Source organism: Carcharhinus amblyrhynchos, unplaced genomic scaffold, assembly GCF_965287045.1.
Source record: "Carcharhinus amblyrhynchos unplaced genomic scaffold, sCarAmb.v2.hapA chromosome_131, whole genome shotgun sequence".
NCBI classification, from domain to species: Eukaryota; Metazoa; Chordata; class Chondrichthyes; order Carcharhiniformes; family Carcharhinidae; genus Carcharhinus; species Carcharhinus amblyrhynchos.
The window spans coordinates 131512-203430 of NW_027649871.1; the positions used below are offsets into that span (position 1 = coordinate 131512).

A 71919-nucleotide genomic window follows, 5' to 3' on the forward strand; every position below is an offset into this window, starting at 1 on the left:
CCCCAGGAATTATAGACCGGTGAGTCTTACTTCTGTTGTGGGCAAGGTTTTAGAAAAAATTATTAGGGATAGGATTTATAGTTATTTGGAGAGTAATGAATTGATTGGAGATAGCATGGTTTTGTGGAGGGTAGGGCGGGAATGTGGAACTAAGCCACGACAGATCAGCCATGATCTTATTGAATGGCGGGGCAGGCTCGAAGGGCTGGATGTGGATCTCGGGGTCCGGGTCCACAGGACTCTTAAATCGGCCTCGCAGGTGGAGGAGGTGGTCAAGAAGGCGTATGGTGTACTGGCCTTCATTAATCGAGGGATTGAGTTTAGGAGTCGGGAGGTAATGCTGCAACTTTACAAGACCCTTGTCAGGCCTCATTTGGAGTACTGTGCACAGTTCTGGTCGCCTCACTATAGGAAAGACGTAGAAGATATTGAAAGGGTACAGAGGAGATTTACAAGGATGTTGCCTGGACTGGGAGGCATGCCTTATGAAGATAGATTGAGGGAGCTGGGACTCTTTTCCCTGGAGAGGCGAAGGTTGAGAGGCGACCTGATAGAAGTTTATAAAATGTTGAGCGGAATAGATAGGGTGGACTCTCAGAGGCTATTTCCCTGGGTTGAAATGGTCGCTACGAGAGGACACAGATTTAAGGTGCGGGGAGGGAAGTACAGAGGTGATGTTAGGGGTAAGTTTTTCACTCAGAGGGTGGTGAGTGAATGGAATCGGCTGTCGTCAGTGGTGGTGGAGGCGAACTCGCTGGGGTCTTTTAAAAGTCTTCTGGATGAGTATATGGGGTTTAATGGGATTGGGGGTTATGGATAGGTCTATAGATTGGTAGGTGTAGATGTGATCGGCGCAACTCGTGGGCCGAAGGGCCTGTTTGTGCTGTAGTGTTCTATGTTCTATGGCCTACTCCTGCTCCTATTTCTTATGTTCTTACGTTCTTATGATTGAATTTAGGAGCCGCAGCGTCATGTTGCAACTGTACAAAACTCTGGTGCATCCGCACTTGGAGTATTGTGTACAGTTCTGGTCCCCACATTATAGGAAGGATGTGGAGGCTTTGGAGAGGGTGCAGAGGAGGTTTACCAGGATGTTGCCTGGTATGGAGGGGAGGTCCTATGAGGAGAGACTGAGGGATTTGAGGTTGTTTTCGTTAGAAAGAAGGCGGTTAAGAGGGGACCTTATTGAAACATATAAGATGATTAGAGGTTTAGACAGGGCGGACAGTGATAGCCTTTTTCCTCAGATGGAGAAAGCTAGCACGAGGGGGCATAGCTTTAAATTAAGGGGGGGTAGTTATAGGACGGATGTCAGAGGTAGGTTCTTTACCCAGAGGGTGGTGAGGGATTGGAATGCCCTGCCTGCTGCAGTTGTAGATGCGCCTAGTTTGGGGGCGTTTAAGAGATCCGTGGAGAGGTTTATGGACGAGAAGGGATTGGTTTAGGTTAGAGGGTCATTGCTTTTTAATTGGTCGGTGCAACATCGTGGGCCGAAGGGCCTGTTCTGCGCTGTAATGTTCTATGTTCTAAAAGCATACCTTTCATAGAGAAGGAAAGGAGACAGTGCAAGAATGTCGTGTTACAGTCACAGCGAGGATGTAGAGAAAGATCAACTTAATGTGAGGTAGGTCCATTCAAAAGTCTGACAGCAGCAGGGAAGAAGCTGTTCTTGAGTCGGTCGGGACGTGACCTCAGACTTTTGTATCTTGCTAAATGGTAAAGGTGAAGCTTCTCATTTTGCACTCATCAGGGCAGCTTGCAGGATAATCCAGCAGATACAGAGAGGCAGGAGAAACAGAGAGAGTGACAGAGAAACAGGGAAAGTGAGAGACAGAAAGAGTTAGGAACAGCTAAGAGAGAGCAGAAATGAGATCGTTAGGTATTTATAAAATTCCTTTACGTCCTCTGGATGTAAACAAGCTTTTCACAGTCAGTGAGTTTCTGTGTTTAACCCATCCCTTGCCCTTTCCCTCTCTCTGGGTTTAGATTCTGTTGAAGAGTTTCCAGGCTCTCAAACCTGTCCGTCTCTCTTTGTAAATTCACCAACACCCACTGCAGCTCCTCTCTGTCTGATGGTCTTACACTGCCATCCTGTGGCAGCAGCTAATTATTACAGAGAGTCAGTGCTTGTGGTCTGGCTGCTGCCAGAGCCAGTGATTAAACACAAGAGGGTTCTCACTGACTTGGCTGAAGTAGTGGGAGCTCAGTCCCCTCCAAAGGGGGAACTACCCGTACAAACAACAGCTGCAGTGTGGACAATCTCCAATAGGCACTGCAGCAACAACTCACCAAGGTTAGTTGGACAAGACCTTCCAAAACCACCCAAGACTACAAGAATCATCGAGGTTTCCAGCGCAGAAACAGGCCATTCGGCCCAACTTATCCATGCTGCTCTTTGTTTAAACCCCTAAGCTAATCCCAATTGCCCACATTTGACCCACATTCTTCTATACCCATTTTACCTGTTTAAATGTCGGAACACTTTTTAAAAAGACAAAATTGTACCTGCCTCTACTACTGCCTCTGGCAGCTCATTCCAAACACTCACCCCCATCGTTGTGAAAAAATCACCCCTCTGGACACTTTTGTATCTCTCCCCTCTCACCTTAAACCTATGTCCTCGAGTTTTAGAGTCCCCTACCTTTGGGAAAAGATATTGACTATCTTGCTGATCTGTGCCCCTCATTATTAACAAGCTGCCAGAGATTGTAGTAGAGGCGGGTACAATTTTGTCTTTTAAAAAGCGTTTAGACAGTTACATGGGTAAGATGGGTATCGCGGGACATGGGCCAAATGTGGACAATTGGGAATAGCTTCGGTGTTTTAAAAAAAGGGCAGTGTGAACAAATTGGACTGAAGGGCCTGTTTTTTTACTGTAAACCTCTATGACTTAATGACTCTACGACTCTCTCTGACATAAAAGACAAAGATGGCTAAGGATGTGAATACTGAGAATGTAAATTCAGTGACTGAATTCAACCTTTATGGATTACACAAAGCCCTGAGAGCAAGACAATGGAATGGTGTTCCCTTTTTTTCAACCAGGGACACATCAAAGGAAGAAGAAATATGAACTGAACTGTCACCTCCTGTGGAGATAATGGAAGATGATCACAATATCAGCAGGAATCATATCCTGCTAGTTATGTCCCAGACCTGTTTGTAGGTTCTCTCCTTCCAGGAGTACACAGGACTATCATTCACCTACTCATTTAAATTCTTTTAAGCATTCCAGTTTAATGTGACAACAAGGACAGGAGTCAACTCCTAATTCTCTTAACAATTAACCTTTATTTAAAACTTCAGCTACCAACTCAAACTTAAAACAGTTATACAGTCATAGAGGTTTAAGCATGGAAACAGGCCAACTTGTCCATGCCGCCCTTTTTTTTAATCCACTAAGCTCGTCCCAATTGCCTGTGTTTGGCCCATATCCATCTATACCCATTGTACCCATGGAACTGTCTAAACGCTTTTTAAAAGACAGAATTGTACCCGCTTCTACCTCTGGCAGCTCATTGGAAACCATGATTAAACAGGGATATCTACTGCTTGCTGAAGTCCAGGTCTCAGGTGTTCAAGTCAGGCGACACTGACCTATACAAGAAAGCCAGATACGATCTAAGGAGATCCATCAAAAGATGCCAAAAGGCAGTCCCGGACCAAGCTGGAGTCCCAGGCTAGCCACACTGAACCATGAAGGAAATTGTCATTGACTTCAGGAAGCATAAAGAAGAATATGCCCCTGTCTACATCACTGGGGACGAAGTAGAAAGGATTGAGACTTTCAGGTTTTCAGGTGTCCAGATCACAAACGACCTGTTCTGGTCCCCCCATGCTGACACTATAGTTAAGAAAGCCCCACCAACGCCTCTACTTTCTCAGAAGACTGAGGAAATTTGGCATGTCCGCTACAGACTCTCCCCAACTTTTACAGATGCCCCATAGAAAGCATTCTTTCTGGTTGGATCACAGCTTGGTCTGGGCTCCTGCTCTGCCCAAGACCGCAAGGAACTACAAAAGGGTCATGAATGTTGCTCAATCCATGATGCAAACCAGTCTCCCACCCATTGACTTTGCCTACACTTCCTGCTGCCTCAAAAAGCAGCCAGCATAATTAAGGACCCCCCCACGCACCCCGGACATTCTCTCTTGCACCTTCTTTCGTTGGGAAAAAGATACAAAGTTCTGAGGTCACGCACCAGCCCACTCGAACAGTCTCTTCCCTGCTGCCATCAGACTTTTGAATGGACTTACCTCGCATTAAGTTGATCTTTCTCTACACACTACAACTGTAACACTACATTCTGCACCCTCTCCTCTATGAAAGATATGCTTGTCTATATAGCACGCAAGAAACAATACTTTTCACTGTATGTTAATACATGTGACAATAATAAATCAAATCAAATCTTTTCTGCACTCTTTCCAGTTTAATAATATCCTTTCTATAATAGGGTGACCAGAACTTTACACAGTATTCCAAGTGTGGCCTTACCAATGTCTTGTACAACTTCAACAAGACGTCCCAACTCCTGTATTCAATGTTCTGACCGATGAAACCAAGCATGTTGAATGCCTTCTTCACCGCTCTGTCCACCTGTGACTCCACTTTCAAGGAGCTATGAACCTGTCCCCCGAGTTCTCTTTGTTCTGTAACTCTCCCCTGCCATTAACTGAGTAAGTCCTGCCCTGGTTCGATCGGCCAAAATACATCACCTCACATTCATGTAAATTAAACTCCATCTGCCATTCGTCAGCCCACTGGGTCAACTGATCAGGACCCCGTTGCAATTGGAGATAACTTTCTTCACTGTCCACTGTGCCATCAATCTTGGTGTCATCTGCAAACTTACTAATCATGCCTCCTATACTCTCATCCAAATCATTAATATAAATGACCAAGTCCCGGTAGCATCCTAACACAGGCAGTGAACTGAGTCTGGAATTGAACCAGGGTCCCTCGCACTGTCAGGCAGCAGTGCTAACCTCTGTGCCACCGTGCACATGTATTGAATACAGATACTGCACTGGTGTAAGTGTGCTGTTGTAACTTGTAATAGAACAGACAATGCTGGAAAAAACTCAGCAAGTCTGACAGCATCTGTGTAGAATTGTAATTTGTTACGTGTGTAATAACATGTGAACATGCATGGTGGAAGCGAGGAGGAGGAGGAAAACAGCGGAGAGAGGTCAGGCCAGACGAGGATGAGCTTTGATCTGTGTCTGAGTTACTCTGGAAAGGAAAGGCTGTGTGTGACTCCTGAACTAATGCCTGTTTATTGAGTACTGCTATGATTACTTCATAAATCCCTTCAGTCGTTGCACACAAACTACTGTCTGCCACTCAAACGCCAAATGAAGGTTCATTTACTCAATCTTAAAACAGAGCCACATTGTAACCATTATCCATAAGACATAGGAGCAGAATTAGGCCACTCGGCCCATCGAGTCTGCTCCACCATTCAATCATGGCTGATATTTTACTCATCCCCATTCTCCTGCCTTTTCCCCATAATCCCTGATCCCCTTATTAATCAAGAACCCATCTATCTCTGTCTTAAAGACACTCAATGACCCGGCCCCCCACAGCCTTCTGCAGCAAAGAGTTCCACACATTCCCCACTCTCTGGCTGAAGAAATCCCTCATCTCTGTTTTAAAGGATCATCCCTTTACCCTGAGGTTGCGCCCTCTGGTTCTAGTTTTTCCTACTAGTGGAAACATCCTCTCCACGTCCACTCTATCCAGGGCCTTGCTGTAAGATTCAATAAGATCCCCCCTCCCCTCATCCTTCAAAACTCCACCGAGTACAGACCCAGAGTCCTCAACCGTTCCTCATACAAAAAGCTCTTCATTCTAGGGATCATTCTTGTGAGTCTCCTCTGGACCCTTTCCAAGGCCAGCACATCCTTCCTTAGATATGGGGCCCAAAACGGCTCACAATACTCCAAGTGGGGTCTGACCAGAGCCTTCTACAGCCTCAGAAGTCCATCCCTGCTCAGGTATTCTAGCCTTCTCGACATGAACGCTAACATTACATTTGCCTTTCTCACTGCCGACTGAACCTGCACGTTAACCTTAAGAGAATCTTGAACAAGGATTCCAAGTCCCTTTGTGTTTCTGATTTCCAAAGCATTTCCCCATTTAGAAAATAGTCTATGTCTCCATTCCTCCTCCCAAAGTGTATACACTTGTCAGGAAAATGAAGAATTCTAATATTTTTCTTCTGGAAATAACACTGTCGTATTTCTCACAGATTGGAAAATAGGCTCGTGAGCGTGTGATTGGTTTAATTGGATTAAGAGAGACTGTCAGGGTCTGAAGATGAGTAAGAAACTGTGTTGATATGTTAATGAACAGAGTGTACCGGGGAATTTCATTACAATTTATATCAGGCAATAGAATAAATAGTTTGGAACTGGGTTGCTTCAGTTCAAAGAGGAACATATCCCAGTTGTAAAATTGTCAGCACATGAGGGAAAGATAGGGTAAGTTTCCTTTTTAAAACGTAGGAGCTTAATTTTGGTAAAATTAATTAATTTAATTCATTAAAATTCAGGCTATAACTTTGATTTGATTTATTACTATCACATGTCTAAACATACAGTGAAAAGTACTGTTTCTTGCGTGCTATGCAGACGAAGCATACCATTCATAGAGAAGGAAAGGAGAGAGTGCAGAATGTAGTGTTACAGTCATAGCTAGGATGTAGAGGAAGCTCAACTTAATGCGAGGTAGGTCTATTTAAAAGACCGAACAAGCTGTATTGATATGTGAGCTCAGACTTTTTATCTTTTTCCCAACGGAAGAAGGTGGAAGAGAGAGTGTCTGGGGTGCGTGGGGTCCTTAATTATACCGGCTGCTTTTCCCCCCCCGAGGCAGCGGGAAGTGTAGACAGAGTCAATGGTCGGGAGGCTGGTTTGTGTGGTGGATTGGGCTACATTCACCACCCTTTTGTAGTTCCTTGCGGTCTTGGGCAGAGCAGGAGCCCAGACCAAGCTGTGATACAACCAGAAAGAATGCTTTCTATGGGGCATCTGTAAAAGTTGGTGAGAGTCGTAGCGGACGTGCCAAATTTCCTTAGTCTTCTGAGAAAGTAGAGCCGTAGGTGGGGCTTTCTTAACTATAGTGTCGGCGTTGGGGGGGACCAGGGCAGGTTGTTGGTGATCTGGACACTTAAAAACATGAAGCTCTCGATCCTTTCTACTTTGTCCTGCTATAATACTGCTATTATTATTTAATAAAACCTCTTCAGTCGTTACACCCGAACTACTGCCTGCCACTCAAGAAGGCAAATAAAGGTTCATTTACACAACCTTAAAACAGATGCACATTGGAACTGCTGTCTGGAAAATGAGGAGTTATAATATTTTTCTTTTGGTAATAACACTGTCGTATTTCTCACAGATTGGAAAACAGGTTAGTGAGGGTGTGATTGGTGTAATTGCATAAAGAGAGACTGTAAGGATCTAAACATCAGTAAGAAATGGTGTTGATATGTTAATGAACATCAGGCAATAGAATAAATAGTTTGGAACAGATACAACAACCTGTCCTGGTTCCCACCATGCCGACACGATAGTTAAGAAAGCGCCACCAAAGCCTCTACTTTCTCAGAAGACGAAGGAAATTTGTCATGTCCGCTACGACTCTCACCAACTTTTACAGATGCCCCATAGAAAGCATTCTTTCTGGTTGTATCACAGCTCGGTCTGGGCTCCTGCTCTGTCCAAGACCGCAAGGAACTACAAAAGGGTGGTGAATGTAGCCCCCAATCCATCACACAAACCAGCCTCCCATCCATTGACTCTGTCTACACTTCCCGCTGCCTTGGGGAAAAGCAACCAGCATAATTAAGGACCCCCACACACCCTGGGCATTCTCTCTTCCACCTTCTTCCACTGGGAAAAAGATAAAAACTCTGAGGTCACGTACCGACCGATTCAAGAACAGCTTCTTCCCTGCTGCTGTCAGACTTTTGAATGGACCTACCTCGCATTAAGTTGATATTTCTCTGCACCCTAGCTATGACTGTAACACTACATTCTGCACCCTCTCTTTTCCTTCTCTATGAAAGGTATGCTTTGTCCGTATAGCGCACAAGAAACAATACTTTTCACTGTATCCCAATACATGTGACAATAATAAATCAAATCAAATCAAGGTTGTAAAATTTTAAGAAAGTGAGACAAAGGTAGGGTAAGTTTACTGTTTAAAATGTATGAACTACAGACTTATGGAAATGAGTCAGTTCTGGACAAAGGGAAACTTTTGAGAGACTGCATGAAAAAATTCAGAACAGGGAGACCAAAGGGAAGGATCACATTGAAGACAATACTGAAGGCTGTGTAAGGGTGTTAGTTACTTAGATCTCCAAGAAGACAGTGTGGGATAATATCCCCAAGCAGATGGTGTGGTGGACGGTAATAGCTCAAAGACATTGTGCAGACAGGATCAGACCTGGAAAAACAGTTTGCTGTAACAGTCAGAGAAAACACCAAGAACCACAGGGCATTGTGTGGTGAACTGACTGGAATTCCACAGATTGAAATATCCAAAAGGACTGTTACCATCAGAAAATGGAAGGTTATCTTTGTGTCGCGATACACCCAAGATCTTTCTGGAACTATTAAAAAGCAGTGCTAACTGTGTGAATCTACTGTTGTGTTTAAGGGTAATTTTGTTTCTGTTTTAATCAATGTTTAGTTGAATATAAAATCTTCACAATTAATGGGAAATCAGATCCTGATTTCAGGAAGCTGCCCCATAATATACAAATTGAATAATTGTTTTGGCAGCGATTTCAATCTTCTCTTTGGGCAGCTCTGGATTTACTAGCAGCCCTGTCTTAACACTGTCACGTACTAACCGTGCTCCTTCACCCTGTGTACAGTCACACAGTTCAACCATTTCTGTACAGTTCCCTCACTCTGTGTACAGTCCCAGGCTATAACTGTGTTTGTGTACAGTTCCCTCACTCTGTGTACAGTCCCACACTGTAACTGTGTTTCTGTACAATTCCCTCACTCTGTGTACAGTCCCACACTGTCACTGTGTTTGTGTACAGTTCCCTCACTCTGTGTACAGTCCCACACTGTAACTGTATTTGTGTACAGTTCCCTCACTCTGTGTACAGTCCCACACTAACTGTATTTGTGTACAGTTCCCTCACTCTGTGGACAGTCCCTACACTGTAACTGTGTTTAAGTACAGTTCCCTCACTCTGTGTACAGTCCCACACTGTAACTGTGTTTGTGTACAGTTCCCTCACTCTGTGCACAGTCCCACACTGTAACCATGTTTCTGTACAGTTCCCTCACTCTGTGTACAGTCCCATGCTATAACTCTGTTTCTGTACAGTTCCCTCACTCTGTGTACAGTCCCACGCTGTAACTGTGTTTGTGTGCAGTTCTCTCACTCTGTGTACAGTCCCACACTGTCACTGTGTTTCTGTACAGTTCCCTCACTCTGTGTACAGTCCCACGCTGTAACTGTGTTTGTGTACAGTTCCCTCACTCTGTGTACAGTCCCACACTGTAACTGTATTTGTGTACAGTTCCCTCACTCTGTGTACAGTCCCACACTAACTGTATTTGTGTACAGTTCCCTCACTCTGTGTACAGTCCCTAACTGTAACTGTGTTTAAGTACAGTTCCCTCACTCTGTGTACAGTCCCACACTGTAACCATGTTTCTGTACAGTTCCCTCACTCTGTGTACAGTCCCACGCTATAACTGTGTTTCTGTCCAGTTCCCTCACTCTGTGTACAGTCCCACGCTGTAACTGTGTTTGTGTACAGTTCCCTTACTCTGTGTACAGTCCCAGGCTATAACTGTGTTTGTGTACAGTTCCCTCATTGTAACTGTATTTCTGCACAGTTCCCTCACTCTCTGTGTACAGCCCCACACTGTCACTGTGTTTGTGTACACTTCCCTCACTCTGTGTACAGTCCCACACTGTAACTGTGTTTCTGTACAGTTCCCTCACTCTGTGCACAGTCCCACACTGTAACTGCGTTTATGTACAGTTCCCTCACTCTGTGTACAGTCCCACAGTGTAACTGTGTTTGTGTACAGTTCCCTCACTCTGTGTACAGTCCCACACTCTAATTGTGTTTGTGTACAGTTCCCTCACTCTGTGTACAGTCCCACACTGTAACTGTGTTTGTGTACAGTTCCCTCATCTGTGTACAGTCCCACACTGTAACTCTGTTTGTGGACAGTTCCCTCACTCTGTGTACAGTCCCACACTGTAACTGTGTTTGTGTACAGTTCCCTCACTCTGTGTACAGTCCCACACTGTAACTGTGTTTGTGTACAGTTCCCTCACTCTGTGTACAGTCCCACACTGTAACTGTGTTTGTGTACAGTTCCCTCACTCTGTGTACAGTCCCACACTGTAACTGTATTTGTGAACAGTTCCCTCACTGTGTACAGTCCCATACTGTAACTGTGTTTGTGTACAGTTCCCTCACTCTGTGTACAGTCCCACACTGTCACTGTGTTTGTGTACAGTTCCCTCACTCTGTGTACAGTCCCACACTGTAACTGTGTTTGTGTACAGTTCCCTCACTCTGTGTACAGTCCCACACTGAAACTGTGTTTGTGTACAGTTCCCTCATCTGTGTACAGTCCTACACTGTAACTGTGTTTGTGTACAATTCCCTCACTCTGTGTACAGTCCCACACTGTAACTGTGTTTGTGTACAGTTCCCTCACTCTGTGTACAGTCCCACACTATAACTGTGTTTGTGTACAGTTCCCTCACTCTGTGTACAGTCCCACACTGTAACTGTGTTTGTGTACAGTTCCCTCACTCTGTGTACAGTCCCACACTGTCACTGTGTTTGTGTACAGTTCCCTCACTCTGTGTACAGTCCCACACTGTAACTGTGTTTGTGTACAGTTCCCTCACTCTGTGTACAGTCCCACACTCTCATTGTGTTTCTATAGATTTCCCACACTCTGCTTCTGATAAGTTGTCCAAACAACTTCAGTTGGAGATTATAAAATTCCCCACTCAGTCATCCAATTTCTTATCCATACCTTCCTCAGAACATGTTTAATGGAAGAATCTGAATATCTGTTGCATCTTGGAGGTTGTTCAGAGGTGAAGATAAAGTCTTGATGTTGTCCATCTTTTGACCATGAGTTTCAGTTCTGCCAGTCTGTCATCTTTGGGTAAATTTAAACCTGTTTATTGGAAGAAAGTACAATATCAGAATGGTATTTCCATATTGAAAGTGGTGTGTTTATTCTTTTTAGTAACAAAGTTTCTCTGGGAGTTCCCCCTGCTCAGATTAAATCTGATTCTGCTCTCTGAGGGGAAGTGGAAGGAGAAGGAACTTGTTTTGATGATATTGCTGAGTTTCGGACATCTGTCAAGTGTTAAAGACAAATAGTCACTGTGCTTCTAGTAAACGAGGACGGCTCCTTTAGAGATTTAAGCAGCGATAATTCAAACTTAATTCAAATATCGCAATCTCCCAAACTTCCATTTTATTTAAGGCAAACAGTTTAAGTTTTCTGCAATCCCTCTACACTGTCCCCATCAAACACTCACAGGAAACGTACAGCGCAGGGTTAGATACAGAGTAAAGCTCCCTCCACACTGTCCCTTTCAAACACTCCCAGGACAGGTACAGCATGGGGTTAGATACAGAGTAAAGCTCCCTCTACACTGTTCCCCATCAAACACTCCCAGGACAGGTACAGCACGGGGTTAGATACAGAGTAAAGCTCCCTCCACACTGTCCCCCATCAAACACTCCCAGGACAGGTACAGCACGGGGTTAGATACAGAGTAAAGCTCCCTCTACACTGTCCCTCCCATCAAACACTCCCAGGACAGGTACAGCACAGGATTAGATACAGAGTAAAGCTCCCTCTACACTGTACCCCCCATCAAACACTCCCAGGACAGGGACAGCACGGGGTTAGATACAGAGTAAAGCTTGCACTTAAAAACTTGAAGCTCCCGACACTTTCTACTTCATCCCCTGTTGATGTAGACAGGACCATGTTCTCCTTTAAGCTTCCTGAAGTCGATGACAATCTCTTTCGTTTTGTTGACATTGAGGGAAAGATTATCCTCATTATCTGCTGTACCTGCACACTACTTTTCTGCGATTCATGCACAAGGACACCCAGATCCCTCTGAAACGAGATACTACGCAGCCTCTCTCCAATTAGATAACAACCTGCCTGTGTATTTTTCCTACCAAAACAGATAACCTCACATTTTTTTGATTTGATTTGATTTGATTGATTATTGTCACATGTATTAACAGTGAAAAATATTGAATCAAGCGCGCTCTGCAGACAAAGCATACCGTTCATAGAGAAGGAAAGGAGAGGGTGCAGAATGTAGTCTTACTGTCATAGCTAGGGTGTAGAGAAAGATCAACTTAATGCGAGGTAGGTCCATTCAAAAGTCTGACAGCAGCAGGGAAAGCGCTGTTTTTCACTGAAAAGAATTACTGGGGTATATCGAAAGAAACTATCTCCTTGCTGCGGGCTGTTGAGAATAAGTGGACAGAACCCAAAACTCTGAGCCAGGTGGTTGAGAGGTGATTTCAGAAAGTATTTCTTCACATAAAGCATGGTGAACATCTGGAAATCTCAAACCTGAAACAATATTGAGACTGGAACGTCAACTGAAAAATTCAATATTGTGACTGACAGAATTTGGTTAAAGTACAAGAATTGAAGGATCCAGAAACAAGGCAGTTAAATGGAGTCAAGGTACAGATATAATTGAATAGGGCATCAGTGAGGCCACGCTGGAGTACTGTGTGTAGTTTTGGTGTCCTTATTGAGGAAGGATGTCCTTGCTATAGAGGGAGTGCAGCGAAGGTTTACCAGGCTGATTCCTGGGATGGCAGGTCTGTCATATGAGGAGAGACTGAGTCAGAATTAGATTGACTGGAGTTTAGAAGAGTGAGAGGGGATCTCACAGAAACTTATAAACTTTTAACAGGATTAGACAGGGTAGATTCAGAAAGGATGTTCCCGATGGTGGGGGGTGCCCAGAACTAGGGTTCATAGTTTGAGGATAACGGGTAAAACTTTTAGAACTGAGATGAGGAGAAATATCTTCACCCAGAGGGTGGCGAATGTGTAGAATTCACGACCAAAACAGTGTGTAATTTCAAGAAGGAATGAGATATCACTTCTAGGACTAAAGGGATCAAGGGATATGGGAGGAAGTGGGGGAAGCAGGATATTGAATTTGACGATCAGTAATGATCATAATGAATGGCAAAGCAGGCTCGAAGGGCTGATGAGCCTCCTCCTGCTTCTAGTTTCTATATTTCAATCAGCCATGGTCGATCTGAATGACAGAACAGCATCGAGAGGCCGAATGGTCTACTCCCATTCTGATTCTCCAATATCTTTCAGCAGAATCTCTCAATGTGCAGCTGTTGAATTATGAGAAACAGGTTTGAGATTTTCACTCTTGGTTTTCAGACATGTGAAACTTGGCAACAACCTCAGGTCTATTTCCTTCTCCTTACCCTTCCTGTAGGAGTTAGCGGCACCACTTAAACTGAACAGGGGGCCTCCCAGAGGGAGCAGTGTTACTAAAAAGAATAAGCACAGTGTTTTACATATGGAAATACGGTTCTGATTTCGTGACCCACACCAATAAACAATTCTTAAATTTACCGAAAAGAGACCAGGCCAACAGGACCGAATGTGTGAAGGTAAAAGAGGCTCAATACCCAATCTCCCTGCTCGAGTGGAGAACAATCTGTCCCTTGGACAGGAACAACATTAAACTGTCTCTAAACTGGAGATTCTTCAGCTGAAATCTTGAGGAACTTGGTCAGTATTTAAAGAAAGACATTGGTTTGGATCATCAGGAAAATTGAGATGACCTCAGATTGAAGGTGCTGATTAACTGGTTAACAACACAGGGAATTCACCCTGTGACCTAGAAACATTGAACTGGAAATGCCAGTTCAACTCATGAATCTGGCTCCTTCCACAGCCCATGTACAATCTACACTGTCCTGGGATTGTCACCCATTTAATCTCCATCCACAGCCTGTGTATAATCTACACTGTCCTGGGATTATCACCCATTTAATCTCCATCCACAGCCCATGTACAATCTACACTGTCCTGGGATTATCACCCATTTAATCTCCTTCCACAGCCCATGTACAATCTACACTGTCCTGGGATTATCACCCATTTAATCTCCATCCACAGCCCATGTACAATCTACACTGTCCTGGGATTATCACCCATTTAATCTCTTACCAGATACTCTGTAAACTCTTCTCTATCAATAGAACTCTAAGTACACTTAATCTCCTGAGACAATCTCTGGAGAAAAGCCCTCTGTCTGCCAAACACACTTGGAGAAACTCTCCTGTATATTCATTAATCCTCACATCGCCATTAGGAATCCGTCTGGATCCTCTTTCCTCTTTAAGGAAATTTGGCATATCCGCTACGACTCTCACCAACTTTTACAGATGCACCATAGAAAGCATTCTTTCTGGTTATATCACAGCTTGGTCTGGGCTCCTGCTCTAGCCAAGACCGCAAGGAACTACAAAAGGGTGGTGAATGTAGCCCAATCCATCACACAAACCAGCCTCCCATCCATTGACTCTGTCTACACTTCCCGCTGCCTTGGGGAAAAGCAGCCAACATAATTAAGGACCCCGCACACCCCGGACATTCTCCCTTCCGCCTTCTTCCATAGGGTAAAAGATACAAAAGTCTGAGGTCACGTACCGACTGACCCAAGAAGAGCTTCTTCCCTGCTGCTGTCAGACTTTTGCATTAAGTTGATCTTTCTCTACACCCTAGCTATGACTGTAACACTATATTCTGCACTCTCTCTTTTCCTTCTCTGTGAACAGTATGGTTTGTCTGTATAGCACACAAGAAACAATACTTTTCACTGTATCCCAATACATGTGGCAATAATAAATCAAATCACTCCTTGAACCCCATCAGTGACGGATTAGCCGAGCTCAGGGTGGACTCAGTGAATCCTGGACCAGGCTTCACAACACGGCCTGGCTGAGTGAGGTTGGAGGGGGAAACATAAGAACATAAGAAATAGGAGCAGGAGTAGGCCATCTGGCCCTTCGAGCCTGCCCCGCCATTCAATAAGATCATGGCTGATCTGTCGTGGCTCAGTTCCACTTTCCCGCCCTCTCCCCATAACCCTTAATCCCCTCTCTTATCAAAAACCCATCAACCCGCTTCTTAAAAATATTTAGCGAGGCAGCCTCCACCACTTCAACGGGCAGAGAATTCCAGAGATTCACCACCCTTTGAGTGAAGAAGTTCCTCCTCAACTCCGTTCTGAACCGCCCCCCCTTTATCTTGAGGCTGTGCCCCCTAGTCCTACTGTCTTTTTTGAGCGGGAAGAGTCTTTCCACCTCTATCCTATCCATCCCATTCATCATCTTATACGTCTCAATGAGATCTCCCCTCATTCTTCTAAACTCTAACGAGTACAAGCCTAGTTTATTCAGCCTCTCCTCATAGCTCAACCCCCTCAACTCCGGTATCAGCCTAGTAAACCTCCTCTGCACTCCCTCCAGGGCCAAAATATCCTTGCGCAGGTGCGGCGCCCAAAACTGCACACAGTACTCCAGCTGCGGCCTCACCAATGCCCTATACAGCTGCAGCAAGACCTCCCTACAGTGAAGGAGGCAACAGGAGGGCAAACACAGGAGGGGGATATTCAAGGCTGGATAACATTGCCAGCTCAGAAACAATTTGCTGTGTGTGGAGGCAGCCCAGACAGTGAAACATTTCCAGTGCAGTTTCCATCAATGATTGCTGATGGGGCTGAGTTTGGTTCTGGGTGTGTGTTCTGCTTGTCGCTGATAAAGACTCGGTCTAAAAAGGCCTTTCCACTGTCTTCTCTCGAGTGTGACAGGGGATCGGTTCTGTAAGAACCCACTGACCTGTGCTGGGTGGGTGTTGGGGCCAGGTGTAGTTGGTGGGGGAAATAGGGTGGATGCTGGTGGGGGGAATAGAGTGGGTGTTGAGGGGGGATAGGGTGTTCGTACTGGTTCTTTGCTTTTGGGACATTGCTGTTTTGGGATTTTGCTGTTTTGGGATATTGCTGTTTTTGGGACATTCCTGTTTTTGGGACATTCCTGTTTTTGGGACATTGCTGTTTTTGGGACATTCCTGTTTTGGGACATTCCTGTTTAGCATTTTGCTGTTTTGGCATTTTGCTGTTTTGGGACATTGCTGTTTTGAGACATTGCTGTTTTTGGGACATTGCTGTTTGGGACATTGCTGTTTTTGGGACATTGCTGTTTGGGACATTGCTGTTTTGGGACATTGCTGTTTTTGGGACATTGCTGTTTTGGACATTGCTGTTTTGGACATTGCTGTTTTGGACATTGCTGTTTTGGACATTGCTGTTTTGGGGTTTTGCTGTTTTTGGGACATTGCTGTTTGGGACGTTGCTGTTTTAGGGACATTGCTGTTTGGGACATTGCTGTTTTGGGACATTGCTGTTTTGGGACATTCCTGTTTTGGGAGTTTGCTGTTTTGGGACATTGCTGTTTTGGGGTTTTGCTGTTTTGGGACATTGCTGTTTTGGACATTGCTGTTTTGGGACATTGCTGTTTTTGGGACATTCCTGTGTGCCATTGTCTCCTCTCTTGATTACATTACAGTAGTCACTTCAAGGCTGTAAAGTGCTCTGGGAAGTACTGAGTTTGTGAAATGAACTCTGTTGACACAGGTTAGTGTGAGCACAGATGAACTTTGGTTCAAGTTAGAATCCTAGAACCTTCTAGCACAGAAGGAGGCCATTCAGCCCCCTGTGTCTGTACTGGTTCTTTGACAGAGCAGCCATGCTTCATTCCACACTCCTGCTTTTTGTCTGTAATCCTGTAACTTCTTCCTCCTCAGAAATCTGTCTAACTCCTTTTTAAAATCGGATCAGCTTCTTGTCACAAGACCATTCCAGAGTCCAACAACTCTGAGTGAAAACAATTCTCCTCATTCCCCCTTTCCCATCCTTTGTCAATGATTTTAAATCAAGTTATTGACCAACTCACCAGAGGAATAATTTGTCTCTATCTATCCAATCAAAACCACACACTGTCTATTCTGTTACCTCTTAATCTTCTCTGTTCCAACAACAACAACCTGTATCTATAGAGCGTCTTTAACACAGTAAAATATCCCACACGCTTCACTGGGGCATGATAAAACAAAATTTAACACAAGCCACATGAGGAGATATTCGGGCTGATGGTCAAATGCTCGGTCAAAGGGATATGATGGAAGAGAATCTTAAAGGAGGGAGAGAGGTGGAGAGGTTTAAGGAGGGAATTCCGGTGTTTCCAAAAGTAACAGTCCGAACATTTCAGGCTTCTCCTCATAACTGAAGCCTGTCATCCCCGATAACATCCTGTTAAAATCCTCCTCTGTCTCCTTTCTGAGGTAAAGTTAAAAAGTAAAGTTTAGTTATTTATTCGTCACAAGTAAGGCTTACATTAACACTGCAATGATTTTTCCAGCACCTGTTTGGGTCAATGCACCTAACCAGCACGTCTTTCAGAATGTGAGAGGAAACCTACGTAGACATGGGGAGACAATGCAAACTCCACACAGACAATGATCCAAGCCAGGAATTGAACCCAGGTCCCTGGCGCTGTGAAGCAGCAGTGCTAACCACAGTGCCACCCAAAGTATTCACATTTTCCCTGAAGTGTGGTGCACAGGATTGTGTTTCTAGCATCAGTTGGCCGCCCATCTCTCTGAGGAGCTTCTGTTTCCCAAATCCTCTCTTGGTTTCACAGGTTTTAAGTCGGTCCACCTCGTGTCCAACGAGGGGCATACAGGCGATGGGTCGTACTGGGGCTGCTCTTGGTTGTTCGAGATTGGCCCAGTGCTTCGTGTCGTTAGTGTGTGCCTAAACTGGACCAGATACTGGGCAAGACGACAGCTCAGTGGCTATCGCTGATTGCTGTGCAGACACATGGATTTGGGCCGGTGTCTGTGGGAGTTTGCGCATTCTCCCTGTGCTTGCGTGGGTTTTCTCCGGGTGCTCCGGTTTCCTCCCACACCCCAAAGATGTGCTGTTAGGCTGACTGGCAGGAATAAATTGCCCCTAAATCAGTTTCCCTCAATCTGGATGGCCATAAAACATTAGATAGGGGTCATGGGTAGAGAGGTGGACTGGTGGTGTCGAGATGGCGGCGCAGACTCGTTGGGCCGCAGGGCCTGTTTCCCAGGCTGATTTTGTTCTTTGTTTTGTTCTTTGTTCTGTGTTCTGTTCCTGAAAACTCTGCCTCAAAAGACCTGCCTCTCTCAGACTGAACACAATGGTGAAAGGAATCTTTCCCAATACCCAGACAAATGTCACGTTTATTGTCTACATCCTGGGAAAGAAAGTATCTAATCCACCTTCCATCCAGCCATCTCTGTTTTTTCATTCCTTCTCAGGGTGTGGATGGTGCTGGTAAAGACAGCATTGATTGTATTTATTGGCTGGTGGTGAGAAGGGCCACTCCCATCAAATCCTTCCTACCTGTCCAGAATCTCACAGCCTCAGCACACTGCCTTCCAGATCCCAGTGAGGAAGAAGGATTCCAGGGAGGGGACAAGTGAACCACTGCTAACCAAGGAAGTTAATGACCGTATTAAACCCAAGTTAAAAAAACACACAACGTGGCAAAGATTAGCGGTAACCAGAGGATTGGGAAAGTTTCAAAAGCCAACAAAAGATGACCAAACACAATGAAGAGGGAGAAGGTAAATTATCAGAATAAACTAGCAAATAATATAAAAACGGACAGTCAGAATGTCTTTAAATATATAAAAAGGAAGAAAGAGGCCAAAGTGAGCATCAGTCCTTTAAAAACAAACTGGGGAAATAATAATGGGGAACTAGAAAATGGCAGAGGAATTAAATAAATGTTTTAAATCAATCAGTCTTCACAGCTCAAAAATACTAAATACTCAAGGGGAAAAACAGGACAGGAAATCAATACAATAACCATCACTAGACACAAAGTACTGAGGAAACTAATGGTGCTAAAGGCTGATAAGTTTCTTGGACCTGATGGGTTGCATCCCAGGATATTAAAGGAAATTCTGGTCACCCTATTATAGAAAGGATATTGTTAAACTCGAAAGAGTGCAGAAAAGATTTGTTAGGATGCTACCGGGACTTGATGGATTGAGTTATAAGGAGAGGCTGGGATAGACTGGGACTTTTTTATATATTTTTATATATTTTTATAAATATATAAAAAGGAAGAGGCTGGCTAGGGTGAACGTTGGTCCCTTAGAGGATGAGAAAGGGGACTTAGTGGTAGGGGATGGGGATATGGCTGAGGTCTTGAATAACTTTTTTGTTTCGGTCTTCACGGAGGAGGACGTGAATAATTTGCCGGGTGTTAGAGATGGAAAGGTGGTAGGACTGGAGGGTCTCGATGACATTACTGTTACTAGAGAGGCGGTGCTCGACAGACTGGAGGGGCTGATTGTGGACAAGTCCCCAGGACCGGATGGAATGCATCCGAGGGTCCTGAAAGAAATGGCGGAGGTGATAGTGGATGCCTTGGTGGTTATTTTCCAAACGTCGCTGGATTCCGGGGAAGTGCCGGAAGATTGGAAAACGGCTAATGTTACGCCGTTGTTTAAGAAGGGTGCCAGGCAAAAGGCAGGGAATTATAGGCCGGCTAGTTTAACGTCTGTTGTAGGTAAAATGTTAGAATCTGTCATCAAGGAGGAAATAGCGAGGCATCTTGAGGGGAACTGCTTGATAGAGCAGACGCAGCATGGTTTCATTAAAGGGAAGTCGTGTCTGACAAATTTATTGGAGTTCTATGAGGATGTGTCTAGGGCAGTGGATAGAGGAGAGCCGGTGGATGTGGTCTTTCTTGATTTTCAGAAGGCGTTTGACAAGGTACCTCACAAGAGGTTATTGCAGAAGGTCAGGGAGCATGGAGTTGGGGGTAGGGTGTTAGCGTGGATAGAGGACTGGTTGTCAAATAGGAGGCAGAGAGTGGGGGTCAATGGGTGCTATTCGGATTGGCGGTTGGTGACTAGTGGAGTGCCCCAGGGGTCGGTGCTGGGGCCTCAGCTATTTACCATTTATATAGATGATCTGGAGGAGGGAACCAAGTGTAGGGTGTCGAAATTTGCTGATGACACCAAGATTGGTGGAACGGCAAATTGTGCGGAGGATGGGGAGAGTCTGCAGAAGGATCTAGATAGGCTGGGCGAATGGGCCAGGAACTGGCAAATGGAATTTAATGTTGGCAAGTGCGAGGTGGTCCACTTTGGTAGGAATAATGGTAGGAAGGATTATTACTTACGTGGCGTAAAACTGCAGCAGGCGACGGTGCAGAGGGACCTCGGGGTCCTTGTGCATGAGTCGCAAAAACCCAGCTTGCAGGTGCAGCAGGTGGTCAGGAAGGCGAATGGGATGCTGGCCTTCATAGCGAAGGGGATTGAATATAAAAGTAGGGAGGTCTTGCTGCGGCTGTATAGGGCATTGGTGAGGCCGCAGCTGGAGTACTGTGTGCAGTTTTGGGCGCCGTACTTATGCAAGGATATTTTGGCCTTGGAGGGAGTGCAGAGGAGGTTTACTAGGCTGATGCCGGAGTTGAGGGGGTTGAGCTATGAGGAGAGGCTGAATAAATTAGGCTTGTACTCATTAGAGTTTAGAAGAATGAGGGGAGATCTCATTGAGACGTATAAGATGATGAATGGGATGGATAGGATAGAGGTGGAGAGACTCTTCCTGCTCAGAAAGGATAGTAGGACTAGGGGGCACAGCCTCAAGATAAAGGGGGGGCGGTTTAGAACGGAGTTGAGGAGGAACTTCTTCACTCAAAGGGTGGTGAATCTCTGGAATTCTCTGCCCGTTGAAGTGGTGGAGGCTACCTCGCTAAATATTTTTAAGACGCGGGTTGATGGGTTTTTGATAAGAGAGGGGATTAAGGGTTATGGGGAGAGGGTGGGAATGTGGAACTGAGCCACGACAGATCAGCCATGAACTTATTGAATGGCGGGGCAGGCTCGAAGGGCTAGTTGGCCTACTCCTGCTCCTTATTTCTTATGTTCTTATGTTCTTATGTTTTCTCTGGAGCGTAGGAGGCGGAGGGGTGATCTTATAGAGGTCTAAAAAATAATGAGGGGCACAGATCCGCTGGATAGTCAGTATCTTTTCCCAAAGGTAGGGGAGTCTAAAACTAGAGGGCAGAGGTTTAAGGTGAGAGGGAAGACATACAAAAGTGTCCAGAGGGGCAATTGTTTCACACACAGGGTGGTGAGTGTCTGCAACAAGCTCCCAGAGGTAGTAGTAGTGGCAGGTACAATTTTGTCTTTTAAAAAGCATTTGGACAGTTATGTGGGTAAGATGGATATAGAGGGATATGGGGCAAACGCGAGCAATTGAGACTAGCTTAGGGGTTTAAAAAAAGGCAGCATGGACAAGTTGTGCCAAAGGGCCTGTTTCCATCCTGTCAACCTCTATGCCTCCATGAAAGTGCAACAGAGATAATGGATGGACTGGTTGTAGTCCTCCAAGAATCCTTAAATTTGGAAAGGTCCAAGAGGATTGGAAAACTGCCAATGTAACATCTTTATTCGCAGAGATATCTGTACAGTGACTGGTGTCTCTCAGTTCCCTCTCTCTCTCTCTCAGGGAGATATCTGTACACTGACTGGTGTCTCTCAGTCCCCTCTCTCTCTCAGGGAGATATCTGTACACTGACTGGTGTCTCTCAGTTCCCTCTCTCTCTCTCAGGGAGATATCTGTACACTGACTGGTGTCTCTCAGTTCCCTCTCTCTCTGTCAGGGAGATATCTGTACACTGACTGGTGTCTCTCAGTCCTCTCTCTCTCAGGGAGATGTCTGTAAACTGACTGGTGTCTCTCAGTCCCCTCTCTCTCTCTCAGGGAGATATCTGTACACTGACTGGTGTCTCTCAGTCCCCTCTCTGTCAGGGAGATATCTGTACACTGACTGGTGTCTCTCAGTCCCCTCTCTCTCTCAGGGAGATATCTGTACACTGACTGGTGTCTCTCAGTCCCCTCTTTCCCTCTCAGTGAGATATCTGTACACTGACTGGTGTCTCTCAGTCCCCTCTCTCTCTCAGGGAGATATCTGTACACTGACTGGTGTCTCTCAGTCCCCTCTCTGTCAGGGAGATATCTGTACACTGACTGGTGTCTCTCAGTCCCCTCTCTCTCAGGGAGATATCTGTACACTGACTAGTATCTCCCAGTCCTCTCTCTCTCAGGGAGATGTCTGTAAACTGACTGGTGTCCCTCAGTCCCCTGTCTCTCAGGGAGATATCTGTACACTGACTGGTGTCTCTCAGTCCCCTCTCTCTCAGGGAGATATCTGTACACTGACTAGTATCTCCCAGTCCTCTCTCTCTCAGGGAGATGTCTGTAAACTGACTGGTGTCTCTCAGTCCCCTCTCTCTCTCTCAGGGAGATATCTGTACACTGACTGGTGTCTCTCAGTCCCCTCTCTGTCAGGGAGATATCTGTACACTGACTGGTGTCTCTCAGTCCCCTCTCTCTCTCAGGGAGATATCTGTACACTGACTGGTGTCTCTTAGTCCCCTCTCTCTCAGGGAGATATCTGTACACTGACTGGTGTCTCTCAGTCCCCTCTCTCTCAGGGAGATATCTGTACACTGACTAGTATCTCCCAGTCCTCTCTCTCTCAGGGAGATGTCTGTAAACTGACTGGTGTCTCTCAGTCCCCTCTCTCTCTCTCAGGGAGATATCTGTACACTGACTGGTGTCTCTCAGTCCCCTCTCTGTCAGGGAGATATCTGTACACTGACTGGTGTCTCTCAGTCCCCTCTCTCTCTCAGGGAGATATCTGTACACTGACTGGTGTCTCTCAGTCCCCTCTTTCCCTCTCAGTGAGATATCTGTACACTGACTGGTGTCTCTCAGTCCCCTCTCTCTCTCAGGGAGATATCTGTACACTGACTGGTGTCTCTCAGTCCCCTCTCTGTCAGGGAGATATCTGTACACTGACTGGTGTCTCTCAGTCCCCTCTCTCTCAGGGAGATATCTGTACACTGACTAGTATCTCCCAGTCCTCTCTCTCTCAGGGAGATGTCTGTACACTGACTGGTGTCTCTCAGTCCCCTCTCTCTCAGGGAGATATCTGTACACTGACTAGTATCTCCCAGTCCTCTCTCTCTCAGGGAGATGTCTGTAAACTGACTGGTGTCTCTCAGTCCCCTCTCTCTCTCTCAGGGAGATATCTGTACACTGACTGGTGTCTCTCAGTCCCCTCTCTGTCAGGGAGATATCTGTACACTGACTGGTGTCTCTCAGTCCCCTCTCTCTCTCAGGGAGATATCTGTACACTGACTGGTGTCTCTCAGTCCCCTCTTTCCCTCTCAGTGAGATATCTGTACACTGACTGGTGTCTCTCAGTCCCCTCTCTCTCTCAGGGAGATATCTGTACACTGACTGGTGTCTCTCAGTCCCCTCTCTGTCAGGGAGATATCTGTACACTGACTGGTGTCTCTCAGTCCCCTCTCTCTCAGGGAGATATCTGTACACTGACTGGTGTCTCTCAGTCCCCTCTCTCTCAGGGAGATATCTGTACACTGACTAGTATCTCCCAGTCCTCTCTCTCTCAGGGAGATGTCTGTAAACTGACTGGTGTCCCTCAGTCCCCTGTCTCTCAGGGAGATATCTGTACACTGACTGGTGTCTCTCAGTCCCCTCTCTCTCAGGGAGACATCTGTACACTGACTGGTGTCTCTCAGTTTCCTCTCTCTCAGGGAGGTATCTGTACACTGACTGGTGTCTCTCAGTCCTCTCTTTCTCTCTCAGGGAGATATCTGTACGCTGACTGGTGTCTCTCAGTCCCCTCTCTCTCTCAGGGAGATATCGTACACTGACTGGTGTCTCTCGGTCCTCTCTGTCTCAGGGAGATATCTGCACACTGACTGGTGTCTCTCAGTCCCCTCTCTCTCAGGGAGATATCTGTACACTGACTGGTGTCTCTCAGTCCCCTCTCTCTTTCTCAGGGAGATATCTGTTCACTGACTGGTGTCTCTCAGTCTCCTCTCTCTCAGGGAGATATCTGTACACTGACTAGTATCTCCCAGTCCTCTCTCTCTCAGGGAGATGTCTGTAAACTGACTGGTGTCTCTCAGTCCCCTCTTTCTCTCTCAGGGAGATATCTGTACGCTGACTGGTGTCTCTCAGTCCCCTCTCTCTCTCTCAGGGAGATATCTGTACACTGACTGGTGTCTCTCTGTCCCCTCTCTCTCAGGGAGATATCTGTACACTGACTGGTGTCTCTCAGTCCCCTCTCTCTCAGGGAGATATCTGTACACTGACTGGTGTCTCTCAGTCCCCTCTCTCTCTCTCTCTCAGGGAGATATCTGTGCACTGACTGGTGTCTCTCAGTCCCCTCTCTCTCTCTGTCAGGGAAATATCTGTACACTGACTGGTGTCTCTCAGTCCCCTCTTTCCCTCTCAGGGAGATATCTGTACACTGACTGGTGTCTCTCAGTCCCCTCTTTCCCTCTCAGTGAGATATCTGTACACTGACTGGTGTCTCTCAGTCCTCTCTCTCTCTCAGGGAGATACCTGTGCACTGACTGGTGTCTCTCAGTCCCCTCTCTCTGTCCCTTCTCTCTCAGGGAGATATCTGTGCACTGACTGGTGCCTCTCAGTCCCCTCTTCTCTCTCAGGGAGATATCTGTACACTGACTCGTGTCTCTCAGTCCCCTCTCTCTCAGGGAGATATCTGTACACTGACTGTCTCTCAGTCCCTATCTCAGGTAGAGATATATAACTGCAGCCTCACAGGTTATCTGATCTCCTCAAACTGTTTAACTTTGAAATAAATAGTAGAAAGTGTGACTGGATCTTGAATCTTATTATTGCTGCTGATTTGCTGCCTTTTGGATCAGTAAATAAGTTGTTGAGGATTGAAATCTCTGCTGGAGGCGGGGACAGGAAGCTTCTGGTTTCAGTGGGTGGAGCTGTAGTTTGTGCTGTGGGACCCTCACTCACTCCACTTCCCTATTTAAACAGCACTGACTCCAGCTCCAAACAAAGTGGCTGTGAGGCAGCCGGTTTCTGGAGTGTCTGTGTGTGTCTGAATACACAGGACGATGGGGACTGCTCCTTATCTCTGTGTCCTTCTGTTGTGTCTGACAGGTGAGAGGTGTCGGGGCTTTATCCCCACACAGTCTGATTATTCAGGGATTCTTTGATCATCTGTTTATCCAGCGGGGTTTATTAAAGTTAACTCTCTTCTTTCTCTCTTTTATTAACAGGTGTCCGGTCTGATGTCGTGCTGACCCAGCCCGAGTCTGTTGTGAAAAAGCCGGGGGAGACAGTCAGACTCTCCTGTGCAGTCAGTGGGTTCAGCCTCAGTAGCTATCGGATGCACTGGGTCAAACAGGTCCCTGGGAAGGGGCTGGAGTGGTTACTGTCCTATCGTTCATCAAGTAGCAAGGGTTTCGCGCCTGGAATTGAAGGTCGATTTACCCCGTCCAAGGACAGCAACACCGCTTACATAGAAATCACCAATCTGAGAGCGGATGACACCGCCATCTATTACTGTGTCAGAAACACAGCGAGAGGAAGCAGGGCTGGACTGGTACAAAATCTCAGAGATACAATCTGCAGTCAGTGGAAGGAGTGAAAGGGGAGGAATGATCGCTCACCCTCAATTATCAGCACAGATTTATTCCCATCCTCATTGTGCTGGGATCTGCCGCCCCTGGAAATGGGAGATGTGGATGGCATGGTGACATCGTGGGTTAGCGCTGTGCTTCACAGCGCCAGGGACCTGGGTTCGATTCCCGGCTTGGGTCACTGTCTGAGTGGAGTTTTCACGTTCTCCCCGTGTCTGCGTGGGTTTCCTCCGGGTGCTCAGGTTTCCTCCCACAGTCTGAAGATGTGCAGGTTAGGTGGACTGTCCTCGCTAAATTGACCTTTAATGTCAGGGAGATTAGCAGGGTAAATATGTGGGGCTACGGAGATAGAACCGAGGTGGTCGGTGCAGGCTCGATGGGCCAAATGGCCTCTTTCTGCACTGTCGGGATTCTAGGATTCCATGACTATTATCTGGGAATTCCTGGGCTGCTGATGTGCTGGGAAACCTGAGAGCCCACAGCAACTTGGGGCACATCCAAAAAATCTCTCCAATAACTGAGACATCACAGCTCAAACCAGTGTCAGTGTAAATCAGAGAACAGGATTGCTCACTTGTCGCAGTGTGGGGTGTGGATTCAATGTGAAGGGACTGGATTCAGTGACAGTGAAAGGAGTGGAGGTTAATGTACGGCTGTGTATCACAGTGTCTATACTGGGTGGCACAGTGAGAGAGATGGGGGAATCCTCCATTCAAAAACCTGCCATAGGAAAGTTATTTAAACTGGGGTTTTCGGGTGATATTACCGACCTTTATCTCATGACCCGTGGATATAAATCACATCCTGATTCAATAATCTGGGAATGTGAACAACTTCTTTTCGGATATTATTGAAAAAGAGAAAGAACAATGAGTAACAGCGAGAGGATGCAGAACAATGAAAACTCCTTGTGGATCATCTCATCTTCCTGTAAAGTCCTGAAAGATCCTGAGTTTGACACCCGGTGTGTGGGGGACACACGGATACAGACTGAGGAATTAATAAAGCTTCTGGCTGCCTGTCTGGGATATTGTATTTTGGGCTGGATCTTATACCTGTGGTTTATGACCTGGGGTGAAACACTGTGATACGCTCACAGTGATAGAGAGCTTGACACAAACTCCCCCCTGTACAAATGACCGCGTGTATCAGAGTCTGTGTCCATGGATTCCACATTCCTGTTTCCCAGAGTGAAATATCTCAGCACTGACTTAGATCCTCGGGGGAAAATGTGGATTTCTGGGTACATAAAAGACAAAAAGGAGACAATTCTGTTTCTCGGTAAAACGCAGGAGCTGGTGTTCGCAGACAGGAAAAATACTTCATTTATTCATACATTTGGAACAGGATTAGGATGGAGTTTCAGAGTAAAAATCCAGCAAACTGCTGCTCTGGGTTGAAACATGGTTTAAGTTTACATTACCCTGAGATTATTACATATTGTGGACAAGTTCAGCTATTGTATTGGGTGAATGAGGAGACAGAGCACAGTGACTATCTTGATTATTGGGGGAGCGGAACCTTCGTGGAAGTGACTTCAGGTAAGAGAAACTTCTCAATTCCTTCCTTACCTAATATTTATTTTCTTTAATTTGTGTTATTGGTGAATTTGATCATTCAGCTGTAATGTGTGATTTATCTGAAATCAGTGAGATATTTGGAACAATTAAATGATTCTCTCTGAGAGAGATGGATTTCTGTAGAGACAAGAACATACCCAGTAATTGGAGCTGAAATCTGATAACTGGATTTACTCTCAAGGATTAAGGTTTAACTCCACAGAACCGATTCTCAGAATGGAATACCGATTCCCGGATCTGTTTATTGTGTTCTGTTTGATTCAGATTATAGTTTTCAGGACATTATGTTAGGACAGGTTTGGTGATTTTGGATTTTAGGATATTTTCAGATGGGTTCAGATTTTGTTCTAATCTGAGTTCAAATATTTCATACAATTGTCTCATGATTTAATTGTTGGTTTCAGGGTGGTTTTAAATGTTATTTATTGCAGTTCAAACATTGGTAGAACCGTTTTTAGGTGTATAAAGAATAAGTTCTATGTTCCAGTTGATAATTTAGTGATTGTGGAGGGGAATTGGTTCACACAGATTGAGAAACAGGGACTTGTGTTTATAAAAATATCTCATTCCAACAAGCTGAGCATGAAGCAGTGAGCTGCCCAGACAGACAGGAATCAGGCTGCGTGTGGAATAGGATTGTCTTATTGAGACAGGATGTGATTTGTGCTTTGACAATAACTGTTAAACTATCTGGGACTTACAAACACCCAATCGAGAGTTTAAATCATCTTTTGCCCCTGAGCGTGAACCTACATTGAGAACTGGAGAGGGTTTTTTTGTGTGGGAGAAACTGTCCCTGGGCGCACACAGTAATGGGGCTGTTTATTGTTAATTCATTGGATCTGTTCTTTATCAACAGTTTTCTAATATTTACAATTATTGGATTGGATTTGATTTGATTTACTTTGTCACATGTATTGGGATACAGTGAAAAGTATTGCTTCTTGCGCGCTGTAGAGACAAAGCATACTGTTCATAGAGAAAGAAAGGAGAGGGTGCAGAATGTAGTGTTACAGTCATAGATAGGGGTAGAGAAAGATCAACTTAATGCGAGGTAGGTCCGAAGGTGGAAGAGAGAATGTCCGGGGTGCGTGGGGGGGCGGTCTTTAATTATGCCGGCTGCTTTGCCGAGGCAGTGGGAAGTGTGGACAGAGTCAATGGATGGGAGATTGGTTTGCATGATAGATTGGGGCTACATTCACGACCTTTTGTAGTTCCTTGTGGTCTTGGGCAGAGCAGGAGCCCATACCAAGCTGTGATACAATCAGAAAGAATGCTTTCTATGATGCATCTGCAAAAGTTGGTAAGAGTCGTAGCTGACATGCCAAATTTCCTTCGTCTCCCGAGAAAGTAGAGGCATTGGTGGACTTTCTTAACTATAGTGACGGCATGGAGGGAATCAGGACAGGTTGTTGGTGAGAAAAGTCCCAGTCTATCCAGCCTCTCCTTATAATTCAAACCATCAAGTCCCAGTAGCAACCTCGTAAATCTTTTCTGCACTCCTTCTAGTTTAATAACATCCTTTCTATAATAGGTTGACCAGAACTGTACACAGTATTCCAAGTGTGGCCTTACCAATGTCTTGTACAACTTCAACAAGACGTCCAACTCCTGTATTCAATGTTCTGACCAATGAAACCAAGCATGCCGAATGCCTTCTTCACCACTCTGTCCACCTGTGACTCCACTTTCAGGGAGCTATGAACCTGTACCCCTAGATCTCTTTGTTCTGTAACTCTCCCCAGTGCCCTCCCATTAACTGAGTAATAAAAACAGTAACTCAATAATTAAATGTTGCCATGTGTAAGTCTGGATATCCTGTGGTGAAGTGGTTCGTATCCCTGCCTCTGAGCCAGAGGCTCCAGGTTTGAGTTTCTGCCCCAGGGCCTGATGACCAAGGAAGCTGCATTCATAACACGACCAACAGGTTGAGCATCAACCTGTAAAATCCTCCCAGCGCACACCAATAGCAGGTGTTCAGAGCGGGAGAGAATCGTGGTCAGTGACGCTTGATGCAGAGTGGTGTTCCTCAAGCTATAAACTTCTGGCAACAGGCGAGTGACTTATCCCAGGAAAAAAACTTGCTGTGAAAGTCTGCCTTGTGCAGCACTCGGTGGTTCAGGCAGCACGGTGGCACAGTGGGTTAGCACTGCTTCTTCACAACACCAGGGACCAGGGTTTGATTCCCGGCTTGGGTCACTGTCTGTGTGGAGGTTGCACATTCTCCCCGTGTCTGCGTGGGTTTCCTCCAGGTACTCCAGTTTCCTCCCACACTCCAAAGATGTGCGGGTTAGGTAGATAGGCCATGGTAGATTGACCCTAGTGTCAGGAGGATTAACTAGGGTAAATGCATGGGGTTATGGAAATAGGGTCTGGGTGGGATTGTGGTTGGTACAGACTCAATGGGCCAAGTGGTCCCCTTCTGCACTGTAGGGATTCTATGAATTGATCGATGCTCCTCATTATTTTATAGACCTCTATAAGATCATCCCTAAGTCTTCTACGCTCCAGAGAAAGAAGTCTCAGTCCATCCAGTCTCTCCTTATAACTCAATCCATCAAGTCCTGGTAGCATCCTAGTAAATCTTTTCTGCACTCTTTCTAGTTTAATAATATCCTTTTTGTTTTATTCTCATATAGGCTGTGTGGTGGGATCATCATGTAGATAGGCTGAGTGAGTGGGCAAAGATGCAGTATAATGTGGGGAAATGTGAAGCTGTTCACTTGGCAGGAAGAATAAAAAAACAGAGAATTACTTAAATGGAGAATGCCTGCAGAAATCCAAGGTGCAGAGGGATCTGGGTGCTCTAGTGCATGAATCACAAACGATCAATAGGCAGGTATAGCGAGTCATTAGGAGGGCTAATGGAATGCTAGTTGGTATTACGACAGGAATTGAACATAAAACGGAGTGGGACGGCGGGGTTACGCTTCAGTTATTCAGGATATTGGTGAGACTGTCTCTCAAATACGGTGATTTTGGTCTCCTTACTTAAGCAAGACATAAATGTGTTGGAGGCAGTACAGAGGAGATTTACTAGACTGATACCTGGACTGACCTGTTGTCTTATGAGGAAAGATTGGACAGGCTGGGTTTGTTTCCACTGGAGTTTAGAAGAGTGAGGGGTGACTTGAATGAAGTCTTTCAGATTCTGAATGGTATTGATAAGGTGGAAATGGGAAGGATGCTATGCTAAATCCTGTTTGATTTGATTTGAGTTATTATCGTCACCTACATTGGGATACAGTGAAAAGCATTGTTTCTTGTGCACTATATAGACACAGCATTACCTTACATAGAGCAGGAAAGGAGAGAGTGCAGAATGTAGTGTTACAGTCATAGCTAGGGTTTAGAGAAAGATCAATTGAATGTGTATATATATATATGCATATAGCGATTTGATTTGGTTTATTATTGTCACATGTATTAACATACAGTGAAAAGTATTGTTTCTTGCAAGCTGTACAAAGCATACCGTTCATAGAGAAGGAAAGGAGAGGGTGAAAAGTGTAGTGTTACAGTCATAGCTAGGGTGTAGAGGAAGATCAGCTTAATGTGAGGTAGGTCCATTCGAAAGTCTGCCAGCAGCAGGGAAGAAGCTGTTCTTGGGTCAGTCGGTGGAAGATGTGGAAGCGTAGGAAAGGGGTGCAGAGGAGATTTGTGCAGAGGAGATTTACCAGGATATTGCCTAGTATGGTGGGAAGGTCTTATGAGGAAAGGCTGAGGGACGTGAGGTTGTTTTGATTAGAGAGAAGAAGGTTAAGAGGTGACTTAGTTGAGGCATACAAGATGATCAGAGAATTAGATAGGGTGGACAGAGAGAGTCTTTTTCCTCGGATGGTGATGGCTAACACGAGGGGACATAGCTTTAAATTGAGGGGTGAGAGATAGAGGACAGACGTCAGAGGTAGGTTCTTTACTCAGAGGGTAGTAAGGGCGTGGAATGCCCTGCCTGCAGCAGTAGTGGATTCGCCAACTTTAAGGGCATTCAAATGGTCATTGAATAGACATATGGATAACATTGGAATAGTTTAGGTTAGAAGGTCATTAGATTGGTTCCACTGGTTGGCGCAACATTGAGGGCCAAAGGGCCTGTACTGCGCTGTAATGTTCTATGTTCTAACAAGGGGGGGTGAGGTGGGTTTGAAATAAGAACATAAGAACTAGGAGCAGGAGTAGGCTTACGGGCTTAGCTGTATTTCATGGGGTGTAGGCATCACTGGGAAAGACAGCATTTGTTGTCCATCCCTAGTTGCCCTTGAACTGAGTGCCTTGCTTGGCCATTTCAGAGGACAGGTAAGAGTCGGAGATGTGATGTCCAGTGATCTTACTGCTATCATTAATCTAGAAACCCAGCTAATGTTCTGGGGACCTGAGTTCGAATCCCACCACGGCAGATGGTGGAATTTGAATTCAATAAAATATCTGGAATTAAGAATTTACTGATGACCATGAAACCACTGTCGATTGTCAGAAAAACCCATCTCGTTCAATAATGTCCTTTAAGGAAGGAAATCTGGGTCCTTGTACAGTCTGGCCGACATGTGACTCCAGAGCCACAGCAATGTGGTTGACTCTCAACTGCCGTCGGGCTAATAGAGGGGCAGTAAATGCTGGCCAGACACTAACGCCTATGTCCCACAAATGAATAAGTAAAGCCAACCACATTGCTGTGACTCTGGAGTCACATGTAGGCCAGACCAGGTAAGGAAGACAGATTTCCTTCCCTCAGGGACATTAGTGAACCAGATATCAATGACAGTTTCATGGTTCTGATCACTGAGACTAACTTTCTCGTCCAGATTTGGAAATTGAATTTAAATTTAACCACTGATCACGCTGGAATTTGAACCCATGTCCCCAGAACATTAGCCCGAGCTCTGAATTATTGTTGCACTGACATTACCATTACACCTTTTGGTGATGATACTGCAATTCTATGTTTTGCTGTTGTTTCGTGAAGAGACTTTAATTTACGCAATAATACGAAAATACGAACATAAGAACATAAGACCTCGGACCAGGAGTAGGCCATCTGGCCCCGTGAGCCTGCTCTGCCATTCAGTAAGATCAGGATGTTTCTGAATTGGAGACAGTTGCAGGGAAACACAGCAGCCAAACTGTGCACAGCAAGATTCCACAAACAACAATGTAATATTGATCCAGACAATCAGATTTAGTGATGTTGGATTTGAGGTGAACATTGGCCATGGCGCTGGGGAGAAGATCCTTGCTCTCCTGTGAAAGTGGCCATGCGGGGGAGGTGCCTCGATTTAACCTCTCGTGTGCAATACGGCACTTCGCACAGTACATCGCAACCTCAGCACTACATTGGAGTGTCAGCCTGTTCCCCCTTGTTGGAGAGACTAGGACCAGAGGACACATTTAAAAATAACCTGAAGGTTGGGGGCAAATTCTTTCTCTCAGTGGGTCGGATATGTGGAATTCACTTCCCAGGACTGCAGTGGGGCACGGTCATTGAATATTTTCCAGGATGATTTAGATAGGTTCTTGGTCAATAAGGGAGTCAAAGGTTGAGAGGCTGATTCTGGGGATGGTGGGACTGATGTAGGAGGAGAGATTGACTAGGTTAGGATTGTTTTTGATCTGATTGATTTGATTTATTATTGTCACATGTATTAACATACTATGAAAAATATTATTTCTTGCATGCGATACAAAGCATACCGTTCATAAAGAAGGAAACGAGAAAGTGCAGAATGTAGTGTTCCAGTCACAGCTAGATTTTGATTTATTGTTGTCACATGTATTCACATAGAGTGAAAAGTATTGTTTCTTGTGCACTATACAAAGCATACCGTTCATAGAGAAGGAAAGGAGAGGGTGCAGAATGTAGTGTTACAGTCACAGCTAGATTTTGATTTATTATTGTCACATGTATTCACACAGAGTGAAAAGTATTGTTTCTTGTGCGCTATACAAAGCATACCGTTCATAGAGAAGGAAAGGAGAGGGTGCAGAATGTAGTGTTACAGTCACAGCTAGGGTGTAGAGAAAGATCAACTTAATGCGAGGTAGTTCCATTCAGAAGTCTGACAGCAGCAGGGAAGAAGCTGTCCGTGAGTCGGTCGGTACGGGACCTCAGACTTTTGTATCTTTTTCCCCAATGGGAAGAAGGTGGAAGAGCGAATATCTGAGGTGTGTGGGGTCCTTAATTATGCTGGCTGCTTTGCTGAGACAGCGGGAAGTGTAGACAGAGTCAATGGATGGGAGGCTGGTTTGCGTGATGGATTGGGCTACATTCATGACCTTTGTAGTTCTTTGTGGTCTTGCCCAGAGCAGGAGCCCATACCAAGCTGTGATACAACCAGAAAGAATGCTTTCAATAGCACACCTGGAGAAGTTGGTGAAAATCATAGCTGACATACCAAACTTCTTTAGTCCTCTGAGAAAGTTTTCGCTGGAGTTCAGATGAATGAGAGGGGATCTTATAGAAACTTATAAAATTCCAACAGGTTTTGAAAGGATAGATGCAGGGAGGATGTTCCTGATGATGGGGGAGTCCTGAACCAGGGGTCACAGTCTGAGGATTCGGGATAGACCATTTAGGACGGAGATGAGGAGACATTTCTTCACCCTCTGGAATTCATTCCCACAGCAAGTAGTTGATGCCAAAACATTGAATGTATTCAAGAAGCAGCTGGATACAGCACTTGGGGCGAAAGGGATCGAAGGATATGGGGAGAAAGCAGGATTAGGCTATTGAACTGGATAATCAGCCAAGATGGTGATGAATGGCGGAGCAGGTTCGAAGGGCCTCCTCTGCTGCTATCTTCTATGTTACAGGGATAGACGGGAAAGTAGAGTGCGGCCACAATCAGATAAGCTGCCATCAAATGGCAGAGCAAGCTGGAAGCTGACTGAATAGCTGACTCCTGCTGCATGTTTGTATATATTTATTTACTGAGCTTATCCGTGTGCAATTATTTATATTTCAGTGACCCAGGCTGCACCATCGGTCTACATTCCCAACCCTTCCTGTGACGTGAACTCAAACCAAGATGAGATCAGCCTCGTCTGCCTGGTCAAGGACTTTCAACCCAAGGCCATCACTCAGACATGGTCCAGGAACAATCGAGTCATTACGACTGGAATCAAGAAGTTTCCACCAGTCCAGGGAAAAGACATGAAATACACGATGAGCAGTGTTCTCAAAGTCTCTGCGTCAGATTGGAATACCGATAGTGTCTACCACTGCAAGGCGGGCCACGATTCCAACGCAATGGTGGAACGGCAATACAAAACACCCAGAAGTTAGTACAAGATATTATTTTCCATCTAAAACTGCATTGTTAGACCATACGACATAGAAGCAGAATTAGGCCACTCGGCCCATCGGGTCTGCTCCACCATTCAATCATGGCTGATATTTTTCTCATCCCCATTCTCCTGCCTTTTCCCCATAATCCCTGATCCCCTTGTTAATCAGGAACCTATCGATCTCTGTCTTAAAGACACTCAATGACCCGGCCTCCTCTGCGACAAAGAGTTCCACAAATTCCCCACTCTCTGGCTGAAAAAATTCCTCCTCATCTCTGTTTTAATGGATCGTCCCTTTACCCTGAGGTTGTGCCCTCGGGTTCTAGTTTTTCCTACCAGTGGAAACATCCTCTCCACGTCCACTCTATCCAGGCCTCGCAGTATCCTGTAAGTTTCAATAAGATCCCCCCTCATCTTTCTAAACTCCAACGAGTACAGACCCAGAGTCCTCAATCGTTCCTCATACGACAAGCTCTTCATTCCAGGGATCATTCTTGTGAACCTCCTCTGGACCCTTTCCAAGGCCAGCACATCCTTCCTTAGCTATGGGGCCCAAAACTACTCACAATATTCCAAATGAGGTCTATACAGCTTCAGAAGTCCATCCCAGCTGTTGTACTCGAGCCCTCTGTTGATGTGGAAGAGGTGAAATTGGACAAGAAAGCTTCAGCAGCCAATGTAAGAGGGTGTTGCACAATACCAAATATTTTACCCCATAAACCATAAGACGTCGGAGCAGATTTCGGCCACTCAGCCCATCAAGTCTCCTCAGCCATTCAATCATGGCTGATATTTTTCTCATCCCCATTCTCCTGCCTTTTCCCCATAATCGCTGATCCCCTTATTAATCATGAAACTATCTATCTCTGTCTTAAAGACACTCAATGACTTGGCCCTCCACAGCCTTCTGAGGCAAAGAGTTCCACAGATTCCCCACTCTCTGGCTGAAGAAATTCCTCCTCATCTCTGTTTTAAAGGATCGTCCCTTTAGCCCGAGGTTTGCCCTCTGGTTCTAGTTTTTCCAACTAGTGAAAACATTCCCCCCAATCCTTCTAAACTCCTACGAGTGCAGACCCAGAGTCTGTGAGGCAGCAGTGCAAACCACTGTGGCGCTGCGCTTCTTCAGATAGGAATGAGAAGAAATCTTTTCTCACAGAGAACAAAGACCAAAGAACAAAGAAAATTACAGCACAGGAACAGGTCCTTCAGTCCTTCAATCCTGCACTATCCATGCTGCCTGACTGAACTAAAACCCCCTTCCCTTCCGGGGACCATATCCCTACATTCCCATCATATTCATGTATTTGTCCAGACGCCCCGTAAAACTCACTATCATTTCTGTTTCCACCACCTCCTTCGCAATGAGTTCCAGGCACCCACCACCCTCTGTGTAAAGAATTTGCCCATAGATCTCATTTAAACCTTGCCCCTCACACCTTAAACCTGTACCCCCGAGTAATTGACTCTTCCACCCTGGGAAAAAGCTTCTGACTATCCACTCTGTCTATGCCCCCCCTCAACCTCCGTCATTCCAGTGAGAACAAACCAAGTTTCTCCAACCTCTCCTCATAGCTAATGCCCTCCATACCAGGCAACATCCTGGTAAATCTTATCTGTACCCTCTCCAAAGCCTCCACATCCCTCTGGTAGTGTGGCGACCAGAATTGAACACCATATTCCAAGGGTGGCCCAATTAAGGTTCTATAAAGCTGCAAAATGACTTGCCAATTTTTAAACTCAGTGCCCCGGCTGATGAAGGCAAGCATGCCGTATGCCTTCTTGACAACCTTCTCCACCTACGTTGTCACTTTCAGTGACCTGTATACCTGTGCACCAGATTCCTCTGCCTATCAATATTCTTAAGAAGGTGGTGAATCCTTGAAACGCGACAGCAGTAGAAACTGGGTCAATATTATTAAGGCAGCGAGACGGATAGATTCTTACTAACAAGAGAGTTATAGATTATCGGGGGGAGGCAGAGTGCAGACTTGTGGCTAAACTTGTCCCCAAGTGGAGAATTGTAAATTCTATCTAAAATGGCCAAAATCTCAGCAACAACTTCATGAAGTGGTATCCAACACAGTTCTGGCCACCCGACTGTAAAAAGAATATGATTAAACTCAACAAAGTGCAAAAAAGATTTACTAGGATGCTACCGGGACTTGATGGATTGAGTTATAAGGAGAGGCTGGATAGACTGGGACTTTTTTCTCTGGAGCATAGGAAGCTGAGGGGTAATCTTATAGAGGTCTATGAAATAATGAGGAGCACAGATCAGCTCGATGGTCAATATCTTGTCCCAAAGGTAGGGGAGTCTAAAACTAGAGGGCAGAGGTTTAAGGTGAGACTGGAGAGATACAAAAGGGTCCAGAGGGGCAATTCTTTGACACAGAGGGTGGTGAGTGTCTGGAACGAGCTGCCAGAGGTACTGGTAGAGGTGGGTACAATTTTGTCTTTTAAAAAGCATTTAGACAGTTACATGGGTGAGATGGGTATAGAGGGATATGGGCCAAATACAGACAATTGGGACTTGCTCAGAGGTTAAAAAAAGGGTGGCATGGGCAAGTTGGGCCGAAGGGCCTGTTTCTATGCGTTAAATCTCTATGCCTCTATGACAATCTCAGACTGATTCTTGGCACTGTGAGGTTATCAGACACCAGCAGGAGAAAGCTAACCTTGTACAGCAAGTCACTCAGGAGCTAAAATACTGAAGGATTCTCGCTCTTTGTCAGAATCTAGAACTGAAAGATTAAGCGAATATTTCAGGAGAACCCAGTCAAATGGACGAATGAGAGCTTGGCATGGTGATGGTAACTCTGGATGTTAAAGGATAGAATACGTCTCGTCCCTAAATTGTCCCTAAATTAGACCTCCCCAAATCTGGCATAGAGAAAAGTCACAGGTAGAAGAAGGTAGATGAGGCATTCACTGAATGTTAAAATGGCAGTGTGGGCTTGTTGGGCCGAAGGGCCTGTTTCCTGTGCTGTGTTGTTCTTTGTTCTTTGTCGTCTTTACTGTAGCAAAACTATTGCGTAATCTGAAAGATGCTGAAATGTGTTACAGGTCCGAACGTCATCCCCCTTATCCCAACTGCGCAGATTATCTACAATCAAACTACTGCTGTCCTGGGCTGTGTGATATCTGGATTTACTCCCGACAGCATCCAGGTTTCCTGGAAGAAAGGCCAGTTGGAACAAACAGGTGTTCTTCTCCCTTCCAAACAGAGACCTGACAATACATTCGAAACAGTCTCTTACCTGACAGTCACTGTGGCGGATTGGAAGAACGGAGATGGCTACGTTTGTCAAGTGACCCACGCACCTTCGAACTTCAATCAGGTGATCAACTTCAGATACCGAGAGGGTAAGTGGTGTCTGAGAGAGGAAAGGAATATAAGAACATAAGAACATAAGAAATAGGAGCAGGAGTAGGCCATCTGGCCCTTCGAGCCTGCCCCGCCATTCAATAAGATCATGGCTGATCTGTCGTGGCTCAGTTCCACTTTCCCGCCCTCTCCCCATAACCCTTAATCCCCTCTCTTATCAAAAACCCATCAACCCGCTTCTTAAAAATATTTAGCGAGGCAGCCTCCACCACTTCAACGGGCAGAGAATTCCAGAGATTCACCACCCTTTGAGTGAAGAAGTTCCTCCTCAACTCCGTTCTGAACTGCCCCCCCTTTATCTTGAGGCTGTGCCCCCTAGTCCTACTGTCTTTTTTGAGCGGGAAGAGTCTTTCCACCTCTATCCTATCCATCCCATTCATCATCTTATACGTCTCAATGAGATCTCCCCTCATTCTTCTAAACTCTAACGAGTACAAGCCTAGTTTATTCAGCCTCTCCTCATAGCTCAACCCCCTCAACTCCGGTATCAGCCTAGTAAACCTCCTCTGCACTCCCTCCAAGGCCAAAATATCTTTGCGCAGGTGCGGCGCCCAAAACTGCACACAGTACTCCAGCTGCGGCCTCACCAATGCCCTATACAGCTGCAGCAAGACCTCCCTACTTTTATATTCAATCCCCCTCGCTATGAAGGCCAGCATCCCATTCGCCTTCCTGACCACCTGCTGCACCTGCAGGCCGTCAGTAATATCCCGTCAGTAATTCAGACTCGTGTTCACTTCATGGGCAAAGACTCTCCCTCAGTTCAGAATCATTGTCCCCAATAACAAGCCTGCAGTGAGGGGGTAAAATGTTCAGTGTTTGGTGTTTTGACACTTAAGGGGAGTAATTTGAATGGAATGCAGGAAGCAGAGGGAAACTGCTGGAATTGGGTCACTGTCTGTTTCCCGCCCTTATCCAATGGAACTCTGTGACTCCAAATGAAGATGGGGCTGGGTGTGAAGTGGTCCAGCTGATACGTCCCATCTGATACCCAACACATCGAATCCCATCCACAGTTCAAATCAGCTCCCAATGTTTCCTTTTCTACTGCCTCCCAAACGCTGCTTTATCCAGGAAATCTTTCCAGTTTTGTGTTTGAAGGAATGGCCGGGATTGGCCTCACCGTTCCCTGAGCCTGCTCCAGAAATCACCCAACTGACTGCTCATCAATTCATTCCCCACATTTTCCTTTTCAATAGAACTCCCCCACCCTCCATCACTTGCTTTTATCAGGCATGGTAAACAGTAGAAGAGCAAGGAGGTCATGTTGGAGCCGTACAGAGCGTTGGTGAGGCCACAGCTGGAGTACTGGGTGCCGTTCTGGCCACCTCACTATAGGAAGGATGTGATCGCACTGGAGAGGGTGCAGAGGAGGTTCACCAGGGTGCTGCCTGGGAATGGAGTATTTGAGCCAGAAGGAGAGACTGGATAAGCTTGGATCACTTTCTTTAGACCAGAGAAGGCTGAGGGGGATTGAGGTGTATCAGATTATGAGGGGTTTAGATAGGGTGAGTAGGGAGCAGCTGTTCTCCTGGGTTGAGGAGTTAATCATTCCTGTATTCTCCCCGTAACCCTTCAACTCATTACCAGTTAAAAATCAGTCTAACCCCTCCTTAAATTGACTCACTGTCCCAGTATCCACCACACTTTGGGGTAGCAAATTCCACAGATTCACAACCCTTTGGGAGAAGTAGTTTCTCCTCAACTTAAACTGTGCTTAAACTGGACCAGATACTGGGCAAGATGACAGCTCAGTGACGATCGCTGATTGCTGTGCAGACACGTGGATTTGGGGCAGTGTCTGTGGGAGTTTGCGCATTCTCCCCGAGCTTGCGTGGGTTTTCTCTGGGTGCTCCGGTTTCCTCCCACACCCCAAAGATGTGCGATTAGGCTGATTGGCAGTAATAAATTGTCCCTAAATTAGTTTCCCTCAATGTGGATGGCCATAATGCTGATGACACCAAGGTTGGTGGAACACCAAGATTGGTGGAACGGCAAATTGTGCGGAGGGCGTGGAAAGTCTGCAGAAGGATCTAGATAGGCTGGACGAATGGGCCAGGAACTGGCAAATGGAATTTAGTGTTGGCAAGTGTGAAGTTGTCCACTTTGGTAGGAATGATGGTAAGAAGGACTATTACTTACATGGCAAAAAACTGCAGCATGCGACGGTGTAGAGGGACCTCGGGGTCCTTGTGCATGAGTCACAAAAACCCAGCCTGCAGGTGCAGCAGGTGGTCAGGAAGGCGAATGGGATGCTGGCCTTCATAGCGAGGGGGATTGAATATAAAAGTAGGGAGGTCTTGCTGCAGCTGTATAGGGCATTGGTGAGGCCGCAGCTGGAGTACTGTGTGCAGTTTTGGTCGCCACACTTACGCAAGGATATTTTGGCCTTGGAGGGAGTGCAGAGGAGGTTTACGAGGCTGATACCGGAGTTGAGGGGGTTGAACTATGAGGAGAGTCTGAATAAACTAGGCTTATACTCGTTAGAGTTTAGAAGAATGAGTGGAGATCTCATTGAGACATATAAGATGATGAATGGGATGGATAGGATAAAGGTGGAGAGTCTCTTCCCGCTCAGAAAGGACAGTAGGACTAGAGGGCACAACCTCAAGATAAAGGGGGGGACAGTTTAGAACGGAGTTGAGGAGGAACTTCTTCACTCAAAGGGTGGTGAATCTCTGGAATTCTCTGCCCGTTGAAGTGGTGGAGGCTGCCTCGCTAAATATATTTAAGACGCGGGTTGATAGGTTTTTGATAGGCAAGGGGATTAAGGGTTATGGGGAGAGGGTGGGGATGTGGAACTGAGCCATGACAGATCAGCCATGATCTTACTGAATGGAGGGGCAGGCTCGAGGGGCTAGATGGCCTACTCCTGCTCCTATTTCTTATGTTCTTATAAAACAATAGATAAGGGTCATGGATGGAGGGGGGGGACTGGTAGTGTTAAAATTGCGGCGCGGGCCCGTTGGGCTGAAGGGCCTGTTTCCCGGGCTGTTTTGTTCTTTGTTCAACTCTTGTTTTAAATTTGCTACCCCTTCTCCTTAAACTCTGACCTCTCGTCCCAGAATGTTCCACAAGAGGAAGCATCCTCTCCACGCCTACTTTATCCATACCTTTTATCATCATGTACACCTCAATTTGATCTTCCCTCATCCTTCTAAATTCCAGAGAGTCGAGGCCTAAACTGTTCAATCTCTCTTCGTACGACAAACCCCTCATCCCTCAATCAGGAGGGAGCAGAGTTTTCGAGTAAGGGTTAGGAGATTCAGAGGGGATTTGAGAAAAGAAAATCACACAGGAGGTGGTGGGAATCTGGAATTCACTGCCTGGGAAGGTAGTGGAGGCTGGAAACCTTACAACCTTTCAAAAATATTTGGATGGCACTTGAACCATCATGGGTGGGATTTTCCAGCTACACTCACTCCAAATCCAGAGACCACCTCCCCATTTCCCCCCGCCCCCCAACCCGAGTCAATAGACCTTTGCGTGGTCCACCCCCCCCTCCCCCACACCTGCTCGCTATGATTCCCGTGGGGGTGGGAGGGGAGAATCCCCCTCCATAACATTCAAGGATATGGGACAAGTGCTGGAAAATGGGATTAGCGTGTGTTTTCTGGTGCTTATTGTTGGTGCAGACTCGATGGGCTGAAAGGCCTTTTCTGTGTTGTTTGACTCTCAGACCGCACCCACCCCCACGCAACTCAGGTCAATTTCCTGTGACCATTCTGGACAAGGTGAGTCAGCTTGTCAACATCAACATGATCCGGTCCCTTTCGGATCCTGAAAAGGCAGGACTGAGCTGATTTCTCGGGCTGTGTGCTTCTCCCAATTTCCCGGAACACGGGAGGGGGAGTGAAAATGTGTACGGCTTAATCTGCAACTCTTCCAGTTCCAGGTGGAAATGCAACTTGTGAAGTACTTTCCATCAGGTGTAGACACAGGGTCAATGCAAGGAAAATGTCAACTAATTTAGAACATAGAACATAGAACCCTACAGTGCAGAAAGAGGCCCTTTGGCCCATCGAGTCTGCCCCGACCACAATCCCACCCAGGCCCTATCCCCATATCCCTACGCATTTACCCGCTAATCCCTCTAACCTACACACCCCAGGATACGAAGGGGCAATTTTTTAGCATGGCCAATTAACCTTACCCGCACATCTTTGGACTGTGGGAGGAAACCGGAGCACCCGGAGGAAACCCACGCAGACACGAGGAGAATGTGCAAACTCCACACAGACAGTTTGGTTTGATTTGATTTATTATTGTCACATATCTTGGGATATAGTGAAAAGTATTGTTCCTTGCACACTACACAGACAAAGCATACCATTCATAGAGAAGGAAAGGAGAGAGTACAGAATGTAGTGTTACAGTCATAGCGAGGGTGTAGAGAAAGATCAACTTAATGCGAGGTAGGTCCATTCAAAAGTCTGACAGCAGCAGGGAAGAAGCTGTTCTTGAGTCGGTCGGTACGTGACCTCAGACTTTTGTATCTTTTCCCCGACGGAAGAAGGTGGAAGAGAGAATGTCCGGGGTGCGTGGGGGGTCCTTAATTATTCTGGCTCTTTGCAGAGGCAGTGGGAAGTGTAGACAGAGTCAATGGATGGGAGGCTGGTTTGTGTGATGGATTGAGCTAGATTCACAATCCCTGTAATTCCTTGTGGTCTTGGGCAGAGCAGGATCCCATACCAAGCTGTCATTACAAGCAGAAAGGATGCTTTCTATGGTGCATCTGTAAATGTTGGTGAGAGTCGTAGCGGACGTGCCAACATCACAACATGGTGATCAGATAACCTGCTAAATGTTGATCACTTTCCCCTTCTTCAAAACCCTGACAACAGGATCTGTTTCTTCAGCCTGAGAAGGAGCCTTGGTTTCCGATCTCATCTGGTTCACTGATGTCCTTTAGGGAAGGCAATCTCCCTTCCTTACCTGGTCTGACCTATATGTGACTCCAGAGCCACAGCAATGTGGTTGACTCTCAACTGCCCTCTGAACAAGGGCAACTAGGGATGGGCAATAAATGCTGGCCAGCCAGCAACGCCCATGTCCCACGAATGAATTGAAAGATGAAGATAAATCAGAAAATGGGAACAATTCAAGCGTTATCTTCCCAGGCCAGTAACTCTGAATGAAACTGGGGAAAGTACATGTGATGCAGAAATAATCCCAACCTCCAGGAAGAGGGAACTTGTGTTACTTCCTCTGATTTCTGGGGGTTGTTCTCCCAATACAAACCAACCACCTTCTTTCACAAGGAATTACCATCAATGGCAATGTGCATTGATATAGCGCCATCAATGCAGCAAACCATTCCAAAGGGCCTGACAGGAACAAAACCAAAGGGGAGCTGACACTGAGCCAGAAGGAGAACATATTGTGAGATACTGAAAGCTTGGCCGAAGAGAGAGAGGCTTTAAGGAGAGTCTCAAACGAGGGGAGAGAGGTGAGAAGTCGCTGAGGTTTGGAGGTAAGTTGCAGAGATTGGGGCCCAGATGGTTGAAGGAACGTCCACCAATGCTGGGTGGAAAGCGAGCGAAGGATACCAGAGACTAGAATTATACAGAGTTTCTGGACGGCTGTAGGAATGGAGAAGATTACTGAGATCAGGAGAGTTGAAGCCAATGGAACATTAGGATGAGGATTCTAAGCCTGAGGAGATCCAGGTTCCTCATACGACAAGCTCTTCATTCCAGGGATCATTCTTGTGAATCTCCTCTGGACCCTTTCCGAGGCCAACACACCCTTCCTGAGATACGGGGCCCAAAATGCTCACAACATTCCGAATAGGGTCTGACCAGAGCCTTACACACCCTCAACAGTACATCCCTGCCCTTGTATTCTCGCCGTCTTGACATGAATGCTAACATTGCATTTGTCTTCCTAACTGCCGACTGAATTGCACATTAACCTTGAGAGAATCTTGAACAAGGACTCCCAAATCTCCTTGTGTTTGGAATGGGAAGCCCCATCTCTCCACGGATGCTATCAGACCTGTTGAGTTTCTCCAGCATTTTCTGTTTTTGTTTCGATTTCTCTGAACTTTTCCCCTTTCCCATTCCCAGAAATGACTGTCTTGATCCGAAATCCTTCCATCAGAGAGGTTTGGATGAACAAGACGGCTACCCTGGAGTGCTCAGTGGTCTGTTCTGATCCGAGCCCAATCCAGATCCTCTGGGAAGTGAGTGACAAGAGTAGAAGTGACGGAGTTTTGACTTATCCGCCCACAAGGGAAGGGAGCCTGCACATTATCGTCAGCCAACTTCGAACCAGTGCAGAGGAATGGGAGAGCGGGGTGGAGTTTGTGTGCTCCGTGCATGGTGCTGCCTCGTCTGCACCAGTGTCAAAACGGATAAGCAGAGCAAAAGGTGGGCAAACAATCAGAAATTAATCTCCTGACTTTGGTAGGCTTGAGGGGGAAAATTTTAACGCTTCCCGTGTTTACCCATTTGTTCCAGTGAACCCAAAAAGTCCCACAGTTAGACTGCTGCCCCCAGCAGAAGAAGAGATGAAGAGTAAGAACACAGCCACACTCGAGTGTTTGATCACTGGATTCTACCCGGACTTCGTGAATGTCGCCTGGGAGAAAAATGGTGTTCTGATCTCCTCCAAGACTCGTGCTGGGCTCACCGCTCTGGAGCAGGCAGGGACATTCAGTGTCAGGCACTACCTGACTGTGAGTACAGAGGAGTGGAGGAAAGGCTCAGCCTTCACCTGCACTGTGTCTCACCCACCCTCCCACTTCAACAGCCGCAAGACAGTGAAGAACATCCAAGGTATGACCCTGGGGCCCCAACTCCAAAATTAACACTGTTAATCCCTGAGGCTGTAAACTCTGTGAGGGTCAGGAAGTTTAACACGGACAATGTCCGCGTGTTTATGCAGTGGGTGTTTGAGTGAGTTGAGGAGTCAATCATTACGGCATTCTCCCCATAACCCTTCACCCCATCACCAATTAAAAATCAGTCTAACCCCTCCTTAAATTGACTCACTGTCCCAGTATCCACCACACTTTGGGGTAGCAAATTCCACAGATTCACAACCCTTTGGGAGAAGTAGTTTCTCCTCAACTCTGTTTTAAATTTGCTACCCCTTCTCCTTAGACTCTGAGTGGGAGAGGTTCTTCCCACTCAGAAAGGACAGTAGGACTAGAGGGCACAGCTGCCCTCTAAAGGGGGGGCGGTTTAGAACGGAGTTGAGGAGGAACTTCTTCACTCAAAGGGTGGTGAATCTCTGGAATTCTCTGCCCGTTGAAGTGGTGGAGGCTGCCTCACTCATTATTTTTAAGACGCGGGTTGATAGGTTTTTGATAAGAGAGGGGATTAAGGGTTATGGGGAGAGGGCGGGAAAGTGGAACTGAGCCATGACAGATCAGCCATGATCTTACTGAATGGAGGGGCAGGCTTGAGGGGCTAGATGGCCTACTCCTGCTCCTATTTCTTATGTTCTTATAAAACAATAGATAAGGGTCATGGATGGAGCGGGGGACTGGTAGTATTAAAATGGCGGCACGATCTCGTTGGGCCGAAGGGCCTGTTTCCCGGGCTGTTTTGTTCTTTGTTCAACTCTGTTTTAAATTTGCTACCCCTTCTCCTTAGACTCTGACCTCTCGTCCCAGAATGTCCCACAAGAGGAAACATCCTCTCCACGTCTACTTTATCCATACCTTTTATCATCTTGTACACCTCAATTTGATCTTCCCTCATCCTTCTGAATTCCAGAGAGTCGATGCCTAAACTGTTCAATCTCTCTTCGTACGACAAACCCCTCATCCCTCAATCAGGAGGGAACAGAGTTTTAGAGTAAGGGTTAGGAGATTCAGAGGGAATTGAGAAAAGAAAATCACACAGGAGGTGGTGGGAATCTGGAATTCACTGCCTGGGAAGGTAGTGGAGGCTGGAAACCTTACAACCTTGCAAAAATATTTGGATGAGCACTTGAACCATCATGGGTGGGATTTTCCAGCTACACTCACTCCAAATCCAGAGACCACCTCCCCACCCCGCCACCCCGAGTCAATAGACCTTTGCGTGGTCCACCCCCCCTCCCCCACACCTGCTCGCTATGATTCCCGTGGGGGTGGGAGGGGAGAATCCCCCTCCGTAACATTCAAGGATATGGGACAAGTGCTGGAAAATGGGATTAGCGTGTGTTTTCTGGTGCTTATTGTTGGTGCAGACTCGATGGGCTGAAAGGCCTTTTCTGTGCTGTATGACTCTCAGACTGCACCCACCCCCACGCAACTCAGGTCAATTTCCTGTGACCATTCTGGACAAGGTGAGTCAGCTTGTCAACATCAACATGATCCGGTCCCTTTCAGATCCTGAAAAGGCAGGACTGAGCTGATTTCTCGGGCTGTGTGCTTCTCCCAATTTCCCAGAACACGGGAGGGGGAGTGAAAATGTGTACGGCTTAATCTGCAACTCTTCCAGTTCCAGGTGGAAATGCAACTTGTGAAGTACTTTCCATCAGGTGTAGACACAGGGTCAATGCAAGGAAAATGTCAACTAATTTAGAACATAGAACATAGAACCCTACAGTGCAGAAAGAGGCCCTTTGGCCCATCGAGTCTGCCCCGACCACAATCCCACCCAGGCCCTATCCCCATATCCCTACGCATTTACCCGCTAATCCCTCTAACCTACACACCCCAGGATACGAAGGGGCAATTTTTTAGCATGGCCAATTAACCTTACCCGCACATCTTTGGACTGTGGGAGGAAACCGGAGCACCCGGAGGAAACCCACGCAGACACGAGGAGAATGTGCAAACTCCACACAGACAGTTTGGTTTGATTTGATTTATTATTGTCACATATCTTGGGATATAGTGAAAAGTATTGTTCCTTGCACACTACACAGACAAAGCATACCATTCATAGAGAAGGAAAGGAGAGAGTACAGAATGTAGTGTTACAGTCATAGCGAGGGTGTAGAGAAAGATCAACTTAATGCGAGGTAGGTCCATTCAAAAGTCTGACAGCAGCAGGGAAGAAGCTGTTCTTGAGTCGGTCGGTACGTGACCTCAGACTTTTGTATCTTTTCCCCGACGGAAGAAGGTGGAAGAGAGAATGTCCGGGGTGCGTGGGGGGTCCTTAATTATTTTGGCTCTTTGCAGAGGCAGTGGGAAGTGTAGACAGAGTCAATGGATGGGAGGCTGGTTTGTGTGATGGATTGAGCTAGATTCACAATCCCTGTAATTCCTTGTGGTCTTGGGCAGAGCAGGATCCCATACCAAGCTGTCATTACAAGCAGAAAGAATGCTTTCTATGGTGCATCTGTAAATGTTGGTGAGAGTCGTAGCGGACGTGCCAACATCACAACATGGTGATCAGATAACCTGCTAAATGTTGATCACTTTCCCCTTCTTCAAAACCCTGACAACAGGATCTGTTTCTTCAGCCTGAGAAGGAGCCTTGGTTTCCGATCTCATCTGGTTCACTGATGTCCTTTAGGGAAGGCAATCTCCCTTCCTTACCTGGTCTGACCTATATGTGACTCCAGAGCCACAGCAATGTGGTTGACTCTCAACTGCCCTCTGAACAAGGGCAACTAGGGATGGGCAATAAATGCTGGCCAGCCAGCAACGCCCATGTCCCACGAATGAATTGAAAGATGAAGATAAATCAGAAAATGGGAACAATTCAAGCGTTATCTTCCCAGGCCAGTAACTCTGAATGAAACTGGGGAAAGTACATGTGATGCAGAAATAATCCCAACCTCCAGGAAGAGGGAACTTGTGTTACTTCCTCTGATTTCTGGGGGTTGTTCTCCCAATACAAACCAACCACCTTCTTTCACAAGGAATTACCATCAGTGGCAATGTGCATTGATATAGCGCCATCAATGCAGCAAACCATTCCAAAGGGCCTGACAGGAACAAAACCAAAGGGGAGCTGACACTGAGCCAGAAGGAGAAGATATTGTGAGATACTGAAAGCTTGGCTGAATGACAGAGAGACTTTAAGGAGAACCTCAAAGAAGGGGAGAGAGGTGAGAAGTCGCTGAGTTTTAGGAGGTAAGTTGCAGAGATTGGGGCCCAGATGGTTGAAGGAACATCCACCGATGCTGGGTGGAAAGCGAGTGAAGGATGTACCAGAGACTAGAATTATACAGAGTTTCTGGATGGCTGTAGGAATGGAGAAGATAACCGAGATCAGGAGAGGTGAAGCCAATGGAACATTAGGATGAGGATTCTAAGCCTGAGGTGATCCAGGTTCCTCATAATACAAGCTCTTCATTCCAGGGATCATCCTTGTGAATCTCCTCTGGACACTTTCCGAGGCCAGCACATCCTTCCTTAGATACAGGACCCAAAATGCTCACAATATTCCGAATGGGGTCTGACCAAAGCCTTATACACCCTCAACAGTACATCCCTGCCCTTGTATTCTCGCCGTCTTGACATGAACGCTAACATTGCATTTGTCTTCCTAACTGCCGACTGAACTTGCACATTAACCTCGAGAGAATCTTGAACAAGGACTCCCAAGTCTCTTTGTGTTTGGAATCGGAAGCCCCATTTCTCCACGGATGCTATCAGACCTGTTGAGTTTCTCCAGCATTTTCTGTTTTTGTTTTGATTTCTCTGAACTTTTCCCCTTTCCCATTCCCAGAAATGACTGTCTTGATCAAAAATCCTTCCATCAGAGAGGTTTGGATGAACAAGACGGCTACCCTGGAGTGCTCAGTGGTCTGTTCTGATCCGAGCCCAATCCAGATCCTCTGGGAAGTGAGCGACAAGAGTAGAAGTGACGGAGTTTTGACTTATCTGCCCACAAGGGAAGGGAGCCTGCACATTATCGTCAGCCAACTTCGAACCAGTGCAGAGGAGTGGGAGAGTGGGGTGGAGTTTGTGTGCTCCGTGCATGGTGCTGCCTCGTCTGCACCAGTGTCAAAACGGATAAGCAGAGCAAAAGGTGGGCAAACAATCAGAAATTAATCTCCTGACTTTGGTAAGCTTGAGGGGGAAAATTTTAACGCTTCCCGTGTTTACCCATTTGTTCCAGTGAACCCAAAAAGTCCCACAGTTAGACTGCTGCCCCCAGCAGAAGAAGAGATGAAGAGTAAGAACACAGCCACACTCGAGTGTTTGATCACTGGATTCTATCCGGACTTCGTGAATGTCACCTGGGAGAAAGATGGTGTTCTGATCTCCTCCAAGACTCGTGCTGGGCTCACCGCTCTGGAGCAGGCAGGGACATTCAGTGTCAGGCACTACCTGACTGTGAGTCCAGAGGAGTGGAGGAAAGGCTCAGCCTTCGCCTGCGCTGTGTCTCACCCACCCTCCCACTTCAACAGCAACAAGACAGTGAAGAACATCCAAGGTATGACCCTGGAGCCCCAACTCCAAAATTAACACTGTTAATCCCTGAGGCTGTAAACTCTGTGAGGATCAGGAAGTTTAACACGGACAATGTCCGCGTGTTTACGCAGTGGGTGTTTGAGTGGGTTGAGGAGTCAATCATTACGGCATTCTCCCCATAACCCTTCACCCCTCCCCTCCACCCCCTGAGTCAATAGACCTTTGCATGTTCCACCCCTTCCTCCCCCCACCCCTGCTCACCAGGATTCCCGTGGCGGGCAGGAGGGGACAAGGATAGATCTGGTCCTCGGGTTGAAGTCCTGAACTGGAAAAAGGGCAAATTTGATGAAATGAGAAGGGATCTGGGAAGTGTGGATTGGCACAGGCTGTTCTCTGGTCAGGATGTAAATAGAAAGTGGGAGGCCTTCAAAGGAGACATTTTTAGAGTGCAAAGTTTGTATGTTCCTGTCAGGGTTAAAGGCAAAGTAAATATGAATAAGGAACCGTGGTTCTCGAGGCAGATTGTAACACTGATTAAGAGGAAGAGACAATTGTATGTTATGTACAAATCAGATGCTCAAGGACTATAAAAAGTGCAAGAAGCTACTTAAGAGGGAAATCAGGAGGGCTAAAAGAAAATATGAGGTTGCTTTGGCAGACAGAGTGAAGGAAAATCCAAAGAGCTTCTGTAGGTATGTAAGGAGAAAAAGATTGTGAGCGAAGACCAGAGTGGTAGACTGTGTATGGAACCAAAAGAGATGGCGGAGAGACTAAATGGGTTTTTTGCATCTGTATTCACTGTGGAAATGGACATGGAGTCTACGGAAATAGGGCAAACAGGTAGGGAGGTCATGGAACCGCTACAGATCACAGGGGAGGAGGTGCTGGCTGTCCTGAGGCAAATCAGAGTGGATGAATCCCCAGGACTGGACAGGGTATTCCCACGGATCTTGAGGGAGGCTTGTTTTGAACTTGCAGGGGCCCCGGCAGACATATTTAAAATGTCAGAATTCACGGGGGAGGTGGCGGATGATTGGAGGGTGGCTCATGTTGTTCCGTTCTTTAAAACACGTTCTAAAATAAATCTGAGAAATTGTAGGCCAGTAAGTTTGACGTCGGTGGTGGGCAAGTTATTAGAAGGTGTGATAAGGGATAGGACCTCCAAATATTTGGATAGACAGGGACTTATTAGGGAGAGTCAACATGGCTTTGTGCGTGGTAGGTCATGTTTGACCAATCTATTCGAGTTTTTGAGGAGGTCACCAGGAAAGTGGATGAAGGGAAGGCGGTGGATGTTGTCTACCTGGACTTCAGCAAGGCCTTTGACAAGGTCCCTCATGGGAGGTTAGTTAGGAAGGTTCAGTCGCTAGGTATACATGGGGAGGTAGTAAATTGGATGAGACACTGGCTGAATGGAAGAAGCCAGAGAGTGGTTGTGGAAGATTGCTCCTCTGAGTGAAGGCGTGTGACGAGTGGTGTGCCGCAGGGATCGGTGTTGGGTCCACTGTTGTTTGTCATCTATATCAATGATCTGGATGATAACGTGGTAAATTGGATCAGCAAATTTGCTGATGATACAAAGATTGGAGGTGTAGTGGACAGTGAGGAAGGTTTTCAAAGCTTGCAGAGGGATTTGGACCAACGAGAAAAATGGGCTGAAAAATGGCAAATGGAATTTAACGCAGACGAGTGTGGGGTATTGTACTTTGGAATAACAAACCAAAGTAGAACGTACAGGGTAAATGGTCGGACTCTGAAGAGTGCAGTTGAACAGGGGGATCTGGGAATACAGCTACAGAATTCCCTAAAAGTGACGTCACAGGTGGATAGGGTTGTAATGAGTGCTTTTGGCACACTGGCCTTTATAGATCGGAGTATCGAGCATAAAAGTTGGAGCGTTATGGTAAGGTTGTATAAGGCATTGGTGAGGCCGAATTTAGAATATTGTATATAGTTTTGGTCACCTGGTTACAGGAAGGATGTAAATCAGGTTGAAAGAGTGCAGAGAAGGTTCACAAGGATGTTGCCGGGACTTGAGAAGCTGAGTTACAGAGAGAGATTGAATAGGTTAGGACTTTATTCCCTGGAGCGTAGAAGAATGAGGGGAGATTTGATAGAGGTGTATAAGATTTTGACGGGTATAGATAGAGTGAATGCAAGCAGGCTTTTTCCACTGAGGCTAGGGGAGAAAAAAAACCAGAGGGCATGGGTTAAGGGTAAAAGGTGAAAAGTTTAAAGGGAATATTTGGGGGGGATTCTTCACGCAGAGAGTGGTGGGAGTGTGGAATGAGCTGCCGGATAAAGTGGTAAATGCGGGGTCACTTTTAAGAAAAACTTGGACGGGTTCATGGATGAGAGGGGTGTGGAGGGATATGGTCCAAGTCCAGGTCAGTGGGACGAGACAAAAAATGGTTCATCACAGACAAGAAGGGCCAAAGGGCCTGTTTCTGAGCTGTAATTTTCTATGGGAGAATCCTCCTCCATAACATTCAAGGATATGGAACAAGTGCTGGAAGATGGGATTAGCGTGTGTTTACTGGTGGGTATTGTTGGTGCAGACTTGATGGGCTGAAAAGCCTTTTCTGCGCTGTATGACTCTCTGACTGCACCCCTCCTCCTCCAAGCTCAGGTCAATTTCCTCTGACCGTTCTGGATAAGGTAAGTGGGCTTTTCAATGTCAACATGATCCGGTCCCTTTCGGATCCTGAAAAGGCAGGACTGAGCTGAGTTCCGGGGCCGTGTGCTTCTCCCAATTTCCTGGCACAAGGGAGCGGGAGTGAGAATGTGTAAGGCTTAATCTGCAACTCTTCCAATTCCAGGTCCTCCTGGCACTTGTCCTCCTTGCAATTGTGCTAGGTGTGTGCCGAAGATTGTCCACAAGAATAACCTCGATGTGACCCTGGAAAATGGTGACAAGCTCCAATTTAACTGTCGCCCTCAAACTTGTTCAATAAAGTGATTGACTGTGAATGGAATTGGCTGTTGGATGTTATTAAGAACCATCCAGGAGGTTCAGATCCAGCCTGTGGTGTCTGTCAGAATGAAACTGTCAACAATGCAACAAGCAACTGCCATAGTTTGGGTTCCCCTTCCCCACCCAACCCACTCCTGAACTGTGAGGAGGATGCAGAAATCCTTCAGCATGATCTGGACAGGTTGGGTGAGTGGGTGAATCAGTGGCAGATGCAGTGTAATTTGGATAAGTGTGAGGGTATTCACTTTGGAAGCAAAAGCAAGAAGGCAGATCACTACCTGAATGGCTATAAATTGGGAGAGGGGAGTGTGCAGAGGGACCTGGGTGTCCTTGCGCACCAGTCTCTGAAGATGAGCATACAGGTACAGCAGTGGGGTAAAGAAGGCAAATGGTATGTTGGCCATCATTGCGAGAGGTTTCGAGTACAGGAACATGGGTGTGCTATTGCAATTATACAGGGGTCTTGGTGAGGCCACACCGAGAGTATTGTGTGCAGTTTTTGGTCTCCTTTTCTGAGGAAGGATGTTCTTGCTCTCGAGGAAGTGCAGCGAAGGGTTCCCAGGCTGATTCCCGGGATGGTGGGACTACTGTATGAGGAGAGAGTGACTCGGTTAGGATTGTTTTCGCTGGAGTTCAGATGAATGAGGGTGGGAGGGGACCTCATGGAGACTTATAAAATTCGAGTAGGACCAGGCAGGGTCGATGCAGGGAGGATATTCCCGATGGTGGGAGTGTCCAGAGCCAGGGGTCACAGTCTGAGGATTCGGGATAAACCATTTAGGACGGAGGTGAGAAGACATTTCTTCACCCAAAGAGTGATGAGCCTCTGGAATTCATTACCACAGGAAGCAGTTGATGCCAAAACATCAAATGTATTCAAGAGGCAGCTGGATGTAGCACTTGGGGTGAACGGGATCAAAGGTTCTGGGGAGAAAGCAGAATTGAGTTGGACAATCAGCCATGAAGGTGATGAATAGTGGAGCAGGCTTGAAGGGCTGAATGGCCTCTTCCTGCTTCTATCTTCCATGTTTCTAATCTAAATGGTCATTTTCTTGTGAAATGCTCCAGGTCAGATTGAATCGGAACCTGACCCCACCGCCTGACCATTGTCTCTCTAAGGCTGTCGAGAATTAGAAGCATGTTTGTTACCCAGAGAGATGGAAAGGTCGGGGGCTGGTGGGTTGGGCCTTGTTGATCCAGCAGAATGGTGTGATTGGCTCCTCCAATGGTGTTGACCCTGAGGCAAATCAGTGATTTAGGATGTACCTGGTGCCCTGCACAATCTGTACAGTTTTTGATTAAATTCTGGGTTGTAGAAATGGGAACAGTTCCCTTCACTCCTGCAATCCTGGACACTGATATCAGTCAATGACAGGAACTCAATCTTCACAGGAATCCAAGTTGGGGAAGACCATAAGACCATAGGAGCAGAATTAGGCCACTTGGCCCATTGAGTCTGCTCTGCCATTCAATCATGGCTGATATTTTTCTCATCCCCATTCTCCTGCCTTTTCCCCATAACCCCTGATCACCTTATTGACCAAGAACCTGTCTATCTCTGTCTTAAAGACACTCAATGACCTAGCCTCCACAGCCTTCTGCAGCAAAGATTTCCACAAATTCACCACTCTCTGGCTGAAGAAATTCCTCCTCATCTCTGTTTTAAAGGACCGTCCCTTTAGCCTGAGGTTGTTCCCTCTGCTTCTAGTTTTTCCTACGAGTGGAAACATTCTCTTTGTGTCCATTCTATTCAGGCCTCGCAGTGTCCTGTAAGTTTTATTAAGATCCCCCCCACTCATCCTTCTAAACTCCAATGATTACAGATCCAGAGTCCTCAACCCGTTCCTCATACGTCAAGGGATCATTCTTGTGAATCTCCTCTGGACCTTTTCCAAGGCCAGCACATCCTTCCTTAGATACAGGGACCCAAGACTGCTCAGTATACTCTTGTATTCTAGCTCTCTCGACTCTTTGTTTCAATTTCCTCAGAGTGGGAAAATGGAATTAAATGCCCAGTGTCTAATAATATAATTATTTTACAAGGTTAAGGGGACTTTTCACAAACCCTGTCAGGTTTCCTGACAAACTCGGAAAATGGACTTCGACTGAGTGATGAACAGAATCAGCAATCCCAAAGTGGAAGGAAATTGGTGAATGTTTTGTTTCAAAGACAAGAGAGAGAAACGGAACGTCTCAACCAAATAAAAGACCCAGTCCTGTCAGACACACTGTGTGCTGAACAGGAGCTGAAACTGCAGCCACAAGGGGTGATGGCTGGTGTACAAGACAGATTTTTATCTAGACAGAGATATCATCATCCTGTCTCTCCGCAAACGTTAATATTACATCAGGAGAGATCAGCGTGGATCACAGCACTTGTGATTCATGAAATAAATGTATTTTTAATAGTGTAGGATGTGGAGGCTTTGGAGAGGGTATGGAAGAGGTTTACCAGGATGTTGCCTGCTCTGGAGGGGTTGGAGAAACTCGGTTTGTTCTCAATGGAACGATGAAGGTTGAGGGGTGGCGACCTGATAGAGGTTTACAAGATTATAAGTGGCATGGACAGAGTGGATAGTCAGATGTTCTTTCCTTAGGGTAGAAAAGTCAAGTACGAGGGTACATCGGTTTAAGGTGTGTGGGGAAAAGTTTAGAGGAGCTTGCGAGACAAATTTTTTTTACACAGAGGATGGTGAATGTCTGGAATGTGCTGACCGGGGAGGTAATGGGAGCAGGTACCATAGTGGTATTTAACGGGCAACTGGACAAATACATGAATAGGATGGGAATGGAAGGATACGGACTCTGTACGTGCATACAGTTTTAGTTTAGGCAAGCATCATGATTGGTGCAGGCTTGGAGGGCCGAAGGGCCTGTTCCTGTGCTGTTCTGCTCTTTGTACAGCACACACAGTAAACTGCTGGATATCTGAAATGCCAATGTCCTTGAGAGGAGACGATGGTCTCATGGTATTACTGCTCGACTATTAATCCAGAAACTCAGCTCATGTTCTGGGGACCCAGCGTTCAAATCCTGCCACTCCAGATGGTGAATTTCAATTCAATAAGAAGTATCTGGAATTAAGAATCTACTAATGACCACAAATCCATTGTCAATTGTCGGAAAAACCGATCTGGCTCACTGATGTTCTTTAGGAAGGAAATCATCCTTCCTTACCTGGTCTGACCTATATGTGAGTTCAGAGCCACAGCAACGTGGTTGACTCTCAACTGCCCTCTGAACAAGGGCAACTAGGGATGGGCAATAAATGCTGGCCAGCCAGCAATGCCCATGTCCCACGAATGAATTGAAAGATGAATATAAATCAGAAAATGGGAACAATTCAAGCGTTATCTTCCCAGGCCAGTAACTCTGAATGGAACTGGGGAAATGTGATGCAGAAATAATCCCAACCTCCAGGAAGAGGGAACTTGTGTTACTTCCTCTGATTCCTGGGGGTTGTCCTCCCAATACAAACCAACCACCTTCTTTCACAAGGAATTACCGTCAATGGCAATGTGCATTGATATAGCGCCGTCAATGCAGCAAACCATTCCAAAGGGCCTGACAGGAACAAAACCAAAGGGGAGCTGACACTGAGCCAGAAGGAGAAGATATTGTGATATACTGAGAGCTTGGCTGAATGAGAGAGAGGCTTTAAGGAGAGTCTCAAACGAGGGGAGAGAGATGACAAGTCGCTGAGGTTTAGGAGGTAAGTTGCAGAGATTGGGGCCCAGATGGTTGAAGGCACGTCCACCAATGCTGGGTGGAAAGCGAGTGAAGGATGTACCAGAGACTAGAATTATACAGAGTTTCTGGATGGCTGTAGGAATGGAGAAGATTACTGAGATCAGGAGAGGTGAGGCCAATGGAACATTAGGATGAGGATTCTAAGCCTGAGGTGATCCAGGTTTCTCATCCGACAAGCTCTTCATTCCAGGGATCATTCTTGTGAATCTCCTCTGGACCCTTTCCAAGGCCAGCACTTCCTTCCTTAGATACAGGACCCAAAATGCTCACAATATTCCGAATGGGATCTGACCAGAGCCTTACACACCCTCAACAGTACATCCCTGCCCTCGTATTCTCACCCTCTCGACATGAATGCTAACATTGCATTTGTCTTCCTAACAGCCGACTGAACTTGCACATTAACCTCAAGAGAATCTTGAACAAGGACTCCCAAGTCTCTTTGTGTTTGGAATCGGAAGCCGATCTCTCCACGGATGCTATCAGACCTGCTGAGTTTCTCCAGCATTTTCTGTTTTTGTTTTGATTTCTCTGAACTTTTCCCCTTTCCCATTCCCAGAAATGACTGTCTTGATCCGAAATCCTTCCATCAGAGAGGTTTGGATGAACAAGACGGCTACCCTGGAGTGCTCAGTGGTCTGTTCTGATCCGAGCCCAATCCAAATTCTCTGGGAAGTGAGTGACAAGAGTAGAAGTGACGGAGTTTTGACTTATCCGCCCACAAGGGAAGGGAGCCTGCACATTATCGTCAGCCAACTTCGAACCAGTGCAGAGGAATGGGAGAGCGGGGTGGAGTTTGTGTGTTCTGTGCATGGTGCTGCCTCGTCTGCACCGGTGTCAAAACGGATAAGCAGAGCAAAAGGTGGGCAAACAATCAGAAATTAATCTCCTGACTTTGGTAAGCTTGAGGGAGAAAATTTTAACGCTTCCCGTATTTACCCATTTGTTCCAGTGAACCCAAAAAGTCCCACAGTTAGACTGCTGCCCCCAGCAGAAGAAGAGATGAAGAGTAAGAACACAGCCACACTCGAGTGTTTGATCACTGGATTCTACCCGGACTTCGTGAATGTCACCTGGGAGAAAGATGGTGTTCTGATCTCCTCCAAGACTCGTGCTGGGCTCACCGCTCTGGAGCAGGCAGGGACATTCAGTGTCAGGCACTACCTGACTGTGAGTACAGAGGAGTGGAGGAAAGGCTCAGCCTTCGCCTGCGCTGTGTCTCACCCACCCTCCCACTTCAACAGCAGCAAGACAGTGAAGATCATCCAAGGTATGACCCTGGGGCCCCAACTCCAAAATTAACACTGTTAATCCCTGAGGCTGTAAACTCTGTGAGGGTCAGGAAGTTTAACACGGACAATGTCCGCGTGTTTATGCAGTGGGTGTTTGAGTGGGTCAGTAATCCAGAGGCCTGAACACAGAAAGATACAATCACATTAATATTGTACCTTTCACATCCTCAGGATTTTCCAATGTGTTTCACAGCCAGTAAAATACTTTCCATCAGGTGTAGACACAGCTTCAATGCAAGGAAAATGTCAGCTAATTTAGTTTGATTTATTATTCTCACATATCTTGATATATAGTGAAAAGTATTGTTCCTTGCACACGACACAGACAAAACATACCGTTCATAAAGTTGGAAGAGAGAATGTCCGGGTTGCGAGGGGGGGGTCCTTAATTCTGCTGGCTGCTTTGCCGAGGCAGGGGGAAGTGTAGGCAGAGTCAATGGATGGGCGGCTGGTTTGCGTGATGGATTGGGCGAGATTCAGAACCCTTTTGTAGTTCCTTGCGGTCTTGGGCAGAGCAGGAGCCCGTACCAAGCTGTGATACAACCAGAAAGAATGCAAACAAAAAAAAATGGGGCATCTGTAGAAGTTGGTGAGAGTTGGAGCTGACATGCCAATCTGGTGATTCAGATAATCTGCTAAATATTGACTACTTTCCTCTTCTTCAAAACCTTGACAATAGGATCTGTTTCTTCAGCCTGAGAAGGGGCCTTGGTTTCAGGTCTCTTTCTGAAAGATGGCACTGGAAACAGTGCAGAGTTCCCTCAGTACTGGTTGGTCATCCCTACAACACAGAGGCACTTGCAATATAGTGTTCAATTCTGGTCGCCACATTACCAGAAGGATGTGGAGGCTTTGGAGAGGGTACAGAAAAGATTTGCCACGCCGTTGCCCTGGTAAGGAGGGTATTAGCTATGAGGAGAGGTTGGAGAAACTTGGTTTGTTCTCACTGGAACAACAGAGGTTGAGGGAAGACCTGATAGAAGTCTACAAGATTATGAGAGGCACAGACAGAGCGAATAGTCAGAAGCTTTTTCCCAGGGTAGAAGAGTCAATTACTCGGGGGCATAGGTTTAACGGAGATGTACGAGGCACATTTTTTACACAGAGGGTGGTGGGTGCCTGGAACTCACTGCCGGGGGAGGTAGTGGAAGCAGATACCGTCGTGACTTTGAAGGGGCATCTTGACAAACAGATGAATAGGATGGGAATGGAGGGATATGGTCCCCGGAAAGGTTGGGGGTTTTAGTTAAGTTGGGCAGCATGGTCAGTGCAGTCTTGAAGGGCTGAAGGGCCTGTTCATGTGCTGTAATTTTCTTTGTTTTTTGTTCCTTGAGGCCATTCAGCCCATTGACTCTATACCAACCACAATCCCGCCCAGGCCCTATCCCTGTATCCCAATTATTTACCCAGCTGATCCTACTAACACTCAGGTCAATTTAGCATAGCCAATCCACCTAACCAGCACGTCTTTGGACTGTGGGAGAAAACCTGAGCACCTGGAGGAAACCCTCGCAGGTACTGGGAGAACATGCAGACTCCACACAGACAGTGACCCGAGGCTGGACTTGAACCTGGGTCCCTGACGCTGTGAGGAAGCAGTGTTAACCACTGTGCCACCGTGCCGACTGTCCTGACCCTGTCCGCCTCAGATGTGGCTCCAGGCACAAACCCTGTGAAAGAGCCCTGTGAGCCACTGCTGTATCTGTGATGACGGGCCTGAATCGCCAGCCTTGCAAAGCCACGTCCTCATCCCATTGGGGAATCATGAAATAATCATTGTCATTTCTTACCCAGATCAGTGTTTGGACACTAGGATCTCAGTCACCTTAAGGAAACCTCCTTTTGAAGAGATCTGGAGGAACAGGACAGCCACTCTTCTTTGTGAGATACTTCATGGTGATTTGGAGGGAGCCAGGGTGACCTGGCAGGTGGATGGAATTGAGAGAAAAGATGGAGTGAAGACTCAGAGTCCCAAGAGGAATGGAGACAGAGACATGATCTTCAGCAGACTGACGGTCCCTGTCGCAGAGTGGGAGAGCGGGGTTGAGTATTTGTGTTGGGTGGAGGACAAGAGTTTGCCCACGCCGGAGAAGAGGTCAATTAGGAAAGCCCAAGGTACGTGTGGATGGAACTAGTCAAAGAGTCATAGAGGTTTACAGCATGGAAACCCGCTGTGTTACCGTGCTGCCCCGTCTTCCTCACCCGGTTTGTGTCAGTGGGTAAATACAAGAGAGAAAGACTCAGTCTAATCTATGTTGTCTCTGTTTCCAGTTGAGGTTAAGACTCAGCCTCAAGTCTACCTCCTTCCCCCTTCGTCGGAGGAGATGGAGAAGGACCAGACTGCGACCCTGGTGTGCCTGGTGACCGGATTCTCCCCCGCAGACATCTACCTGGCCTGGATGGCCAACGACACTCTCCTGAAATCGGGATTCGTGAACCAGCCGGTGAGCGAGGACGGTCACAGCAGCTGGAAGTCGAGCAGTCAGCTGACAGTCTCTGCGGACGAGTGGAACAGCGGGACCACTTACTCCTGTGTGGTGGGACATGAGTCAGTCACATCAAACCTGTTCAGGAGCATTAATAAATCTCACAACAAACCCACCCTGGTCAATGTGTCACTTGTCCTGACCGAGAGTTTTAAATCCTGCTCATAACATCTGGCCATTCAATCAGCCATTTATATAATCCTTGTAAATGGATGGTTAATGCAGCCAGAGGATTGTTGTGATCACAAGAACATCTCTCTTCTGGTGACAGGTCACAGAAAACGGCTTTGCTCAATAATTGAGTTAAAGAACTATTTGGTGATTGAATCAGACACCGAACGTCCTTTTCTCCAAATGCCTGAGTTCCCTTTGCAATATTTTTCTGCTCCATTTGATGAGTGTGAGATCCCGCAAAGGGTTAATTGTACGTGGCAAAGTGTCCTGATCCAGTTTCAATAAACATGATGTGAAAAGGTTTCAGTTTCGACTCTTCATTGTTGGTGTGTTTGAGAAACAGTAAATGAGTCAAACTTAAAGTTTATTTATTCGTGTCACAAGTAGGCTTACATTAACACTGCAATGAAGTTACTGTGAAAATCCCTTGTTGCCACACTCTGGTGCACTTTGGGAACGCTGGGGGAGAATTTAGCGTGGTCAATGCACCTAACCAGCATATTTTTTGGACTATGGGAGGAAACCCATGCAGACACGGGGAGAACGTGCAGACAGTGACCCAAGCTGGGAATCGAACCTGGGTCCCCGGCACTGTGAGGTAGCAGTGCTAACCACTGTGCCACTGTGCCGCCCTAACTTAGAGGACATGAGATGTGATGAGTGTAATGCGCTTGCGACCAGCAGAGTTACAATGATTGGCCCACAACAGGGCATCACAGTGGTTAGCACTGCTGCCTCGCAGCGCTGGGGACCTGGGTTCAACCCCCAGCTTGGATCACTGCCTGTGCGGAGTCTGCACGTTCTCCCCGTGTCTGCGTGGGTTTCTTCCGGATGCTCTGGTTTCCTCCCACAGTCCAAAAGGCGTGCTGGTGAGATGCACTGGCCATGCTGAATTCTCCCTCAGTGTACCCGAACAGATGCTGGAGTGTGGCAGCTGGGGGATTTTCACAGTAACTTCATCGCAGCGTTAATATAAGCCTACTTGTGACACTAATATATAAACTTTAAAACAACTCCATCATCATTGTACCATACTAATGTCAGGTTGGCTTTGGTCTTTCTCGGTTTACCCAATTCAATTTGCTCTCAGTCAGTTCCCACACTGAGAACTGTGAGAATGACTGGATCATCTGGTTTTGGGTGTTTAGATTGAAAGATGAATGTTGTCCGGCTCAGAACACTGCAGGGAACTTCCTGCTCTTCTTCCAGTAGTGTTGTGGATCATTTACACATTAACATCAGCCTGAGGGCCATCGCTTAACGTCTCATTTGAAAGGTGGCACCTCCGACACTGCAGCACTTCCTCAGTCCTGCATTGGAGTGCCTGCCTGAATGATGCACTCTAGTCTCTGGAGTGAAACTCAAACCCACAATTCTCTGAGCCAGAGGTGGGAATTTTATCCACAAAACCCCATCACAGCGATCCATGAACTGCAGGCTTTCAGAATCCATTTGGTCCCTCACTCTCTCACATCACCACTCGCAGCAATTTGTGTGACTGAGCAGATAAGGTCAGTGTCGTATCTGGTGACTGCACAGGCTCATCTAATGCTGCCTCAGAAAACACTGGGTCAACTGAAATATTAAATAAAAGCAGCAAATCAAAAAGAAAGAAATATCATCCTGGTTGTGGGGATAATCTCAGAGTGCTCCCTGCAGGTCAATGGGTGTTATTGGAGACAAAGAGAGTGTGACAGACAGAGAGAAAGTGAGAGTGACAGTGAAACAAGAGAACAGAATTCCTGGGGATAGAGGGAAGAAGGTGTGAGAGGGAAGAGGGTGACAGAATCAGAGAGAGAGAGAGACAGATTGAGAAGGAGAGAGTTTGTAATGATTCACTGCTCCCAGTGCTTTTTCTTTATTCATTTGTGGGACATGGGCATTGCTGGCTGGCCAGCATTTATTGCCCATCCCTAGTTACCTGAGGGTCAGTTGAGAGTCAACCACATTGCTGTGGCTCTGGAGTCACACATAGGCCAGACTGGGTAAGGATGGCAGATTTCCTTCCCTAAAGGACATCAGTGAACCCAATGGTTTTTTTTACAACAATCAACAATGGTTTCATTATCTTTGGTCAACTCCTAATTCCAGATTTTTTTATTGAATTGAAATTCCGCCATCTGCTGTGGCGGGATTCGAACTCGCGTCCCCAGACTATTAGCTGAGTTTCTGGTTTCATAGTTAGCGATAATACCACTAGGCCATCACCTCCCTCGCCCCCACTGCTCCACTGTCATCTCCTCCTTTGCTGTGTTATCTTCAAACTATTGAGATGTTGGGGACCTTGATGTGAACTTTAACAGCTCCGATTTCTCTTTGTTTCAGAGACATCTTCAGATGTGACAGGAGAGGAAGGAAAGGAAGAAATGGGAGACTTGGAGGGAGATGACAACGCGCTGACAGTTTCTGCCTTTATCATTCTGTTCATTCTCAGTTTCCTCTACAGCACCTTTGTTACTGTTGTCAAGGTGACCAGATTTAATTTTCAATTCAATGATAACAGGATTTATCCACAATTGATTCCCACATAAGAACATAAGAACATAAGAAATAGGAGCACGAGTAGGCCATCTGGCCCTTCGAGGCTGCCCCGCCATTCAATAAGATCATGGCTGATTTGTCGTGGCTCAGTTCCACATTCCCGCCCTCTCCCCATAACCCTTAATCCCCTCTCTTATCAAAAACCCATCAACCCGTGTCTTAAAAATATTTAGCGAGGCAGCCTCCACCACTTCAACGGGCAGAGAATTCCAGAGATTCACCACCCTTTGAGTGAAGAAGTTCCTCCTCAACTCCATTCTAAACCGCCCCCCCTTTATCTTGAGGCTGTGCCCCCTAGTCCTACTGTCCTTTCTGAGTGGGAAGAGTCTCTCCACCTCTATCATATCCATCCCATTCATCATCTTATACGTCTCAATGAGATCTCCCCTCATTCTTCTAAACTCTAACGAGTACAAGCCTAGTTTATTCAGCCTCTCCTCATAGCTCAACCCCCTCAACTCCGGTATCAGCCTAGTAAACCTCCTCTGCACTCCCTCCAAGGCCAAAATATCCTTGCGCAGGTGCGGCGCCCAAAACTGCACACAGTACTCCAGCTGCGGCCTCACCAATGCCCTATACAGCCGCAGCAAGACCTCCCTACTTTTATATTCAATCCCCCTCGCTCTCAAGGCCAGCATCCCATTCGCCTTCCTGACTACCTGCTGCACCTGCAGGCTGTGTTTTTGCGACTCATGCACAAGGACCCCCAGGTCCCTCTGCACCGTCGCCTGCTGCAGTTTTTCGCCACGTAAGTAATAGTCCTTCCTACCATTATTCCTACCAAAGTGGACCACCTCGCACTTGCCAACATTAATGAAAGATTCTGTGTCCTTTTGTATCCATGTCCAGAATGAGGTCAGATTCCCAGGCCTTTCATGTCCATGTCCAGAATGAGGTCAGATTCCCAGTCCTTTTGTGTTCTGGGTCTGGAATAGGAACATCGGAAGTAGGAAATAAGTCACTTTCTCTGTCATTTAGTGTCCATGTCCCAAAAGGACATCTCATTCCCTGTCCTTTAGTGTCCATGCCCCAGAATAAGGTCAGATTCCCAGTTCTTTAGTGTCCATGTCCCAGAATAAGGAAAGATTCTGAGTCATTTAGTGTCCAAGTCTCAGGATAAGGTCAGATTCCCAGTCCTTGAGTGTCCATATCCCAGAATAAGCTCAGATTCCCTATTCTTTCATGTCTTTCCGTATAGAACTCCCAGCAAAAGGTCAGACTCCCTGAGCTTTATGGTCCATGTTTCAGAATGAAGTTAGATTACCGTCCACTCCTGGGCAGCATGGTGGCACAGTGGTTAACACTACTACCTCATAGCACCAGGGACCCAGGTTCAGGTCTGGCCTCAGGTAAATGTCTGTGTGGAGTTTGCACATTCTCCCTGTGTCTGCCTGGATTTCCTCCGGGTGCTCCGGTTTGCTACTGCAGCCCAAAGATCTGTGGGATAGGTTGATTGGCCATGATAAATTGCCCTTTAGTGTCAAGGGGATTAGCAGTGTAAATCCATGAGTACACAAGATAGACTTGGGTGGGATTGGTGTCGATGCAGGCTTTAAACAACACCGTTGTTTAAGAAGGGTGCCAGGCAAAAGGCGGGGAATTATAGGCCGGTTAGTTTAACGTCTGTTGTAGGTAAAATGTTAGAATCCGTCATCAAGGAGGAAATAGCGAGGCATCTTGAGGGGAATTGCTTAATAGAGCAGACGCAGCATGGTTTCATTAAAGGGAAGTAGTGTCTGACGAATTTACTGGAGTTCTATGAGGATGTGTCTAGGGCGGTGGATAGAGGAGAGCCGGTGGATGTGGTCTTTCTTGATTTTCAGAAGGCGTTTGACAAGGTACCTCACAAGAGGTTAGGGGACATGGAGTTGGGGGTAGGGTGTTAGCGTGGATAGAGGACTGGTTGTCAAATAGGAGGCAGAGAGTGGGGGTCAATGGGTGCTATTCGGATTGGCGGTTGGTGACTAGTGGAGTGCCTCAGGGGTCGGTGCTGGGGCCTCAACTATTTACCATTTATATAGATGATCTGGAGGAGGGAACCGAGTGTAGGGTGTCGAAATTTGCTGATGACACCAAGATTGGTGGAACGGCAAATTGCGCGGAGGGTGTGGAGAGTCTGCAGAAGGATCTAGATAGGCTGGGCGAATGGGCCAGGAAATGGCAAATGGAATTTAATGTTGGCAAGTGCGAGGTGGTCCACTTTGGTAGGAATAATGGTAGGAAGGACTATTACTTATGTGGAGAAAAACTGCAGCAGGTGACGGTGCAGAGGGACCTCGGGGTCCTTGTGCATGAGTCGCAAAAACCCAGCTTGCAGGTGCAGCAGGTGGTCAGGAAGGCGAATGGGATGCTGGCCTTCATAGCGAGGGGGATTGAATATAAAAGTAGGGAGGTCTTGCTGCGGCTATATAGGGCATTGGTGAGGCCGCAGCTGGAGTACTGTGTGCAGTTTTGGGCGCCGTACTTACGCAAGGATATTTTGGCCTTGGAGGGAGTGCAGAGGAGGTTTACTAGGATGATGCCGGAGTTGAGGGGGTTGAGCTATGAGGAGAGGCTGAATAAACTAGGCTTGTACTCGTTAGAGTTTAGAAGAATGAGGGGAGATCTCATTGAGACGTATGAGATGATGAATGGGATGGATAGGATAGAGGTGGAGAGACTCTTCCCGCTCAGAAAGGACGGTAGGACTAGGGGGCACAGCCTCAAGATAAAGGGGGGGCGGTTTAGAACGGAGTTGAGGAAGAACTTCTTCACTCAAAGGGTGGTGAATCTCTGGAATTCTCTGCCCGTTGAAGTGGTAGAGGCTACCTCGCTAAATATTTTTAAGATGCGGGTTGATGGGTTTTTGATAAGAGAGGGGATTAAGGGTTATGGGGAGAGGGCGGGAATGTGGAACTGAGCCACGACAGATCAGCCATGATCTTATTGAATGGCAGGGCAGGCTCGAAGGGCCAGATGGCCTACTCCTGCTCCTATTTCTTATGTTCAGGCTTGATGGGCTGAATGGCCTCCTTCTGCACTGTCAGGATGCTATGATTGTTTAGTGTCCACTTCCCTGACTCATGTCAGATTCCCTGTCCTGTAGTGTCCATTTCCCAGAATAAGGTCAGATTCCCTGTCCTTTAGGATCCATGTCCCAGAATAAGGTCAGATTCCCTGTCCTTTAGGATCCATGTCCCAGAATAAGGTCAGATTCCCTGTCCTTTAGGATCCATGTCCCAGAGTAAGGTCAGATTCCCAGTCCTTTAGTGTCCATGTCCCAGAATAAGGTCAGATTCCCAGTCCTTTAGTGTCCATATCCCAGAATAAGGTCAGATTCCCAGTCCTTTAGTGTCCATGTCCCAGAATAACGTCAGATTCCCTGTCCTTTAGTGTCCATGTCCCACAATGAGGTCTGATTCCCTGTCTTTTAGTGTCCATGTCCAAGATGAGGTCAGATTCCCTGTACTATAGAGTCCATGTCCCAGAATAAGGACGGATTCCCAGTCCTTTTGTATCCATGTCGCAGAATAAGGACGGATTCCCAGTCCTTTAGTATCCATGTCCCAGAATAAGGACGGATTCCCAGTCCTTTAGTGTCCATGTCCCAGAATAAGGATGGATTCCCCATCCTTTAGTGTCCATGTCGCAGAATAAGGTCAGATTTCTTGTCCTTTAGTATCTATATCCCAGAAATAATGTCAAATTCCTTGTCCTTTAGTGTCCATGTCCGAGAAATAAGGACAGATTCCCAGTACTTTAGTGTCAGAACACAACATAAGATAAGAAATAGGAGCAGGAGTAGGCCATCTAGCCCCTTGAGCCAGAAGACCCACGCAGACATGGGGAGAATGTGTAGACTCTGCACAGACAATGACCCGGGCTGGGAATCGAACCCAGGTCCCTGGTGCTTGTGAGGCAGCAGTGCTAACCACTGTGCCGCCGTGCCACCCAGTAGTGTCCATCTGCCAGAATGTGGTCAGACTCCCTGTCCTTTACTGTCCATATCCTTGAAGTTCCTGTCCTTTAATGTCGAGCTCACCCACAAAAAGTCAGTTTCCTGTTGTTTAGTGTCCATCGCTGAATCCCCCACTATTAATATCCTGTGGGGGGGGTTACCATTGACCAGAAGCTGAACTGGGCCCAGCCATATAAATTCTGTAGCTACAAGAGCAGATCAAACGCTAGGAATCCTGCAGAGAGAATTCACTTCCTGACCCCCACAAAGTGTGTCCACTATCTACAAAACACAAGTCAGATGGTGGTATACTCTCCGCATGTCTGGATGAGTGCAGCTCCAACCACACACAAGAAGCTCGACACCATCCACAAATGGTACCAACATCCACCAACATTCACTCCACCACCACCAACGCACAGTGGCAGTCGTGTGTACCATCTACAAGATGCACTGCGGACACTCACAAACGCTCCTTAGGCAGCACCTTCCAAACCTTTGACCCCTACCATCTAGAAAGACAAGGGCAGCAGACACGTGGAAACACCACCACATGCAAGTTCCACTCTAAGTCACTGACCATTCTGACTTGGAAGCGTACTGGCCATTCCTTCACTGTGGCTGGGTCCAAATCCTGGCAGTTCCTCCCTAACAGCACAATGTATGTAACTACACCTCAGGGATTGCAGTGGGTTCAAGAAGTCAGCTCACCACCACCTTCTCAAGGGCAACTAGGGATGTCCCAGGCAGTAACACCCATATCCTGTAAATGAAGAGGAAAAGTGATGGACAGATTCTCTGTTCTTTATGTCCCCATCTCTGAGAAACAGGACAGCTTATCTGTTCTATTGGTTCTGTGTAGTCTTAATAAACACAAGACAACAACTCTGAACCAGAAGAACAGAGTTATCCACACTCATTCTGAGCACAACCATAAACCTATTCTGCAGGTTTCATCTCCCATAATAAGGACAGACCTCCGTCCTTTAGTGTCCATCTCTCAGACTAAGGACAGCCCCCCCAATCCTTTATTGTTCACTTTTGAGTAGACAGACAGTCTCGCTGTCTTTTTTGGGTGCACTGTCTGAACAAGAGCATAGAACACTACAGCACAAACAGGCCGTTCAGCCCACAAGTTGCGCCGATCACATTGATACCTACCAAGCCATAGAACTATCTGCAACTCCCAATCCCATTAGATCCCATATACTCATCCAGAAGTCTTTTAAAAGACCCCAGTGAGTTCGCCTCCACCACCACCGACGGCAGCCAATTCCACTCACTCACCACCCTCTGAGTGAAAAACTTACCCCTAACATCTCCTCTGTACCTGCTTCCCAGCACCTTAAACCTGTGTCCTCTCGTAGCGACCATTTCAGCCCTGGGAAATAGCCTCCGAGAATCCACCCTACCTATATCTCTCAACATTTTATAAACCTCTATCAGGTCGCCTCTCAACCTTCGTCTCTCCAGGGAGAAGAGACCTAGCTCCCTCAACCTATCTTCTGTATGTCTGTATTGTCTGTATGGCAAATCCAAGGTTTTTACTCTGCTGTCTGTATTACAGGTTCAGCAGCAGTGACCAGCAGATGCTCACAGCTCACATTCAGACTTACAGAAGATGTGAATTGCTCAGAAATGTCCCTGCGATGTTTGGGAATGGAACTTTCCATTGTACACTGGAAAATACTCGGCTACTGCACTGCCACAGCTCATTCCGGGAGATAAAACTTCAAATGGACTGGGGAACGATTGGGAAGGGGGATTGGGATGGGAGGGGGAAAGAGTTGGGAAGAGAAGGGGAGGGGGAAGAGGGAGTGGGGGAAGGGAAAGAGGGAGTGGGGGAGGGGGAAGAGGGAGTGGGGGAAGGGAAAGAGGGAGTGGGGGAGGGGGAAGAGGGAGTGGGGGAGGCGGGAGTGGGGGAGGGGGAAGAGGGAGTGGGGGAGGGGGAAGAGGGAGTGGGGGAAGCGGGAGTGGGGGAGACGGGAGTGGGGGAGGGGGAAGAGGGAGTGGGGGAGGGGAAAGAGGGAGTGGGGAAGGGGGAAGAGGGAGTGGGGAAGAGGGAGTGGGGGAAGGGGAAGAGGGAGTGGGGGAGGGGGAAGAGGGAGTGGGTGAGGGGGAAGAGGGAGTGGGGGAGGGGGAAGAGGGAGTGGGGGAGGGGGAAGAGGGAGTGGGGGAGGGGGAAGAGGGAGTGGGGGAGGGGGAAGAGGGAGTGGGGGAGGGGGAGTTAGGAGGGAGTGTGAGTATGGGAAGGAGGGAAGGGCTGGTTCTCTGTGTCCTGGGGAAAATATTGTAAAAACCAATGTTGTTCAGATTACTGCCTGCAGCTTTTTAAAAAGTGTTTGCACTGATGTAAAAGTTTCGATTTGAAGCTAAATCAATAAAAAAATGAAATAAATGATGATGTGAAGTGATGGATGGAACAGAGAAAGATTGAGTGTTGTTATTGGGTTAATATACCCATGTTTAGGGCCCCCCCAGTGTGTTTAGGGTCCCCCCTCTCCAGTGTGTTTAGGGTCCCCCCCCAGTGTGTTTAGGATTCCCCCCCCAGTGTGTTTAGGGCCCCCCCCAGTGTGTTCAGGGTCTCCCCAGTGTGTTTCGGGTCCCCCCCAGTGTGTTTAGGTTCCCCCCCCAGTGTGTTTAGGGTCCCCCCCAGTGTGTTTAGGGTCCCCCCCCCCCAAGTGTGTTTATGCCCCCCCCCCCAGTGTGTTTAGGGTCCCCCCCCCCCAGTGTGTTTAGGGTCCCCCCCCCAGTGTGTTTATGCCCCCCCCCCAGTGTGTTTAGGGTCTCCCCAGTGTGTTTAGGGTCCCCCCCCAGTGTGTTTATGCCCCCTGCCCCCAGTTTGTTTAGGGACCTCCCCCACCCACTTCAGGACAGCGAGCACATCACTGCTCTCCCAAAAACTGACTGAGTGTGGGACGATTGCATTCCGGACCGTGCCTGACAGACCAGCGTGGATTGCTCCGGTATTCCCTCCATTATGAGACGAGGCTGGAATTTTCCAGCCTTTCATGCCGGCAGGGTTCTCCAGTCCCGCTGCAGTGAATGAAGACTTGGCTGAGCGCCAAATTCTCCGTCCTCACTTGCAGAAGGGGCGGGGCCTGAACAGCTGGAAAATCCCAGCCTTTTTGTTGGAAAACTCTGCCCAATGGCTGGAATTTTACTGGCCTGCCCGCCACAGGAATCGGAGTGGGTGAGGAGTGGACCATGGAAAGGTCCGTTGACCTCGAGCGGGATTTTACGGTTCCATGATGAACAAGGCCGTAAAATTCCGGCCAGTGTTCCAAGTCCAATCCGGATCTTCTTTGGAATGGTCTGCTGGGTTTTTCCAGCACTTTCTGCTTTTATTTCAGATATCCAACATCTGCAATGTTTTGCTTTTATATCAAAAAAATCAACAACATCTAATGGCGACACATTGGCACAGTGGTTAACACTGCTGCCTCACAGTGCCAGGGACCCGGGTTCAATTCCAGCCTTGGGTCACTGTCTGTGTGGAGTTTGCACGTTCTCCCCACGTGTTTCCTCCCGGTGCTCCAGTTTCCTCCCACAGTCCAAACGCGTGTGGGTGAGGTTGATTGGCCGTGCTAAATTGACCCTAGTGTCAGGGTGATTGGCAGGGTAAATATGTAGGAGTGATGTGGAGATGCCTGCGTTGGACTGGGGTGAGCACAATAAGAAGTCTCACAGCATCAGTTAAAGTCCAACAGGAGTGAGTGACTGAGTGAGTGCCGCTCACCTGAAGAAGGAACGGCGCTTCGAAAGCTCGTGCTACCAACTAAACCTGTTGGACTTTAACCTGGTGCTGTGAGACTTCTTACTGTAAATAAGTGGGGTTACAGGAATAGGGCCTGGGTGGAATTGTGGTTGGTGCAGATGGGCTGAATGGCCTCCTTCTGCACTGTAGGTATTTTATGGATTCTACGATAAACCCGTCCTCCAGGGTCACAGGGCAATGGATATTTCAATACAATATAGACCTGGATGGATCGTAATACAAGATCTCTCTCTCTCTCAACCTTTCTGCAATCGACAGTACATCGGTCAGACTTCTGTCTGATTCTGCTGCTAATTATTCCCAGAACAGGGCGTTAGTCGGTCGCCGGGGTTTATAGTTTGGGGGGCACCTCACCACATCAAGCACAGCCACCCTCACACTCACACCCAGACAAAATGAGGGGCAATTTAGTGCGGCCAATCCACAGTTTTTGGACTGTGGAAGGAAACCGTAGCACCCGGCGAAAAATAATACAAAATGCTGGTGAATAAATAAATCACAGTACAGAATAGTACTCGATCAATCACAAGTCAATATACTGGTGAATAAATTATAATGCAATAAACTGGCCAATCAATTATAATGTGAGACAGGATTTATACCTCCCATTTCCCTCTCTCTTTACCGCTCTATAATATCATTATTCAGTTCATTTCCTCTCCCAATCCACATTACACTCCTTCTGTCTAATTTCTCTCTCATGCTTTATAACACTCCCCCCTCTCTCTCTCTCTTCTCCCCTTTGTGATCACAGGGCCTCCATCTCTCTCAGTATGACAGGCAGCTACTGCATTGTTTCCCAGGTTAGCAGCCAAAGCCCTGCCTTTCCTCACCCACAATTCACCCATCCACAAATCCAGTCTGAGACAGGAATAAACCGCTCTTACCATGTCCCTGGGCTCCGCTCCCCCTGCAGAAACTTCGCTCAGCTCCCGATACTGACCACCTCTTTCTCTCTCTCTGTCTGTCAGGTAGTGAATGCCAAGGCATTCTGTCCTCAGTATAATTTTCACACTCCACAGCTTCCAATAACGGACTGGGCCTCTGCTTCCTGTTTTGAGTTTATTGCTTCTCTCCGAGCAGTCAGTGCCAGGCAGTCAGTTTGTAAACAGTGCACTAAACTCTGAGTACAAACTTCTGCCTCTGTCCAGGGAAAGATAGGGAGGGAGGGGAGAGAGAAGCAGGCGGCAGCAGGGAAGAATCACAGAATCCCTACTGTGCAGAAAGAGACCATTTGGCCCATCAAGTCTGTACTGAACGCTATCTCATCCAGACCCTTTTCCCGCAATCCCACATATTTACCCCGTGAATCCGTCTAACCTGCTCATCTTTGGACACCAGGGGACAACTTAGCATGGCCAATCCATCTAACCTACACATCTTTGGACACTAAGGGACAATTTACCATGGCCAATCCATCTAACCTACACATCTTTGGATACTAAGGGACAATTTACCATGGCCAATCCACCTAATCTGCACACCTTTGGATATTAAGGGGCAATTTGCATGGCCAATCCACCAAACCTACACATCTTTGGGCAATAAGGGGCAATTTCACATGACTAGTCCACCCAACCTGCACATCTTTTGGACTGTGGGAGGAAACCGGAGAAAATCCACACAGACGCAAGGAGAATGTGCAAACTCCACACAGACAATGACCCAAATCCGGGTCCCTGGCGCTGTGAGGCTGCAATGCTGACCCACTGTGCCACCGTGCCCATAAGGGGAACAGACAGTGAGGGAGAGAGGAGAAAGAGAGGATAAAGTGGGAAAGG

General features: G+C 46.8%; 1 protein-coding gene across 1 annotated transcript; it reads left to right on the forward strand.

Moving 5' to 3' along the window:
* The first annotated feature begins 25071 nt into the window (after positions 1-25071).
* On the forward strand, positions 25072-60046 carry LOC145338655 (immunoglobulin mu heavy chain-like). Its single transcript, XM_080183047.1, has 11 exons — positions 25072-25170; positions 25290-25579; positions 27109-27193; positions 34192-34506; positions 37577-37876; positions 43967-44269; positions 44360-44677; positions 56490-56792; positions 56883-57200; positions 59017-59337; positions 59494-60046. The coding sequence occupies exons 1-11, from the start codon at positions 25125-25127 to the stop codon at positions 59874-59876; spliced, it is 2982 nt and encodes a 993-aa protein (XP_080039173.1). The 5' UTR covers positions 25072-25124; the 3' UTR covers positions 59877-60046.
* Positions 60047-71919: the final 11873 nt, after the last annotated feature.

What these genes read in the sequence shown, in the direction of transcription:
- LOC145338655 (XM_080183047.1), top strand. Translation starts at nt 25,125, where the DNA reads ATGGGGACTGCTCCTTATCTCTGTGTCCTTCTGTTGTGTCTGACAG. An exon ending in GCAATACAAAACACCCAGAA is followed by an intron (nt 34,507 to 37,576) that starts GTTAGTACAAGA and finishes AATGTGTTACAG; the next exon opens with GTCCGAACGTCATCCCCCTT. An exon ending in GTCAATTAGGAAAGCCCAAG is followed by an intron (nt 59,338 to 59,493) that starts GTACGTGTGGAT and finishes CTCTGTTTCCAG; the next exon opens with TTGAGGTTAAGACTCAGCCT.